The sequence below is a fragment of the Lycium barbarum genome, chromosome 10, assembly GCF_019175385.1.
Source record: "Lycium barbarum isolate Lr01 chromosome 10, ASM1917538v2, whole genome shotgun sequence".
NCBI classification, from domain to species: Eukaryota; Viridiplantae; Streptophyta; class Magnoliopsida; order Solanales; family Solanaceae; genus Lycium; species Lycium barbarum.
Window position 1 is genome coordinate 8,698,007 of NC_083346.1, and position 72,089 is coordinate 8,770,095.

The 72,089-nt window shown below is 34.4% G+C and overlaps 4 protein-coding genes, 1 long non-coding RNA gene and 1 pseudogene across 7 annotated transcripts; 3 read left to right on the plus strand and 3 right to left on the minus strand.

Annotated features, from left to right (window-relative positions):
* Positions 1 to 4,373: 4,373 nt before the first annotated feature.
* LOC132614169 (uncharacterized) lies at positions 4,374 to 9,528 on the minus strand. Of its 2 annotated transcripts, none has more exons than XM_060328550.1 (6): positions 9,454 to 9,528; positions 8,683 to 8,755; positions 6,729 to 6,915; positions 6,375 to 6,462; positions 4,830 to 4,896; positions 4,374 to 4,733 (listed from the first exon to the last, which is right to left on the minus strand). In XM_060328550.1, exons 3-6 carry the CDS (start codon positions 6,856 to 6,858, stop codon positions 4,683 to 4,685), a joined length of 336 nt encoding a protein of 111 aa, XP_060184533.1. In that variant the 5' UTR covers positions 6,859 to 6,915; positions 8,683 to 8,755; positions 9,454 to 9,528; the 3' UTR covers positions 4,374 to 4,682. The 2 variants fall into 2 exon arrangements, with proteins under 2 accessions (XP_060184533.1, XP_060184532.1); XM_060328549.1 differs by having other exon boundaries at positions 4,374 to 4,717; positions 9,454 to 9,527.
* Positions 9,529 to 22,250: 12,722 nt separating this feature from the next.
* LOC132614980 (probable cysteine protease RD19D) lies at positions 22,251 to 26,352 on the minus strand. The gene is made up of 5 exons (XM_060329537.1): positions 26,023 to 26,352; positions 24,625 to 24,927; positions 23,402 to 23,521; positions 23,040 to 23,283; positions 22,251 to 22,749 (listed from the first exon to the last, which is right to left on the minus strand). Exons 1-5 carry the CDS (start codon positions 26,221 to 26,223, stop codon positions 22,478 to 22,480), a joined length of 1,140 nt encoding a protein of 379 aa, XP_060185520.1. The 5' UTR covers positions 26,224 to 26,352; the 3' UTR covers positions 22,251 to 22,477.
* LOC132616270 (U4 spliceosomal RNA) lies at positions 23,793 to 23,938 on the minus strand (annotated as a pseudogene).
* A 9,740-nt stretch (positions 26,353 to 36,092) lies between the features above and the next one.
* LOC132614889 (large ribosomal subunit protein mL43-like) lies at positions 36,093 to 40,911 on the plus strand. Of its 2 annotated transcripts, XM_060329446.1 has the most exons (5): positions 36,166 to 36,246; positions 36,666 to 36,725; positions 37,445 to 37,533; positions 38,857 to 38,963; positions 40,477 to 40,911. In XM_060329446.1, exons 2-5 carry the CDS (start codon positions 36,681 to 36,683, stop codon positions 40,647 to 40,649), a joined length of 414 nt encoding a protein of 137 aa, XP_060185429.1. In that variant the 5' UTR covers positions 36,166 to 36,246; positions 36,666 to 36,680; the 3' UTR covers positions 40,650 to 40,911. The 2 variants fall into 2 exon arrangements, with proteins under 2 accessions (XP_060185430.1, XP_060185429.1); XM_060329447.1 differs by lacking the exon at positions 36,666 to 36,725 and having other exon boundaries at positions 36,093 to 36,246.
* A 1,422-nt stretch (positions 40,912 to 42,333) lies between these two features.
* On the plus strand, positions 42,334 to 47,410 carry LOC132614888 (protein SEEDLING PLASTID DEVELOPMENT 1). Its single transcript, XM_060329445.1, has 9 exons — positions 42,334 to 43,021; positions 43,914 to 44,128; positions 44,630 to 44,780; positions 44,870 to 45,061; positions 45,143 to 45,305; positions 45,420 to 45,820; positions 46,048 to 46,224; positions 46,416 to 46,571; positions 46,860 to 47,410. The coding sequence occupies exons 1-9, from the start codon at positions 42,536 to 42,538 to the stop codon at positions 47,157 to 47,159; spliced, it is 2,241 nt and encodes a 746-aa protein (XP_060185428.1). The 5' UTR covers positions 42,334 to 42,535; the 3' UTR covers positions 47,160 to 47,410.
* A 12,428-nt stretch (positions 47,411 to 59,838) lies between these two features.
* On the plus strand, positions 59,839 to 60,692 carry LOC132615587 (uncharacterized). Its single transcript, XR_009572754.1, has 2 exons — positions 59,839 to 59,959; positions 60,368 to 60,692. It is a non-coding gene; the product is annotated as an uncharacterized LOC132615587 (long non-coding RNA).
* Positions 60,693 to 72,089: the final 11,397 nt, after the last annotated feature.

Below are 72,089 nucleotides of genomic sequence, written 5' to 3' on the forward strand. Positions count from 1 at the left end.
CCATTGTAGTTACTTTTACTTTATTTTTAGTTTAGTTGTAGTTTTTATTTTATAGTTGTTTTGTCTGACTTGCTTGAGGACAAGCAAACACCCTAAGTTGGGGGTGTTGATGTGCCGCGGATTTGTGGCACATACGACGCCTTTTTACTATGGATTTTGGTTGTTCTCAAGTAAGTCTGGTTCATTTTAATGTATTTTTGTTGTGTTTTAGGAAGGTGATAGATCAAAAGCAAAGACAAAGAAAAAAGGAAATTGCCCAGAAATGAAGATTCGACGGTCCGTCGATTGATCGACGGACCGTCCTTTGAAGCACCGATAAGTTCAATTTTCCAGTGATGGCCTAAGTTGAAGAGGACGGAGCCATCGACGAAGCGTCGACCTGATCGATGTTTCGTCGTTTGTATCGTCAAACAGAATTGTCTACTAGAAGAGAGAAAGACGGAAGAATCAACGGAGGGTCAAACTGGTCGATGGCACCGTCGAATGGACCATAGAACTGAAGAACCAAAAGATGCAGGCATCGATAGTCCGTCGATCATGCTACTAGAGGCAGTTTTGCCAATTGCTGATGTGCGTTTTTTGAGCCTATTTAAAGAATATTTTAGGTTTTTGTACACATCAGATTTTTCTCCAACATTTTAACACTTTTTCCATTGGTGGATGAGCATTGAATACACCACTTTTGGAGCTTAGTGAAGACAAAAAGATTCTATTCCCACTATTTTTATTACACTTTGTAAGCTTTATGTCTCAATTATTGCTTACTACTTTTGTGACCAATATGTGTGAGTAGCTTCTTTAATCAAAGTTGTGGACCCAAATGATGGGTGTTATATAATGGGTGTCTAACATTGTGTGTGTGTGTGTGTGTATATATATATATTGGGTTGTGATGTGTTTTATTATTTCTCATAGTCATTGTTAGTTAGTGGTTGCAAACACTTACTTATGCACAAACCCTAGTTTTATTTGGAAAGATGAACTAGAGTTTGAGTTGAAATAATATAACAAGGACTCAGGGCGCTGACCCTCGTTTAATGAACTCACTTAGGGATAAGATGAGTTCCACTTGGCATATTTAATCGGTTGTACTTGCAACTTTTCTATATTTGGGAAAATCATGAAAAGAGATACTTTCTAACTATTGAAAAATATTAGGAAGTGCATTAGAGATTAAGTGCATACAAAACCACCACCCATTAGAAATATATCATATTGATACCCATAGCATAACATCTAATCACAGCGGGGACACAAATTTGGTTCTTTTAATCCAAACAATTTCTAAATACTTCAAAATAGCGAATACAAACCAAAACCCTTTTTCTACACTAGTCGGAATAGAACTAAAGTCTTTAGAGATTAGTAACATATATAATTAGTACTTATTTCACACTTTATTCCCTGTGGGATTCGACCCCAACCTAGTTGGGTTACTATATTTGACGCCGACCGCCTTACGCCACAATTTAGGCGTAATTTGAGCGTATCAACTTGTTTTTGTAACTGCAGTGTATTTCCCTAAAAATAAGGTATCTCTCTCCCACTTACCCACAATCTCTTCTTTTTTTTCAAATATTTTTCTCTCACATCTTCAATTCACAATATTTTACTCCCATTATTCTTCACCATAATTAGCATGATTTCTTCTTCTTCCTTATCAGTTATCCAATCTCTACAGGTAACTAATTTTCGTTATGTTATTTGTTGTATTTCTCTTCAATTGTTCATAAATTTCATCGTCTTTACCTTCACTTTTCACTCAATTTTTTATTTTTATTTTCAGTCATTGTTAAAGTATCTTCAACAAGCTCTAGCTCTCCATTTTAATGGCGGATATTGATACTCCAATCAAAAATACACCAGTGGCAACAAGAAAAGCAGTGGAGGATCTCCAACCAATGGTCGAAGCTCAGCCATAACAATTTGTTTGCTAAATCTCCATGGATAGGCCGAAATATGAGGAAACTGTTTCTTTTGTTTGCTAATCATGTGGTGTTGTTTATCTTATGAGTGATGAAAAATATTATTGATTATAGCAATATGATATTGTAGCATCATCTAGGAGCAAGAGAATAGGTTGTTATAGAAACACCATTGATGAGAGTTGTGGAGCTTCATGCCCACCAAGTGTTTGATAAAATGTTTTAGTATATTTCAGCGTATTTCTGTGTATCAACAAATAATATATCTAATTTTTCAATATATTTCAGTGTATTCATTCGTTGTATTTAAATGTATTTATCTTTTTTTTTGGGGGGGGAGTAGAGCCTATTTTTACTCCACTTTGTATTCACGATTTTTATATTTCGCTGTATTTCTGCATTTTGTATTTCTAATTTATGAAATAGTTTCTGATATATTTCATTGTATTCCACTGTATATACGCATACTACAACTTTATATTTCTTAAACAATCAACCATATTTCATTGTATTCCAGCATATATTTTTCTATATTTGGAAGTTTTAAGATCTTTAGTGGTTTTTGAATTCAAAAAGTTTTGATTGTGATAAAAGTTGAGAGAGATTCGTGAGCTGTTATGGAATGTATGAAATATGGTTGATTTAATTTAACTTACCGTTTAAAAAGAAAAGGAAGAATTTGTTCCAAAAGTATAGTCAATTTTCACTTAACCCAATTTTGTACTTTCGTGCATTTCCGTATATTTCACTGTATTTCAAAAAAATTGTTCCATAAATAGCTCCTGATTTCACTGGAGCGTGCTTACTGTTCACTGTATTTCTCTATATTTCAAAAAAAGAGAAATACACGCGTTTTTAAAAAAAAGTAGCTACGCTTGTTAATTTTGCATTTTATAGTTATATCTAGTTAGAAGCCAATAAAATGTAGCTATTTTTGTAAGTACCATTATTTCTCTTACCATCTTTATTATTGTTGTTAATTGTATTACTTTGCGTCCCATTTTAATTGTCATGTTTTCCTTTAATACGGTCCTTTAAAAATTATAAATGAAAAGTGATTTCTTACTAAATTTACCCATATCTCTCTACAATAGATGTGCAATCTATTGAAAACTTGACGAAATGTTAAATGAACAAGATAAAATTAATCTTTTTGGTAATTGAACAATCATAATATCAACCAATAATCACTTATCTAAACTCTTCAAATTTATACTAATTTTTATGATATATAATCATATTGTTTATTTTCAAGAACAACTAATGGTAAAAGCAAAATGGGGGAAAATAATTAATTCTATCTTGATTTGTAAAATGACAAGCATTTTTGGACAAATATTTTTAGTAAGTATGGGAAAAATGAGTTTTCCGGTTGATGAATCTATAGTTACCGTGCTTTTTTGTTAATTACACATATTATTAAATCAATCAATCAGTTACATCTTAAATCCTCGACTACAGAATCAACTAAATTGGTACTAATTTGCAATTGTTTATAAAACATTCTAGAGACGTTTTGTGATGTTTTTCTTCTTCGGATAGTTTTACGTTGGTAACCTATCACAACCTTATTTCTTTATTCGAATTTAAAACCGTCAATGTGAGCAAAGCTCATATAGGCACATACATAAAATGACTAAAACAATATATTATTGGATCTTGATTTATGCAGAGATAACAAGTGTGGAAGCTCATCCTTGCAAAAGGCCCAGAGGTACATTTGGAGGGCCTTGCATTATGTTCAGACTGGGCCAGTGTGAAGACAAGTGCACTAAATTAGAGGGAGCTGTAAGTGGAGATTGTGAATGGTATAAGTGCTATTGCTACTAGTATTATTGCTGAATATATTGTAATTAAATATTTACTCGTTTGGCCAAGAATAAAGACTACATACCACTTTGTCAGTCTAGTACATGTTTTCTGTATCCTTTTTATACATAGCCACGTTATAATACTCAATTTGCTATTACACGTCCTCTTCTCTTTCTATCCATGGAGGCGCTCCGATAAGGATAGTATGAAAGACTGACAGATTTCTAAACTGACAAACTTTTAAAGAAATTTTTTTATGACACTTCAGACAAATCTCATGTCAGGAAGAGAGGAAAATTTTAAGTTTTGTATAAGGGAAGATATAAGTTCACATGGTATGTGCGTCGTTGGACTCGATGATGGTATAGTTCAAGGAATAAATCCATGAAATTTGTTGGGTCTAAGCGAGAATTCTTTAAGACGTTCTCTTATAACAACCTCAATTGTTGCCTAATTAAAGAATCAAATTCGACTAAGTTTGACCAATGGGACTGGGAACAAAAAAAAAAAAGCCACAGTAGCCGTACTCACAAATTGCTTGAGTATATAATTGTGCCCCATTTTATCCAATAACCATATCTGTACATGAAGTATTACCAGAACAGCAAAATTACTTTATAAACCAGGCCCAAATAATTGAAACAAAAGCTACTTTGGGATCATTAAGAATCTGCTTGAAAGATTCAGTACTTATACATAACAATGTTTTGATACAACATGATTCAGAGGACTCTCCGATCTACAAACGGTACAACATAAAATGGAAGGTCCTATAAAGATCAATGACTAGAAGAATTTGCTAAAAGAAGTTGAATGTCAAGCTAAATATCTTACGGGTCAAAGATTGTCGAAGATGCACAAGAATTTTCCAATGTCTGCACAATAATCTGCACGAGATACATAGGTGAAGTCGCCTTCACAATTATCTAGTCGAAAAGCCCCTCATCATACCAAATATCGACTAAAAAGTCTACCATCTCCTGTGAAATCCAGAAACTAATCCAATTAATAATAGCATTAGACAAATGACCATCATTTCTGATAGAATAATATATGTAAAATGAAGCGATGTACAATATCCAGATTGCTTACAGTTAAAGGAATTGGCTCGGAGAAAGGCTCAGTTGTAGAGAGCAAATCTTCATAGGTTGTTGACCAACTGCATGAGAAATTCATGGAGCTTCAGTCCATTGGTAAGAAATAAGAACATTAATGAAAGGTTTGATCCAAGTCAAAGAGAGAACACGTTCACTTCACTTATTTGCATACAATAAACCCAATGTGTCCGACCCTTCCCTGGAACCCGCCCATAGTGGGAGCTTAGTGCACCGCCGGACTCCCCCTTTTTTTCCTTTTTGATAATTGAGATATCTGTCTGGGCCCAACCCTTAGGACCAACCGTAGCATTCACAACTCGGTGATAATGAGCCCGCCTTCTAGCCTTTGTTGCCACAATATGGGAACGGGACCACCAGGGATAATGGGACCACCCCTCTAGCCTTTATTGCAACTATATGGGACCACCAGGGATACCTGGACCACTGGGCTCCCCTTTATCGCCACAATATGCTTATATCATGTACTTGGAACACAATTAAACAAATCCAAATGTTTAGTGAAATTATACTCTAACTAAACTTTGTATTTACCCTCATCCATTCTCAGTCACCCTCTATCCAAACTCCAGCATCAAAGGCTCTAGCACTATACACTCAAGTTCCCCATCCTCGGATCATCCCTGTATAATATTTTCTTTAGCTCGTGGAAGACACTACGGACTAGCTTTTGATCACCGATCATGATAAACTAGTTCAAGGTACAAGGATTCCTTTCTGTTAATAGCACGCATATTTGCACTCGCATACTATATCGAAATATATGTTATGCCTTGTATGTGGATGCAATAGAATACATGCATTTCAAGATGGCCATGCACAGTGGGAAAAGTGCAAAAGCTCACCACTTGTTCACTCTAGAATAAAATAGAGTATGTTCTGTTGGCCATTTGAGATGGAAAAATGCGTGCATTGCAATATCCATTTCATGCCCTGCACGGGAACTTACTTCCTCTAGAAAAAATAGAGGAAATCAGTTGATATTGAGAAATATCTACTGCATCAAATCATACAGAAGCTATGCAACATTGAATACACTAAATATCCACCTGCGGACCTCTCCTGATGCATTACAGGCCCGTATTAGACTAAACAAAGGATTAACTTTTGCTAAAAAAGGTAAAAAGTAAAATGCTCACTTGGCGTTGAAAACTATAGTTTCTTCTCATATATTTCCTTAACTCTTTCCCATTGTGGGCCAGCTATTTATATGTTCTCTTACTGTTCTCTAAGTGCATAGCCACTGAAGCACCACTATATGAAATTGCCGACTGTTAACTGAACACCGTAGTGAAGCAGGTAACTTGACATTCTTCTGGTATTTTTGGGTGTATATGATAAATCATCTTTCTCTGTGCAGTAAAGATCAAGACTTCCATTCATCAACTTATCTCTGACAATCAAGGATTTCTCTGAGGCATTACCAAGAGTACGGAGAACCTCAGCTCTCATCTGGAGCATGAAAAATAAATGGGAACTCTTCTGAAGTAGATTCTGTATACTGTGGATGCAAAAGCATTACCTTATAATTGGATCCTTCAGCATCCTATCTGACCTACTTGATACATCTCCAACCCATCTTCGTCTGTTCTCATGCCATGCAATAGCAGCTGCACCGTAAACAACTATACCATATTAGTAACACAAGAAGAATCACAATGTCTAGACTCATACAGTTTGGATCATCCTTTTTCCTTGAGCCACCAACAACAGAAAGTCCATTTTTATGATGCTTTAGCCAATTCAGGTTCCTCATTTTTATTGAGTGCACTATGGTACAAATCAAATAAGTGAAACTCCTTGACTAAAACAAAACATTTGCTCAATCACTTGAAGAGATTTGTTTCTAAATTCTCAAAAAGGTTAAAGAACAAACCGTGATTGACAAATACAGGAGGGCTTTTGTTATTTTCTGGAGGCGACTTCTTTGTTTCTCTTGTAGATGTTGTATATCTTTCTACAGGCAGCTTCTCAATAAAACACGAATTTCCAGTATCTACTTCCATGGCCCTCGGGACTGAAAAATCATTCCCTTCCCGAAGACGAAAAAGTAATTGCTGACCCTGCGCATTTATGAAAAGGTCTCTTTGAGATCGCGTCAGAAGGTACTAGATATGAATTGCTAATGAGTCATGCACAAAATCATGTTCTGAATAAATCATACTTTAAATACCAAAAAAAAATGTTGCGGAAGAGAAATATAGAATATACATAAGAAAAGCTGAAATTCTTAAGTAATTCCCAACAGCTGTTGAGATGTAGTAGCATTTTCATTGGTGCTAATTTACCTCCTATATCTTGATTAAAGAGTATCAATGCTCGTTGCAATTGGTCATTCAAATTCTCCAATGTCAACAAGCATCAAAAAAGCTTTTATTCTACATCCAAGAGAATAGATGGAGGAAAAGGGAGAACGAAACTATTAACTTAAATTTACTAGTAATGTTTAAATAAAACAAACGATAAACTTTTATATGCAGAGAGAACACCTGTCTTAATCATCCAGTGTTCATAATTAAATAAAACATCTTAATAATCGTATGTTCAAATTCAGACATCTTAGTCTTGAAAAAAGAAGTAGGAGAACAATTGGATGACAAAGATTGTTACTACACCATATGGTATAAGCTTGTGGAGGTCCATCAGAGTTTTATGGGATGAATTCAAGCTTGAAACTAAAATTAAAGTGTGCAATGGGGAGAAGACTGACTTCTGGAAAGATGATTGGCATGAAGCAGGCAACATGAGAGTACTCTTTCTAGACATTCATAATCTAGTCCTACATCAGCAGAGGACTATAGCAGAACTTTGGACACCTCAAGGATGGAATTTTATTTTCAGAAGACAACTAAATGATTGGGAAATTCCAAGGGTGGCTGAATTTTTTAGCACAATAGAACAATTTAGTGGGTTGGAAGCAGGTCAAGATGTGTTATGGTGGTAGAATAGTATCAGCGGATCTTTCAAGGTGAGTTTAGCCTACAGAAGAATGAATCAGTCCAATCTACAGCTAAACAATTGGCCCTGGAAACAAATCTGGAAAACAAAAATCCCACACAAAGTTGCTTGCTTTGTATGGTTGCTGGCTAAGGAAGCAGTACTGACACAAGACAATCTGATGAGAAGAGGGATGCCTTTATGTTCCAGATGTTTCTTTTGTGGTGAAGATTCAGAGACAGTTAATCATCTATTTCTACACTGCAAGATTACAGGACAACTTTGGAGACTATCCTTAAATCTCAAAGGCATTTCATGGACTATGCCTGGAAAGATTACAGAAGCACTTCAGAGTTGGGAGGAAGCAGGTTTGCAAGCAAAGAACAGAGGTAGATGGAGAATTGTCCCAGCAAGTACATGGTGGACTATTTGGAAGGAGAGGAATTCTAGATGTTTTGAGAATGTAGAGAATAGTATGCAAAAGATCAGTTGAACTGTCTTTTGATCTCATGCTTTTGGTGTAATCAGGTGTAATGAAACTGCTTCCATCATTGATGTTTTGGATTCAATATAGGAACAGGACAGTAGAGTAATGGAGTTCTTATGTAAATATGGTTTCGGTACAACCCATGTACTGTTTTGGTCAGATGAAATATAGACATAGTTACCAGTTTCAAAAAAAGCTCTGTCAAAAACAGCAAGATCTTGTATATTATCTTTTCCAACATTAAAAAGAAGTTATAACTAGACTGTGGTGACGGTAGCTTCAACGTTCCATAGACTAATCACGAGTTATAGAACGGTAACATTGACATCCTTAAATGATTTACCATTGTTGCCTTTTCGATATAGAACAGTAACATTGATATCCTTAAATGATTAACAATTGTTACCTTTTCGATACAGAACGGAACTTCGCAAATTGCCCTAGGTCAACAACTCCGCCGCACTGCAAAAGGCTTTCATCTAAACCAAATAAGTGAGCAAACTTTTAATTCTGTGCATACATAATAAAAACATTAAATTTCCCCTTACCTACTAGCTATACTATGCTGCATTTCAAGTCAACCCAAAACCAAAAGGCCAAATTATATCAATCTTCACAAAAATTATACACCTAAAGGCTAAAACACAATTCGGGGTCTTCGTAGCTCAGTTGGTTGGCTACCTGAACTTTCATCTTGTTGGTGAGGGTTCGATTCTCCACCTTGTAATCCTCTGCCCCATTTCCCTTCCCCTACCCCTATGTAATAAAAAAATTACTTGAACCAAAAAAACAAAAAACTTCCCATTTCAGCTGCCAAAAACTGAAATTTTCTTCTTAGCTTCGAAATCTTGATAGACAAGCAAAGCCCTGATGATCTCAGCAATTTAATGTGTACCCAATTCATCATACATTGAAGTTATAAAACTTAAACAATTCAGAAAAGTTACAACATATTCAATCAAAACACAAAAAACAAGTTAAACCCACAACTCTTTAAGTGTGTTACCAACATTTAAAACTCTCAATAGATCAATGCAACATACCAAGTGCATGCAAGAATCACCAAACATAACAGAAAAAACATATAAAACAAAAAAGAAAAAAGAAAACATAAAAAACAATAACTAAATAAAACAAGAAAGAAAAAAGGAAATAAATAAAGAGAATGAATAAGTACCTTTGTTTTACTGTGAAGACACCCGAGAGAGAGAAGGGAGGAAAGAAAGAAATAAATGAAGGGGCTAAGTGGCTATTTATAGATGAAGTTCTTTAAAGGGTCCACTAGGGAATTAAAATATTATTTTCTTGACTTTTACAACTTTTTGGGGATAGTTCAACAATTTATGTCTAGATTATGTATACATGTTGAAAATCTAGCAGTATATATTTACAAATATTTAATTGTGAATCTAATTTTGAATTTCTTTATCTGCTTTTCTATCGGTATATATTTATAAATATTTAGTTGTGAATCTAATTAATAATTTATTTATTTTATTTTATTTGTCTGATTTTAATTTGGCACAGAATTTAAGAAAGTAATTGAATTCTGTGGTCTTAAATTAAAGATATATTATAATGTATCAAAATATCATTTAATCTTGTGGTCTTAAAAATGTTATGTGAAAAGTTGAAATTAAAAAAGATATATCTTTAAACGCTAACAAGGAAAGTAAGATAAACAAATTGAAATGAAAAGAATAGTATCTAAAATAGTACTGATCTGAGGTTGTTGTAGAACTTATAAACTTTTAATCCTGAATTCATCTCTGGCTAAATGTCATCCGTTCTTACTCAGAAGTTTCGAATCGAGCCTTAAGAATGATCTTCTTTAATAAAAAGCACTTTACCGTTAAGACGAAATTTTTTTATATGAATTCAGATTAATTGAGCTAAAAAACGAGTATAATATAAACAAAAAAATACTGTATTATTTTTCTCTCTCTCTCTTTTTTTTTTTTTTTTTTTTTTTTTTTTTTTGTGTCTTGATTTGGTAGCACATGTTTTTCAGCTGTCCACAGTTTGGTTTCTCAGATCCATTGGGTCATTTTCTATATGCCGTGGCTTTTGTCTTTGTGAGCGGATAAAGCTATGTATAGTGTCAATTTACTGAAAACGCCCTGCACCAACTTTGTTGACAAGGGTGTTTTTGTCTTCTAATTTTCGTTGTGAATTTGGTTGAGAATTTAGTAGAATCTAATTGGATCTATGGTGGGGCCATGGGAAAATAATATTTGGTTTTTATTGATTATTGAGTCATGTCAACAAAAAGTGTACACTTGAAAAAACCAAAATTATTAATGTTATTTAACAAAAACAATTTAAATAAGATGATATAGATATTGTCATCTTGAACCAAGAGTCTATCGGAAAACAGACCCCACACCTGATTGATTATACTGAATATGTTGTTGTTGATATAGATAGTGTCAATCAAGGATTCTGATTAACTTGAAATTGAGGCATAATACATCTGTTGATCTTTTTTATTTGTTGTTTTAACCGACAAATTTGGCCCAAAGTACTGCTCTTTGAGAAATCAAAAAAAGTATTAATTTTTTGTTAAAACTCATACCTAATACTTCAAGAAGGCATATCGTTAATTTATTCATGGGGATAAGAATAATTTAGTTAATATTCTTTATAGTCGATGCTAAATGATTTTCTTAATGATGAGTCAAAATCTTAAGCCCCTTATAAGCACTTTTAATATTTATCAAATACGTTAATAACTCAAAAATTATTATTTATAAACTAATTTAATCAGCTTATAAGCTTAAGCAAACATTCTCATTTACAAATCTTATGTTACTCATCACGATTAGTAGGAGATCCTGTAAAAGTTATAAAGTGGATAATGATGACAAAATGGACAAGATTATTTAATAAAAAAGGGTAAAATAAACACGAAACTATCTTGTTACCAAAAATATTGAATGGATAACTTCGAAATCTGGAAGTCTCCACTTTGTTAAGTAGTTTGGTAAAAATTGTCAGCTAGCTGAATAGCATAGATTTGTTTGGTCAGTCAATTAATATTAGTAGTGTTTCAACCACCAATAGTTAATGGTTGGGGGTTGATACCAGATAACAGTATCAATTTATTGTGTGATATTTTATGAGAAATGATTTTTTTTAAAAAAAAATTCACCCGGTAATCAGTATCCGCATTAGGGCTTAATTAATTTGGATTTGCACCGCATATATCTCATTTAATAGGAAAATGTTTCCTAACCAAAAAAAAAATCATACTCAAGACTCGAACTCGAGATCTTTATTCATTCTATCACAACCTTTTATTGGTATGAGAAACAATATTTACTCATAGATTGTCGAAGCTACCATGGATAATCTCCGACTTACGAAAAAATAAGTATAATTAATTTAACTCTTTATGATCCATTAAAAAAGTTATTGTTTCCAGTACTTAATTAAATGACTCTTTTTTCTAGTAGCTTGAATCACGCAATCAATAAACTAAACAATTTGTGGTCTCTTTTAATATTTTGGAAAGATCATCTTCTATGTATCTTTTCTTGAAGCACAATCTCTTTTTGTTGTTAATCAGGCTTCTTTCGTGGTGCATTATTCGAGCCACAACAAATGCTTTCTCTTTTTTCTTTTTGTTTTTTCTATTGTATATTACTGGTAGTTGGAAGGTCGAATTGACAGGGGTAGAGCTATAATATTATGTACGGTTCATATGAATCTAATAGTTTTTTCTTAAAACATTTATTCGTATTAGAAAATTCATTAAATATATATAAATGTCTAACTGCTAACCCAGTAATTACTAAAACATGCTAAGCGGTATTTTAAAAATTCATAAACTTCAAACCGCTGCCTCTAATTCTCGTGCTCCCCCGTCGTAGACATGATTTATAAATAACTCAATATTTGCTTGTCCAACGGAATGTAATTTGATCACACTTTGAACAGTTGAAATGTTTTCCATCAAATCACTAAAAAATCAGGAGAAAACAAAAGACTTTTTTTGGGTCCTAATTATCGGTTTTATCGAAATAACACTAGTAATTAGCACTATAAGTTGCTCTCTCTCTCTAATTATATTAAGAAACTTGTCGAATGTGAAGAAATTAGGGGAACACTGTAATCAAAAGGTCATTCGCCCAAATACCCCTATTTCAGGGTGGTCTTTAATTTTCGTCCTTAAAATTGTGATCTTTAATTTTCACCCTTCAGCACCTTTGATGCGGCATACTTTAAATTTTCCTTGGCAAAATTTACATTTTGCTCGGGATATTTATCATAACATTCCATAAGTTATGCCAGACACAACAAAATTTTCAACACTTAATATAATTTGAAATATACTATACAACTTATGCCGTATAACTTAATTCTTACAAACCTTATGCCGAGTGAGGTAAAAATTCAGCTTCCGAAGATAAATGTTACAGATCTTATTCCTAGCTAGGCAAGTCGAAATATTTACTAATGCGGTTGAAGGACTATACGTGCGAAAACGTCTTAATCAACATTCAAAAGATATTTCAGCCCATAATTTTTCATCTACGGGCCGTGGCCCAACCAGCACACATTCTCTTTGAACTGTTAATGGGCCGTAACCCATCCATTGAGCATCTAAGACTAATTAAGAATTTTTACTCATTGTTGCTTCTTTTAAGACCTAATTATTAATATTAACTATCCTTTATTTAATTATATTTAGTAGCTAATTAACTTTTTTTAATTACAAATGGTAGTTATATCAAAAATATATACCCAAGCACATATATCTTTCTTTTTTTCTAATCACTATCCATTTCAGATTTTTCATTTATCAAAATCCTAAAAAATCTCTCTCCCATTCTCTCAACCACCACCACCATGGTCGCGCCGCCCCTCTATCTCTTCTCCCTCTCTCTCTGTGCTCACCCCTCTCTCTCTCTTCGCTGCCCCTCTCTCTCTTCTCCCTCTCCCTCTATGCTCACCCTCTCTCTCTCTCTGCTTTCACTCTATCCGGTGAGGCGATGACACAGATCTGGCCGTGTGTATTGTTGGTGGTGGCGGCGATGGCGCTGATTTTGAGATAGCGGCTGAGAAGATGACGTAGAGGTGGAAAGATTAGGGTTTTGTTAGTGGTGGAAAGATTAGAGTTTTTTTGTGGTGGTGGTGCCTCAGATTTGGGTGTTTGGTGGTGGTGATGTCTCAGATTAGGATTTTGGTGGTGGTGGAGAGATTAGGGTTTTTGGTGGTGGAGAGATTAGGGTTTTTGGTGGTGGTAGTGTCTCAGATCTGGCCCTGTGTATTTGTTAAAAGCTAAATGCAAATACATTAAAAAATCTACATCTCACAGATACACTGTTTTTGAATGTATTTGTCTTTGTATCTTTTGAGTGTATTTTGTTAATAGCCAAACACACAGTTTTTGAATGTATTTGTCATGTATTTGAATTTTTTTGTCTTTGTATCTGAATGTATTTGTTGAAATCCATTCAAATACACGAAAATTTGAATATATTTTGGCTTCATATGTAGTTGGAATATACATAATGTATTTGAAATAGATCAAAGAATTACATCAAAAAAAATCCAATGAAATACATAAAAAAAAATCACTAAAATACATAAAAAAGACACGAAAATACATTATAGCAAAAAAAAAAAAAAATCACTGAAATACATCAAAGCAAAAAAAAAAAAAATCACTAAAATACATCAAAAAAATATATTAATATCTAATTTAATAGCTCCACCATTAAAGGCTAAAATCAAGGATCCTGTTTTTTTTTACCGTGTTCTCATGTATTTGTTGGCAACAAATACACGCGAAAATATTCACTATTTTGCCAAAATGTAACTACAAATCGTAATATTTAAAAGAGTAGCTACAAATGATAAGAAGCTACAATAAGGTAGTCATTTGATTAAGTTTACCAACTAATTATTCCCAGCAGTTTGGAATGGATATAATGTGCATATACAGAAAGGAGATGCAGAAGGGAGAATAGCCTATATATACACAAGAACATGACATATTTACAAGATGTGGCGATATTTTTCAGTTTACAAAACATACCAATAGTTTTCTTACAAAACATATACAAAAAAATTCGCTCAAAATTTTGTGTATGAAAATTGTATAAAATGTGTATACCTCGCTCAAAGCTTAAAATTTTTGCTCAGAATTTTGTATATGAAAACTGTATAAAATGTGTATATCTCATCACGGCTTAAAATTTTCGCTGAAATTTTCATGTATGAAAAGTGAAATAGGTATAAAATATGTATATCTCGCTCAAGGATTAGAATTTCGCTCATATTTTTGCGCATAATACTCATGTTAGGTTTCTTGAAATTTAAAACAACTACAACAACATTATATACAACTTTCATACAAATTTAATACAACAACAACATAGAAAACTTAAAAAACAAATTTCTGAAACATAAGTCATGATTCTACCATCATTCATACAGTTTTATGCTTTTACATAATTCACGATTCTAACATTATCATGCAATTCATTACCCAGTCTCCTAAGAACTAAATTATTAACAACAATAATAATTAGAAAATTCCAGAAACTAATTCAAATCCTTAATCATGTAAAACTTAAAAACATAAACACAGATTAATTATTTAATCAGATTCGTGAATTATCCCCCAACTCTCACAACAAAACTAAATCCCTAGATCCACTACACTATCTTGAGTAAGGTTCCCAGGTTTTCCGTCACAGAGCCATACAACAGCCGATATCGCTGGTGGAAGATGAGGAAGTCATCAGAATCCTTGCTGGCGAGAAGGCAAGCTTTTTCTTGAGGACTTCCTTGTCTTCCTAGAAGACGTCATCGGAGTCGCTATCGGAGAAATCTTCATCGTCATCGAATACCACTAGGAATTCTGGATTCACTTAAGTTAGTGTTTTTTGAAGCCCTCAATTATCGAAGGAGAACAAGAGGCGAAAGGAATTTTTGGGTGTAGAGGGATTGAAATTTCCGCCCATAATATAGGGAGAAGGGTGGCCTTTTAATTTTTCAAATTTGGTATGTTTTGTAATTAAGTTGGTATATTTTATAAATAAGGGAAAGTATCCTTATTTTTTATAATATAGGATCTTAACAAGTATTAATATGTCATTTAGAATTATCGAATTGAAATCGAAAATTTTGGTATATATGGAATTATCAGATTGATTTTTTTTTAAAAGAAGAAATATTATAAATTTCGGTATTCAATATAATATTTAGTTTAAGTCTCAAAAAATTTATTATTCGATAAGGTATCCGATATTTACAATTACAAAAATACTGAGAGTACTACTCCATCATTCTCAAACTATTTGTCGCTTTTTTTGTTATACACTCCTCTTAAGAAATATTAATTAGGAGGGGCATTTGACCTATTTTACCCTTATTAATTACAATCTCTCTATTAAATGTTTACTTTATTTTTGTGTCATGCATTAATGACAAAATTCTACTAAGGGTAAAATGGATAAAAATAATTAATTATGCCTTGAACTTGTATGACGACAAATATTTTGAGACAACTATTTTAGTATCACGACAAATAATTTGAGACGGAGGGAGTAACACAATACCAAAATACGTGCTAAGATTTGATTCTTTTATATGTGATATTTCCTCATTTTACAGATATAGTTGTTTACCCCGGATTCGGGAAACCAATTGAATTTGTACGCGGGTATGCGATATGTGCTTGGATCTTGATGTATATTTGATAGTGGAAAATAAGTGTATGAGTATGTAGTAATAAAACGGATAATAACGATAATTTGCTTAGTTTGCTATGGACATGGACATTTAGAAGCTATGTTGAATACTTGATGGAAGAAACACAATATAAATGGAAACAAGTGGCCTTGGCCGAATCAGATATTGAGAGAGAGATTGTATATATGAGCTTCTCTATTACAAGTGTTCTTGGAAAGTAAAGGAGCCAACCCTTACAAAGGAGGGGGATGTGCCCTATTTATGGTGTCACTCCCATGGTTCTCATACAATATGAATTAATAAAATAATAGTAACAAGGGCAGCTCTACACGGATTTGGTGGGATTAGACTGACGGCGCCGTCTGACACACACATGGTGGGTAGTTGACTATGACTGGACGTTACTGGCGCGTGGCTCGCCTGCAACGGCCACACGGACCAACGGCCACTCGGACTAACGGCCACGAATGCCCGAGTCCCCGAGCTTGGCCGTTTCAACGATGCAGAAGGCAGATCAGTCGGTGCCTTTACTCAGCTTCGGCCCAGGCATTGTTCCAGTCAAGGGCGAATAGTATCCGGCGCATTCCTATCCCTTCCTCCGGTTCCTCGTTCCACCGGTTTGACTTACGTCCGGTTTTTACCGTATACACTATGGGCTTCATACAACATGAACAATAAAATAATGATGAAAAAGCTCTGAGTTAGATTAGGTTGGGTTAGGTTGGCCGTACGGTCTGACACCCGTACGATTGGCAGTTGAGCATGACAGGACGCTATCGACGCGTGGCAACCGCGTAACGGATCTCCCGGATCGACGGTCATGACCAAAACGGACTAACGGCCACAATCAAACGGACCAGCGGCCACGATCAATTTGGACCAACGGCCCCGGTCAAACGGACCAACGGCCACGATCAGTTCGGTTATGGAGAAATCGGACCAGATGATGATCTTCCTTCTTTTCCTTCAATCTCTGGTCTTACCGGTTCTAACATATGTCCGATTTTTATCGTATACAGATAGCCCCCACACTTTCCGGACCGTAGTTTTATCGGAGTAACGGGAAGTGGATGAATCACGCCTTCATTTCATTCTTCCTCCATTTTATTTTCTTCACTTCACTTTTGTTCTCTCTTCATTTCGTCACCTCTAATCATCTTCCATCTCAAGTTTGTTGCTGATTTAACCGTTTATCCCCTTTGGTTCATCGCTTGTATTATGAACGGTGGAAGTCTCGGAGGATCACCCTTGAGCAAGCCGGGCATGGTTTTGCGGATATTCCGGCCCTGATACTTGAAGCTAAGAGGGTCGAGAAAGAAGCTAAGAGAGCCCTCGAGACTGACTCCCACAACTCCGAGCGGACAATGTCCGAACACTCCGGATCCAGCCATACCGGATAGACCAGGGGCTGCACTTAGCCTTTTGTTTTTTGCTTGAATATCTGTTATGACCTTTGCCCGAGTTGTCGGTCCGATTTAAGGACAAGCAGACTCGGAGTCATTATTCCGCGCTGTGCCTGAATATCGGCTTTTCTCTTCATCCGGTATGTTTTCTCCGGGAATTTGATGGATTTTTTGCCCGTGGGACTTATCTTATGCTTTGTGAATTCAGACGTCTCTGAATCACGATGGGCATTTTTAGGGCCGGTATTTTTCGGACACCTGAATCTCAGCCTTAGTTAAATTTCGATGTAACAGTCCTTGTTTGAGGGGTTAAGGATTTTTGCTCGGTTCACTATGACCTTGTTGCCTTTGTCGAATTTCGACCGTAGTGCCCGGAATAGAGTATACGAATGAAGTAATGTTGAAATACGGCGATAATCATTGGGGTAGAATATTTTAACAAGAAGACATCCGAGATATTGTTATTCGAACTTTCGATGATTTTTGTATTGCAAGTATTTGTACAAGATATGAGAATTTTGTTTCCTTCTGCTTCTGCCGTAGCTAATACTGTTTGGACACGATTCATTCTGATCGTTTGGTCCTTTCATCGACATCGAATGCAGAAGGTCCGATTTTGGTTTTGCCGTAGCAAATACTGAGTGGACACGATTCATTCTGATCGTTTGGTCCTTACACCGAAACCTAATGCAGAAGGTCCGGTCTTGATTTTGCCGTAGCAAATATTGAGGGGACACGATTCATTTTGATAGTTTGGTCCTTACATCGGGACCTGACATTTTTGGTCCGGTTTTGTTGGTTAGGGGCGGCCTCCGGTTTTGGCTAACCGGGGCAAACTCCGGAGTGGGTGTGATAGTCCCCGTTCGTTGGGTGCGACCCCGAGAATCCGGACGTTTGTCCTTTATCTTTGTCAAGTAACACGTTGTACTTGTTGCCTCATTAAAAACCTTGTCGGAAAACCCATTTTGGGACAAAACCGCACTAAGGAAAAGAGTGCAACACATGTTTTCAGAATCAGGTTCTTTTCTTTGCCCGGTACTCGGACTCCTGCAAAAAAGAAAGGTCAAAAATAGAAAAGCATGGGGGGTTCATACCTCAACAGTAGTATCTTTTCAAATGAGCCACATTCCAATTATTGCGCAACCGTTGCCCGTCCATGGACTCCAGCTGGTATGACCCTTCACCCGTTACCTCGGTTATCTTGTACAGTCCTTCCCAGTTCGGACCTAATTTTCCTTCGTTGGGATTCTTGGTGTTCAAGGTAACTTTCCGAAACACCAAGTCCCCAACTTAGAAATGTCAAAAATTGGCTCTCCGATTGTAGTACCTTTCCATTCTCTGCTTCTAGGCTACAATACGGACCAACGCGTTTTCGCGAAGTTCATCCGTGAGATCGAGTTTCACATCCATGGCCTCCTCGTTTGACTCCTCGGTGGTATACCTGAACCGGGGACTCGGCCCGTTTATCATTCCCTCCCAGAGAAATGACTCGGGCCATCCCTTGATTTTTCCGACCTGAAGCTTGGTTTTCGAGAGTATGGCCGATACCTTTCCCTCGATGGTCCGGCCTCCGGTTCGTAATTCTTTCGTGATCTCTCCGAGCTTTTGTTCATTTTTACGGGCCCCGAGGGAAGCTCGAGTTGGTCATCCTCTATCCGAATTTTTGACTCGTATCGGTTATGGACATCCGCCCATGTCACAGCCTCGTATTCCAGCAAGCTTTCCTTTAATTTGAACGAAGCCGTCGAGCTCCGAACACTGAGCCCCTTCGTGAAAGCTTGTGCGGCCCATTCCTTCGGAACCGGGGGGAGCTCCATTCGTTCCCTTTGGAACCGATTGACAAATTCACGCAATAACTCCTCGTCTCTTTGGGCTATACGGAAAATATCCGCCTTTCGAGCCTGCACCTTTTTGGCTCCGGCGTGTGATTTTATGAAGGCATCGGCGAGCATTTCGAAAGAAGTGATTGAATGCTCGGGCAGATGATCGTACCAAGCCAATGCTCCTTTGACAAAGTTTCCCCGAACTTTTTCAGCAACACGGATTCGATTTCATCCTGCTCCATATCATTACCTTTTATAGCACAGGCGTATGAGGTCACGTGTTCGTGAGGGTCCGTTGTGCCGTCATATTTTTGGATATTCGGCATTTTGAACCTCTTCGGGATCAATTTCGGAGCCGCACTCGGAGAAAAAGGCCTTTGGATGTACCTCTTTGAATCCGGCCCTTTCATAATAGGCGGAGCCCCCGGGATTTGATCCACTCGAGAGTTATATGTCTCCACCCTTTTTTCGGTCGAGTCTACCCGCTTCGCCAACGTTTCGAGCTTTCTCAGAACCTCGGTGGATGAACCAGCCCCGGAGCCATTGCTTTCAACCATCCGTGCCTCATCTCTTCTGGGTTCAGCAACACCCTTCGCCTTTTCCGAGGTCGTTTTATCTCTTCCGTTTTGTAACTAGGCTATTTCGATTCCCTGTTCGGCAATCGCCGCTCTCTGTTCCTGCAACATTTCAAAAATTAAACGCAAGTCAATATTATCATTCGGGGTATCCGGTTCTTTCCGGACTTGTGTTCCGGACAAAGTAATTGAATTGTTAGTATTTAAAGGGTCAGTGGCCGGCTGGGCGGCATTCTCCTGGTCCACGGTGTTTTGTCGGTTGAGGCCCTCCCTCGAATTAACGGGGTTACGATCAGCGGGGTTTGGCAATCCTCGTGGCCCGCTGCCTTCATTTTCGGCCACGATCTCGTTGTTGTTGACGTGACCAGATTGCCCACTGTTAGCCATTTGGTCCGTTTTTTCAGAGACGAACAGTAGATGTTTTTTATTTTGATGGGTAAGATAGAGATCAAGATCAAAGACCACTATTATCCTTGCCCCACGGTGGGCGCCAAACTGTTTACCCCGGATTCGGGAAACCAATTGAATTTGTACGCGGATATGGGATATATGCTTGGATCTTGATGTATATTTGATAGTGAAAAATAAGTGTATGAGTATGTAGTAATAAAACAGATAATAACGATAATTTGCTTAGTTTGCTATGGACATGGACATTTAGAAGCTATGTTGAATACTTGATGGAAGAAACACAATATAAATGGAAACAAGTGGCCTTGGCCAAATCAGATATTGAGAGAGAGATTGTATATATGAGCTTCTCTATTACAAGTGTTCTTGGAAAGTAAAGGAGCCAACCTTTACAAAGGAGGGGGATGTGCCCTATTTATGGTGTCACTCCCATGGTTCTCATACAATATGAATTAATAAAATAAATAGTAACAAGGACAGCTCTGCACGGATTTGGTGGGATTAGACTGACGGCGCCGTCTGACACACGCATGGTGGGTAGTTGACCATGACTGGACGTTACTGGCGCGTGGCTCGCCTGCAACGGCCACATGGACCAACGGCCACTCGGACTAACGGCCACGAATGCCCGAGTCCCTGGGCTTGGCCGCTTCAACGATGCAGAAGGCAGATCAGCCGGTGCCTTTACTCAGCTTCGACCCAGGCATTGTTCCGGTCAAGGGCGAATAGTATCCGGCGCATTCCTATCCCTTCCTCCGGTTCCTCATTCCACCGGTTTGACTTACGTCCGGTTTTTACCGTATACACTATGGGCTTCATACAACATGAAAAATAAAATAATGATGAAAAAGCTCTAAGTTAAATTAGGTTGGGTTAGGTTGGCCGTACGGTCTGACACCCGTATGATTGGCAGTTGAGCATGACAGGACGCTATCGACGCGTGGCAACCGCGTAACGGATCTCCCGGATCGACGGCCATGACCAAAACGGACTAACGGCCAAGGTCTCCCGGACTAACGGCCACGATCTCCCGGACTAACGGCCACGATCAAACGGACTAATGACCACGATCAAACGGACCAGCGGCCACGATCAATTCGGACCAACGGCCCCGGTCAAACGAACCAACGGCCACGATCAGTTCGGTTATGGAGAAATCGGACCAGATGATGATCTTCCCTCTTTTCCTTCAATCTCTGGTCTTACCGGTTCTAACATATGTCCGATTTTTACCATATACAATAGTAAGTTAATTTGTGCACTTGATCATGAAGTGTATGTTCTTACTTCTTAGGTCGAAATAATGACATAACGGTATTTGCAGTTCATACATACATATTCATGGTTACCTTTCCTTTCACGCACTCTCCGAGTTCCAATTCTAGGCGACATAAAAGAAGGATCATACCAAATTTAATTAGTTATAATATTATAATATTAAAATACTAATAAAAAAGAAATCATACAGAATTTAATTAGGTATATAGCATTTTAGAAACATAAATATCGAAATAATGAAGCATATGGAAATATTACTGCTTGCTGGAAGCCTGCAGGAACATGCCTTCAAAATTATATAGCAGACTCCTCGAGCACTAGAAGTAGAAACTTAGAACCGTATTTGATCGTACACCTCTATAAGTATGTAGTTAAGAAAATAAAAATATGGAGAAGTTCGAGTTTTATAGCTTATAACGTGACTTCATAATGAAGTAATTTTGAAGAGAAATTAAAAACCAGCTCATTTGAAGGGTAGAAATTAAAGACCAGCACAAAATAGGGAAAAAGGTGCAAATGACCCACTCACAATGGGCAATAGAAGAAACTATTTTACCTTTTAACCTTTTATATGCATCACGCCACGGATGATTGGATGAACATAATCAAACTAGGCATCAAATAGTCTTCACTAAAGAGTTTAAATTTTATACCCTATCAGTGTAAATAATTTTTTACTTTTTACAAATGATATCCGGTAAGCCTATGAAATTTAAAATCTTGAAAATAAGCGTGTATATTACTTAGATCATAAAGCATAAACCAATAACTCAGACAAGATTACACGACACTTTTACAACATTAATCAATGAAAACCACATGATAGAATCCATAGTTGTATTGGCCAAGTTACTTTCAAGTCTAAAAGAGAAGAAAAGGCTTTATACACCTGCACCTAAGCTCAAACACTTGAAAGATGAAAAGTTTAAGAAGTGAACTTAACTTCACTAGTCACTACAAATTATTTTAACTTACAAGAGTATAGAGCAGAGCTACTTATTCATTTCTTAGGAGGTTTGGGTCATAACAGCAGAAACCATTGTGTTCATTCCACACATGCCATGTCCTCTACAAAGCTTGTAGTATCCATGTTCTCCCCATCGCTTTCCCCACGAGTTCTTTATAATCCAATATGGCTGGTTGCTCAATCTCAGAATCGAGAATCCCTTCGAGCCATAACCAACTAGCAAAACACCATGGTTAATCCACCTCTTTCCACATATTAACGGGCACGATACACCTCCGATGTACGTTTGCATAAACACAGCGTTCAACCCAACTACACAAAAACAGAAAGAAGAGAAATTGACATAAACAACTGCCCACCAGAATAATAGCCAACCAATGCATATTTTTTGTATATATATATATATATATATATATAATAAACATTTTGTATCCATAATAACGTATATTTTTTTGGATATTTGGCTAGCGAATGTAATTATTTTTGTCTGACTGGCCAAATGTGTAACTTGCCCAAGAAAAAAAATCAAGTACACTTTAGTCTAGAGGTGATCTTTGTGCACACATCATATCAACGAATAGTTGCAATGAGAGAGTGCTTACCTGCGAGAGGTCCATTATTGACTAAATAAGCAGCGATTTGTTGCTCGTCGATGGGAATATTGGTGAAGTTGGACACTTTTATAGCGACTGTGTCTGGTCTAAACTTGCATTCGCCACGTTTACCAGTGTATGGGTAAGAATCTTCATCTTGTATTCCTCCGGCCTCGATTAAGTACTTGTATGCATTTGTCATTAGGCCTCCCGAGCATCCAGAATCACAAGCTTTTATATCCTTTTTATCACACTTAATTTGGAAGAGAAAAAAAAAATGTCATCAGTCATGAATGTATTGAGTACTAAGTACTAAACAAAGGCACAAATAAAGCAGGATATTTAAGAATACAAATCTGAAAAGAGCTAACCGTGTGATCACAATCTACAAGCTGTTGTTCACTAAGATTTAGAAGCTTGCCGGTGGCAATGAAGTTGGCTCCTTCAATGGATCCTGTGGTACTAAACGCCCAGCATGATCCGCAAGTCCCCTGCATTCATTGGCAGGGATGAGAATCACTAAGCTATAACACTTTCATACTTTTTCCCTTTGAAGGGATAGGAATTTGCAATGAGAATAGATACGACTCGTAGGCTCGTAGCTATAGTTGAGGAACAAATTGATTTATCTAGTGGGACTAGCCGACTAGATATGGTTTGATCTGACGCAAAAGCGTTACTCATTTCGTTAGGATATTGAAGTATCATATGGTAGGCAGTCTTTATAACATTTTGGGAAGTCGTAATTCCATATATATTTAGGGCTTTACCCAGAAGGGAAGCCCCTCCAAATATTCTCAACAGCCAAGGCAAAACCAAGGCCGAAGTTTGGAAATAGTTTTCAACCAGCAACAGGAACGCCTCAGTTAGAACCTCGCTAGCTGTGTCATTGCCCCAAGCACAAAGATAGTAATAATTTCATATAGTAGTAGTTAATAGATTGTCATTTCTCATGATCAAAGCTAAATAGCATTGACTAAAATATTCTCATTATATTCTGAAATGAAAAGAATAAGCACTCCCTAAATTGTACTCCTACACGTCCTTTCGATTAAAGGACAAATTTTACATACTCGCAAACTACATTAATTGAAATTACTCCAAGCCACAATAATCAATTATTCAAAAATGTTTAAGAAAATACAGAAAAAACCACTTCCGTCTCTCCAAATAGTAACATCGCCACATAAAATGGAACTTAGTGAGTAATGCTATTCTACAAATTAAATTATTATTCCAATTTGATCTAAAAAGTTGTGGTAATAGTAATTTTTTTTTATAACTGTGTTGTTCGGGGCCACGGATATTTGTTATTGTGGATGAAATCCAAACCTAAAACCTCACAGTTCTAAACTCATTTGCTGAAAAGCAAAAGGAGGCATTACATTGATGCAACGCTGAAACTTTTTTTAAGTTTACTCATTTAAACTGAGTGAAACAACACTGAAATAGGCTTTATGTTTTGATTTGCAATTTTTTTTACAAACTATATTTCATCTCTGTTCATGTTTTGTTAATATAGGGATCAACTTATAATACATAAATTAAACCAAACATAGCTTTTCCCATACTGATACTATACTATACAACTCACCTGCATCTTCACTTCAGTAACAGCACCTTTCTCTCGCCAATCAAAACTCTCAGGCAAGCCTTTCACTTCCATAGGAGGTGCGCGGTGGGAACCAACCTGTCCCAACAAGGATGTCCGATCACCACCTTTAACGCCCATATACATCCTCTCAAACTCCTCTGACGTTAAATCCGAAAACTCCGTAACGCCGTGAACAGCCGTAGGATCCAAAGCCTGGTGCTCAGCTGCCCTCAGGAGATTCTTAGCGAAAACTCCTAGTCGGTGTATGTACTCCTCGCGTGTACTGTACTCTTTGCTGTATTCCTGTACAGTATGGGCGTTAAAAACATCCAAATCGAAAAACCGAGCCAAACAGGTTATATAAAATTCATAGTTGTTTGGGTTTGGTTTGGTTCTAAATTTCAAAAAATAAACTAATATTTGGTTTGATTTGATTTTATTAAAAACAACTACTCCATCTGTCCTAATTTATGTGAGCCGGTCCCAAAAAAAGTCACATTTCTATATTTAGAAACAATTTAACAATTTAACTTATGATATGATTTGCATCCATACCGATATCTAGGGCTTAACTTTTTTTCTAAAACTGTTAAAATAAATATATAAGGCTGATTTTGAAGCACAAGCTTCAGAAGTATTCCTATTCCATTTTTCTTAAGCGGTGACAAATAAATGGTGCCCAATAAATTGGGACGGAGAGAGTATGAAATTTACCTTACAAAAATTATACTTCCTGTAAACTTTATTCACTTGATTAAAGTTTCTAAGCTTAGATAGATCTTAAGACATTTTCTCCTTCATTCAAGAAAATTATAGCTCCCGCAATAAAAGGTAATAACGAATTATAAGTTTGAAAATTAATGAAAAAACCTTTTTTTAAGTAGGCGTTTGGCCATAAGAATTATTCACCGGATTTTTTTCTCGGTTCGACCCATTGATATGTTTCCACAAATAATTGAAATTCAATTTCTTGATCTGTATCTTCAATTTTTGGAAACTTAGAAAGTTCTTCCGTCAAACCTTGATCAATGAACCTACAAAATCCTTCAAGGCGATAAGAATTCCGAATACAACTTGAAGTCGTATTCGGAAATACCAAAAACTCCAAAAACTCGTTTTTCAAAAAGACTCACTTTTTTCACTTTGTTACAACTACATTTCACCAAAAACTATAATTTCAAGAACTATGGCCAAACACAACTCCAACTCCAACTCTAAAATTCCAAAAAAAGTGATTTTTTTTTTTAAAAAGCTAACAATTATCATTAGGTTAAACCAAACTGACAACAACCAAACAATGAATATGTAGTATTTTTAGTTTTTGGTTTTAATAATTAAAAAAGGGGCTAAAGTGTATTTGGCCAAAACCGACTCAAACCGACTCATAAACACGCCTACCTGTATGAATGACTTGAATCGGTGCTCGGCGGCGGTGCTGAGGAGGTGGTGGTGGTGGTTTCCGCCGTGCGCGGTGGTGACTTGCCGGATTATGGAATCTTCTGGAATTGCTGATGTTGTATGGTGGAAGGAAAGTAGAGAAAGCGTGCATGTTAGAATGGTAACGCTTAAAGCATATGTTAGACCCCTTCCTTTTTCCATTTTTTTTTTCTGGTGCTTTTGCTGATTGTTTGATTTTTTGCTCTGCTCCAAGTTGCTTTGCCTCTTCAAGTAATAGAGTGAAGAAGAAAAGAGGAAAATTGAAGGGTCAATCTAGGGAATAGAAAGTAAAAGGCGTCACTGTTCAATCTTCAAAGCTGCATGCAGATTATTCACTTGGTTATAAAACACGTAGAAGGGGTTTGAAACGGCAAGCTTCTGACTGTTCTCCACGTGCACAACTACTTCGCCCACCACTTTTTGTTACAAAATTGCCCCCCTCTCTTTGTTCATTTACACATTACTCCCCTGCCAACTACTTAAACCATCCGTCTCAACTAATACTACTTCCGTCTAGGTGTTTTGCTTCTTTTTCGGTCTGTCTCAAAAATTAAATTAAAAATTCAAACATTTTACATGACAAGTTTATAATCATAAGATTTAATTGACATTTTAGTACATTATATACATCTTTAAATTAGGATCTCATAATTCATAAATCTCTCTTTATTTCTTAAACTTCGCATTTAGTCAAACTGGGAGGGATTACATTCTTTTGAAAATTTTCAAAATTAATATAAACGTATTTCGCAAAAAACATATTAGATATTATTTATTCAAAAAATAGAACTGGCAAAAACTAACCGCTGGCGGAGTAACTGGATATACAAAACGTTGCCGGGGAGCACAAATTTAAAAATTGATACTCTTGAGTTTTGGCGGTCTGCAATTCCTTCGATAGATGATTGTATCGTTTCAGCCAATATTGGGCAGTAAGCACGATCAGGGGCAGATCCAACGTGTTGGGTGGGGGGACACGTGCCCCCCTAACTTCGAAAAAAACCCTATATATATACTCCCTATGTTTCAATTTATGTGAACCTATTTCCCTTTTAGTGTATGCTAAAATGAATGACCTCTTTCCTAATTTGAAAACAAATTCACTTTATGAAATGATTTACAGCCACACAAATATTCAAGACTTATTTTGAACCACAAATTTCAAAAGTCTTCACTCTTTCTTAAATGTCGTGCCCAGTCAAATGGGTTCACATAAATTGAAATGAAGGGAGTATATATTTATATACCTTGAAAAGCTATGATATATTTTAAAAGGATCCCTCAAACATAATTGCAAAAAATAGTTCAGTTGGTAGGAGTGCCCCTGAGTGCTCACTGGTCACCACCCGAGATCAAATCTCAGCTCCAACACAATTTTTTTCACCTATATACTTGTATTTTCGTCACTGCTACACTATTAATGACCGGTCCGACACGGTATTATCCCTCAGTCATCATTTAAAATTTTGTTCCCGTGTATGTTAAGATAATGGTGCCCCCGCCGTCTTAAAATCCTAGGTCCGCCTCTGAGCACGATAGGATTCTTCCACAAAGTTTATGATCACCTGTGGTACTCTTTTCTTGTAGTACATTTCAGCCTTGCGAATAAATCTCCATCCTCTTCAATAAGCTTGATCACACACTCAATCTTCCCTTGCATATCTAACACCACATCTTTATGTATAAATGGAGTTATTGGTTTTCATACTCAATTACAAACAAAAAAACACTGGAAAGCAAGAGAAAAGTTGCAGGAGATTGCAATAGAGATGATATATAGAAAGAGAATAGCACATTTGATTAACAGCGCCACCATTGACCGCTTTGAGCTTATATCGTTCGGATTCTTTGAAAATGTCAACAGGTGCATGTGGACATTTTTGGAGGATCTGACACGAGGGCTTCAAGATTTTTAGAGAGTACTGTTATTATCTGTAAAGCTCAACAGTGATTAGTATATGAACTCAGTTTACTTATAGCACAAGCTATATCAGGTCGTGTACAATTCATTATGTACATCAAACTTCCTAACACTTGAGCATAATCCAATTGAGACTTGTTTTGACCTTTATTCTTTACAAAGGAATGGTTCAGATCAATTGGAGTTCTCGCGACTCTGAAATTCAAATATTTGAATTTTTCAAGTACCATTTTAATATAATGAGATTGAGACAATGCTAAACCTTGAGGAGTTCTTTGAATTTTAATTCCTAGAATTATTGAATTTTAATTCCTAGAATTAAATCAGCAACTCCTAGGTCTTTCATATCAAATTTGCTAGCAAGCATGTGTTTTGTAGCATTTATTTCGGCAATGTCTTTACTCATTATCAACATATCATCTACATATAAACAAACAATGACTATATGATTTGGAGTGTTCTTAATATACACACATTTATCACACTCGTTAATCTTGAACCTGTTTGCCAACATTGTTTGGTCAAATTTTGCATGCCATTGCTTGGGTGCTTGTTTTAGTCCATAAAGAGACTTAACAAGTCGGCACACCTTCTTTTCTTTTCCTGGAACAACAAACCCTTCAGGTTGTTCCATATAGATTTCTTCCTCCAAATCTCCATTTAAGAAGGCTGTTTTAACATCTATTTGATGGATTTGAAGATTGTACACGGCGGCTAGCGCTATTAGCACCCGAATGGATGTAATTCGTGTTACCGGTGAGTACGTATCAAAATAATCAAGACCTTCTCGTTGTCTAAATCCTTTGACAACAAGTCTTGCCCTATATTTGTTAATAGTGCCATCGTCCTTTATTTTCCGTTTGAAGATCCATTTGGAACCTAAGGGTTTATTTCCTGGAGGAAGATCAACCAATTCCCAAGTATGATTGTTTAATATGGATTCTATTTCACTATTGATTGCCTCTTAACAATATTGTGCTTCTAAGGAAAACATAGCTTCTTTAAAAGTTCGAGGTTCATTTTCCAACAAAAATGTTAGAAAATCTAGTCCAAAGGATGTAGATGTCCTTTGACGTTTGCTCCGTCTTGGATTTTCCTCACCATGAATATTGTCATTTACTTCTTCGCGAGGTTGTTTAGATCTTATGCTAGACGTCTCACATTCAATTTTATGCGGATATATATTTTCAAAAAATTCAGCGTTGCCTGATTCAATTACAGTGTTCACTTGAATCTCGGGATTTTCTGATTTATGAACCAGAAATCGATATGCTTTACTGTTCGTTGCATATCCAATAAAAACACGTATCAACTTGGTCCTATTTTTACCCTCTTAGGTTTAGGAACTTGCACTTTCGCCAAACACCCCCACACTTTGAAATATTTCATGTTAGGATTTCTTCCTTTCCATTTTTCATATGGGATGGATTGTGTTTTGCTATGGGGAACTCGATTAAGTATTCTATTGGCAGTAAGAATAGCTTTCCCCCACAAGTTCTGTGGTAAACCAGAACTTATCAATAATGCATTCATCATTTCTTTTAAGGTTCTATTTTTCCTTTCTGCAATCCCATTGGATTGAGGCGAATATGGAGCAGTTGTTTGATAAATAATGCCATATTCCAAACAAGTCTCTTCAAAAGGAGATTCATATTCACCACCTCTATCACTTCTGATCATTTTAATCTTTTTATTTAGTTGTGTCTCTACTTTATTTTTATATTGCTTGAATGCATTAATTGCTTCATTTTTACTATTAAGTAAATAAACATAGCAATATCTTGTGCTATCATCACTAAAAGTTATAAAGTACTTTTTTTCACCGCGAGATGGTGTTGACTTCATGTCGCAAATGTCAGTGTGAATTAAGTCTAAAGGACCTGAATTCCTTTGAATTGACTTAAAAGGATGTTTAACATACTTTGATTCCACACATATTTGACACTTGTTTTTATTACATTCAAACTTAGGCAATATTTCTAAATTAATCATTTTCCGCAACGTTTTGAAGTTGGCGTGACCCAAACGTGAATGCCATAAAGAATTTGACTAAAGCAAGTAAGAAGAAACAACATTCTTATTCATTTCAATCGCTATTACATTGAGTTTGAAAAGGCCCTCATTCAGATAACCTTTTCCTAAGTACAAATCATTCTTGCTAAGTACAATTTTTTCAGAAACAAAAACGCACGTAAACCCGTTTTTAACGAGAAGTGCAACAGAAACTAAATTCTTCCTAATATCTGGAACATGGAGAACTTTATTTAGCGTCACCACTTTTCCTGACGTCATCTTCAAGCAAATCTTTCTAATTCCTTCAACCTTGGCAGTCGACGAGTTTCCTATAAAGATAGTCTCGTCTGGACCTGCGGGAGCATAGGATGAAAATAATCCTTTGTTAGAACACATGTGGCGAGAATCCCCAGAGTCAATCCACCATTCTTTAGAGTTTCCTACCAAATTACATTCGGAGAGCATGGCACATAGGTTCTCCACTTCATCGTTTGTTTCAATCATATTTGCTTGACGCTTTTTGTTTTCTTTCTTCGGAGCTCTGCATTCCGCAGCCTTGTGTCCTATTTTTCCGCAATTGTGGCAACTGCCTTTGAATTTCGTCTTTGGCGAAAAATTCTTAGGTCCAGACGAACTCTTTCTCTTGTTTTTTTTTTTTTGGTGCCTCTTCAACAACATTTGCCCCCGCAATTGTTGAACTTGCTCATGACTTCTTTTCCGAAGCCTTATTGTCTTCTTCTATTCTTAGGCGCACAATCAGATCTTCAAGGGTCATCTCTTTTCATTTGTGTTTCAAGTAATTTTTGAAGTCTCTCCACAGCGGAGGCAACTTCTCAATAACTGGCGCTACTTGAAACGAGTCGTTTATGACCATACCTTCAATTAATAAATTAACATTAGTAACATAATCAATATATTTAATACAAATATTAATTCGGATTACACCTTCCGCTAGAAGATCATGGATTATGATTTGCAGTTCCTGAACTTGTGACATAACGGACTTGCTGTCCACCAATTTGAAATCCAAGAACTTTGCAGCCACGAATTTCTTCAATCTCGCGTCTTCTGTTTTGTACTTCTTCTCAAGTGCGTTCCACAATTCTTTAGACATTTTACACACAATGAAGACATTATACAAGCCATCCTCTAAGCCATTGAGAATGTAGTTTTTGCACATAAAATCATAATGTTTTCATGCCTCAAGTACCATAAATTTCTCATTATCAGGAGTGTCCTCAGGCAAAGACGGGAATGTCCTCATTGATAAATCTTTGTAGGCTAAGGGTGGTCAGTTAAAAGAACATTTTCTGTTGCCACCTTTTGAAGTCGATACCGGTAAATTTTTCTGGCTTTTCTGCCTTGGCCAATGCTGGTGCCGGTGTAGTGCGACTCAACGACGCAGTAGCCGTTGCCGATGTGGCGGTACCATTCACAGACTTAGTTTGTTGTTCTGTTCCAGTAGTCATTTTCTGAAAAGAAATTGACACACAAATGATATTAGTAAATCAGTGAAGTTTTTAATCTTCAAACTGAATATAAACTCGATGAAGAATTTATATCTTCAAATCGAGGACAAAAGACTAAATTAACTCGATGAAGAGTTTATATCTTCAAATCGATCACAAATGACTAAATGCATATTGTTCCTTAAGCTTGTTATTATCCGTAAAGCACAGCAATGATTAGTATATCAGTTTGTGTTCGTTAATCAAAACCAGAAACAGAAAAATAGTGAACACAACAATGTAGAAGAAGTAGAAAAATCTTCCGAGCCCACAAGTTGCTTGTGTGAGCTTAAGGAATTATAACCCCCTCACTGTTGCCAAAGGATCTGGGTTACTTCCTTCCAGGATAGAACGGAAGAACGTTTCTGTAGTCGCGGCAATGCAAACCACAGAACTCCGATGAACTCAAATTAACGGAGCAAATCACAGGACACTTACAGTTAGTAGTTGTTAAAACAATGCACTGAATATAAAGAGATGAAGTTGAGAAATTTTAATTGCAGAAAGTTCAGAATTTCGTTGTGTGTCAAAATGAGGCGAAGCCTCTGAAATTTATATGGGGGAAGAAACCGTTCCGAACAGGCAAGGTGACCATTCGGGAAGGACTTGCCTTTTAAAAAAAATGGCTGTTGGGAATTCCGCGAAATGAAACATTAAATGAAATTTTGCGCGGAAATGATATTAGATAATATCCGAAATGGAAATTAAATTATGACTTTGAAAAAATAAATTTGGTCCATTCGAAGCCGAAGCCGAGCCAAGCGATGACGACGGCGCGAGGGGAGTCCCTCTTCTCAACCCTTTATGAGCTAGAGGATGTGTTTTGATATATAAACACACAACTCTCTCTTTCCACTACCAATGTGGTACAAAGTGCTCTTTCTAAAAGGAACTTTGCTCAAATTTTCAATTTTCCCTCCATTTCTCTTCCCTCCATTTCTATTCACACCAACTAAGCTTGAGCTTAAAATCCTAACAAGTACTAGCAACATAGTTTTGAAACTAACCTCCTTCATTGATGAGATCCAATATTAGCAATGGAATGGTGCTACTGTGACTAACTAAGCTAATGTGATTAAATTTACTTTATAGGTTCTTTCTTTCTTTATTGTTCAATCTAAAGATACATCGTAACCACTAGAGTATATTAGAGAATCCCAGTGTTAGATAATCTAAGTATGGACTATTAAAATACAGTATAGCGGGCTCAAACAAAGTATTTATGATATTTTAGAACTCATATAATCGATCCCAAAAGCCTGGGATTGAAACGTAATACGTAGTTGTTGTAATAAGATTGTGCAATCTGAAAGATATTTAGAACGTTTGATAATATTTTTCTGCCTGGTTTTAAATTGAACAAAAATGGAGGGATAAAAGCACTACAATGAAAACAAAAAAGGCAATTAAGAGGAGAGAGAGTCTTGAATTGTCCTTTAAGTATTCACTTACACTTTTGATCCCTTAAGTTTGCCAAAAGTTAACACTTTCAATCTCCACAAATATTTAATTACGTTGGTTAGATTTGACGGAAACAAAGGATTTTTTTTTAACCATAAACAACTAAAAAGTCCCGTCAAATCCTAAAATATGCAACACAAAGCTGCACTAGACACAAAAAAAAAAACATAAATTACACCTCAAAAAACTGCCCTAGGCTTTTGAAATAAATCAAAAATAGCAGAAATTAAAAAAAGTATACCTCTAAACATGAATTCCTGCTAATTTCCCCCTTTTCATAGTTCTCATCAAATTTATCAAATAAAGTTCTATAAATATTTGCCGGAGGCTAAAAGAGCTAACATTTGGCTAACTTAAACGGCCAAAACTGTTCACTACATACTTAAGGGACTATTTCGAACTACCCTCAAACATAAGAGACCATTTTAGTCATTTTCTCTGGAAAAAATATATAAGGAATTAGGTGTAACACCCCGTAAACTTGAACTAGGTGTGAATATATAAAAATCTAGTGTTAAGATGATATTTTATCTATATGAATCCATTCTTGATGAATTCGGGTAGAGGATGGTCGTTTTGAAGTCAAACCAACTAGTGAAGTTCTTAAGGGCTCTTAAATTCGCCTAAGTTTCAGTAGGTCTGTCTTTTGGGAGATTTTCATGAAAATGTGTCGCGAATTTGGAAAAACTTCCTTGATGAAAGTTGTATATCTTTGAAATAGCTTTTCAACGGTAGGTCGCCCAGCCCAAACAAAGCTTCGTACGAAAAGTTATGCCCGTTTTACTAAAGTCTGTCTTCACTGAAAATTTCATGACTTCGATGGAGTAGATCGACGCTCCGTCCTTTGAACCGTCGATTGTGAGGAAAAGAAAGATTGCTCACTGGAAATTTGATGAATTCGACGGAGCAAATCGACGCTCCGTCGTTCTGATCGATGCTTCGTCCTTTGAACCGTCGTTTGTGCCTGCCGGGCTGAAAATTTATAAGTTGCAAAATTTTAGTTTTTCTTCCATTCTTTTCACTCTCAAAAACCCTAAGGACGAAAATATCTCTCTAGGGCTCCAACACTAAGGTACGAACATCTTAATCATTGATTATCAATCCTAACAATAAACCCATGATTCTTGTGACCAAAACCTAGGGTTGCAACATAATTCTTCCCAAAGTGATTCAAGCTAGGGTTTGGGTGTTCTTCATTAGAAAAGTGATTTGTTAGACCTTGTTTAACAAATTAAGGTATGTCTCTCTTTTAAAAACTTATTTTGAATGAAAATCACCTTTTGAAACTATTGTTGGAAGTATAAATTTTATTCAAGATTCTTTAATGAATGAAAGGAAAAACAATATTTTCATGTTTCCTTGAACCCTAGTTCATGTCTAAATGGTGGTTAATGTGTGTGAGGGGACAAACCCACATTAAACCTAGATTGTAACAAACCCTATATATGTATAAGCTATTATGAATGTTTTCCTCTGTGAGAGATACTTAGTAATGCTAGTTAAGAGTTGGTAATGACATCCTCATTGGTGAATTGGGACATGGAAATCTTTGTAAAGAAGTTGTACGTTTTCAAAACATTGATTGGAATGACTTATTCTTTCGATATGCATAATGAACGTTAATGTTATTGATGGTGTGACAACTTTGAGACAATTTGTGAATCGGCTTCTATGCTATGAACTTTATTGCTGTGTTTGGCCTAGCTGCTCGGGAGGAAGGCTAGCCACTATGGATCCTAGTGTGTCATTGCCTAGCCATTCGGGAGGAAGAGTGGCCACCGCTGGGTTCGCTACCCGGGGTGTGATTTATGCCTAGCTATTCGGGAGGAAGGATAGCCACCGCGTACTACATAGTCCGGTGTGATTTATGCCTAGCTATTCGGGAGGAAGGATAGCCACCGAGAATTATATGTTCCGGTGTGGTGCGCTATGCGCGATATGCTTGATTCTTGGACCTGTATTGGCATGTGTGACATTCTTATTCTCTTATGGAATTGTTGATGACTATCTTAATTGATTAAAAAGGCATATTTAAAGTTGTAACTTGACAAGAGGCTTTATAAATGGGTTTTGATACTTACTATTGAGATACATAGATTGAATAACGGTTCTTACGTTAGTTTCATATGATTCTCAAGACTGATTTCTTCATGTATTATTTTACTTTATTTTCGTATTATTCATTGTCCCCGAGGCACTCACTGAGTATGAAGTACTCAGGCATACCATTGTTGTTTTTGATGGTATGTTAGGTAACGGAGAAAAGTAGGTTCTTGATACTCCCGGTGCTTAGGAAGGACTTGCTGTTGCGGCTAATTTGGTGAGCCCACACATTCATTCGTGGGACACCCTATTGATTTGCTTATTTATTACATTAGTTGTCCGGGCTGCGTCCCGATGAGTCAGACTATTATTCCTTTATCTTAGAAGCTCCCTAGTATACATTTGTGGGTAGTTATTGAGTTATTGATTAACTCTTGGGCACGCTGTTATGTTTGACAAGTATAGATAATTAAAGACTTCCGCTGATTTAATTCTTATGTGCATGATTTGTCTACCTTTATTTCATAAACTGTTGGAAGCGAATGTTGAACCTGGCGGGTTCAAGTATTGTTATTGTATTGTTTAGGTTCTTCCGATGTTGTTCATGACGTCGGTTGCCGGTCACGTCTAGGGTGAATTTTGGGGCGTGACATTAGGGAAAGGGAACCGCAGTTGAAGCTGTAAACATAAATTTAATAGAAGCAACGAGTAGCAACATAAGGAGAAATCAAGCGAATTCAAGGTATTTTTTTTAACCATAAACACCTAAAAAGTCCCGTCAAATCCTAAAATATGCAACACAAAGCTGCACTAGACATAAAAAAAAAGAAAAAAAAGAAAAAAGAAGCATAAATTACACCTCAAAAAACTGCCATAGGCTTTTGAAATAAATCAAAAATAGCAGAAAATTACAAAAATTATACCTCTAAAAATGAATTCCTGCTAATTTCCCCCTTTTCATAATTCTCATCAAATTTATCAAATAAAGTTCTATAAATATTTGTCGGAGGCTAAAAGAACTAACATTTGGCTAACTTAAATGGCCAAAACTGTTCACTACATACTTAAGGGACTATTTCGAACTACCCTCAAACATAAGAGACCATTTTAGTCATTTTCTCTGAAAAAAATATATAAGGAATTAGGGAAGGGGAACCGCAGCTGAAGTTGTAAACATAAATTTAATAGAAACAAAGAAGCAACGACTAGCAACATACGGAGAAATCAAGCGAATTCAAGGTATTTTTTTTTTTTTAAAAAAATTTAATTGACATCTGTATACACATATTATCATTGGTTGAGTTAAATAGTTGTAATATTAACAACTTGGATTGGATATATGAGTTTCAATTGAATTTCATATGAGAATAGCCCTAAATAAGATTAGTACTTTTATTCTACATAAGCCTAAATTTTGAATTAGTAAAACAAAATCAGATTTATATTCCCAGATTAATTTCAGTATTGTAGTCATCTCATGGCGAAATACTGTTTAGTGCACTAGCAAAGAATGTGTGTACCGCAAAAATTATAACTCAATTAATTGAGAGTTAAACGTGAAACCTTAGGATTGGGTATTTTAATTTAGTTATGAATTAGCCTAAATAGAGGAATTAACACGAGATTGAAGGAAACTTAAATGATACAAGTTATAACAGCGTAGCTAGGGTTTTATGTACGGATACTCTTCTCTCTTCTCCTTCAGGCATCAGTTTCAGGTACGCATACTTCTCTCTTTTTCTCCTTCTTCTTCTTCTTCTTCTTCTCTCTTACTCCTCTGTTTTCGACTTCTGCTTCTTCTTCTCTTTTTATCCTCTGTTTTTTTTGTCTCTCTTCTGCAGTGACTGTTTTCCTCTTTTTTCTGTTCAATAATTGTTAACTTTTGTTATAAACAGTAGGTTATGAATTAGTATTGCACTATTGCTTGAATTTTAGTATTGCTTGTCTTATCACTTATGAGTCATTCAAGTTCTACACTTTTAGTATCAACTATCTACTTTTAATTTTTGAATTGAAATATTTGCTAATATGTTATTGCTAGTGACATTTTGATTATTTATATATGCAATTAAATATTTTTATTTTTTGGTATTTATTGGCGCCGCGCGCCGTCCAAAACACTGGCCTTGAGCTCTCCCACCTTAATAGCTAGCTTTTGGGGGGTGTGAGTTAGGTCCAAGATTGTTAACGAGTTTGGTATTTCAATACGAGTAGTGTGATTAGTGTTTCCATAGCTTGCATGATTTACACATGATTTTTAAAGTGGATGTATTACTGAATGCTTTGAATTTGCATGTGCGATAAGTCCGATACTGAACCATATGTGATTTTACAAGCTAATATACATTATTATTCTGCTGCCTTTTTTCTACCTTTCGCTTTGAATAACACTATTGCATATGCTAATTTTGCCTCCAACTGTTATTTGTGAATGTAGTTGATCCAGATGGCTCTAAGAGGTGTTTGGCAGCTAAAGAAGCTGGTAGTCAGCTATTGCAATTGGGGCGGCAGTAGCAGGGGAATAAGGTAAAGGTTAACTTTGAAGCCTTTTGTCTTTTAGATTGGCCTTTTACATTTATCGGAATTATAATGAGACTGTTTCTACCGGGGATTGTGGTGTTCCGTGTTAAACAAAGTGAGAAAGGAAATATGTAACAACTTAAACTTTTATAAAATTGATGCTTTAATTCTACTGGACACGAATTAGGGTAGAGGATTTGTTTAGTAATTGAGTGTTGTCTTACTTATCCTTGCATACTGGTAGTCGTAGTATTACGAGTAGGTCCTTGTCTTTGATAGTATTTTGCCATGCCTTGCTATACTGCTGTGGATTGCTTGTTCTTATCTCTTTATCTCTAGCACTCTATCTGTTTGTTTTTTTAGTACGTCGTCCTATTATCTTGTGCTGTAACGGCTTATTATTAGTGTTTATTATTACTGATGCTTTTTCATCTCTCCTTGAGCCAGGGGTCTATCGGAAACGGCCTCCCTACCCGTCAAAATGTAGGGGTAAGGTCTGCGTACATCCGTACACTCTACCCTCCCCAGACCCCACCCGGTGGGATTATATTGGGCATGTTGTTGGTGCTTTAATTCTACTGTTCTATTAAATATGTCAATTGAAAATCTTGTAGTTGCAATTTTGAAGCAAAAACTGACAGTTACTTCTGGTAAAAACTAAAGAGGAAAAGGAAAGGTTTATATTTTATATTATTTCAGCCTTGACAATATATCTTTATGGATAATTATCCACTCTCACAAAACTTAACAGTGTTATGTACTTATCTTTATGCATCTCAACTCTTCCAAACTTTGTTTCTTACTATTATTTTTGGTGCTGGTGAAATTTGGTCAACTGAAATGGAGATGAATGGAGCATTGTTATTTCTTTAGTAAGGTGGGATTCATTGAGTATTATAATGTTATTAGTCTGACATTTTATTGAAATTCTTTTTCAAACCTAATCAGAATGTTATCATCAATCTAGGTATAATAAGTTTTTTTTTTTTTTTTGCATGTTGCAACCGTCAGTTAAGAAGTAGTATTCTCACTGCATATATTGTGATTTTGTGGTGATTGTCACCTGTCTAGAAAAGTTGGTACATTGCTGATGTGCCATAGTGCAATTTTACATATGTAAGTGATCAGTCCTATTTGGAGTTTAAAATGTAGTTGTTAGAGGAAAAGATTGTGACTTTTGGTTTGTAAAACAAAATGGAATAACAATTATTATTCAGACTTTAGCAGAAAAAAGAGGAAATAGGATGGGCTGCTAGGTTCTGGATGACTGAGGTAGATGTAACAAAATAGCTACGTGGCAGATGTTAAGGTATGTATCTACTATTGCAGGGCATTCATGGAGTCTGAATTGCCAGCATTCAAGGAGAAAAATCCGCAACTTGAGGTGGTCACTGAACTCAATCGTGGTCAGCATCCTTTCTTGAAGGGATTATACAGTAAGTCTTTCTCTAAGTTTCCCTTCAATTCTATGCCGTAAAAAAGTATTCATTCTGCGCCTGAGGAGATGCATATGAAGAGAAAAAGTAGCTAGGTTACTTTCAGTTGACTGCGACCAGAGACTTATTATGTTACTGCAATCTTTGAAATAGGCATGTGTCTGTGGTTATTAGGTTTGATTGGTTCAGCTGTATATTATCAGTTAGAATCACTCAATGGGTTATAAACATCAGTCAGGATTTTCTAGTCGGTTTGTAACATCCAGCCCAAAGCTTGCTGCCTCTGAACCCTCCTTAATTCTGTGAAGACCGCCTCTCACCATCGTTAAGGGAGCTGCTTATGCCCTTCCTAGAGTAATCTTCCCCTGCCCCAGATAGTCCCTACTCTTCATGTCCCCTATCCAATTTGGTTTCCACCTCTTGGACCTCAGATGTTATTTTATTGACCGTAACATGGCTTTCCCTGCTACTGAATCTATGCATTCGTTCCTTAATGGTGCACTCAAGCCAATTTGAACCCCCTCTTAGGCTCTGCTCGATTATTTACAATAGCTCGTGCTCTACTTTGCCCGAGCGCCTTTAAAATGTTTAAACTTGGGATCAGCTTATCAAAGATATCATAGGACAGCATAACCAGTTTTTTTTTTTTTTTTTGGTGATAAGATAAGTAAATATTATTAAGGCAAGACCAAGATGGTACTGCAAAATACAGAATAGAGGTCACCATATAGCAGTTAAACACACTCATCTGAAAGAATCTAAAAAGTCTAAAAACTCTGATAAGTGCTCTGCTGTCCTCTCCTTACACCAATGAAACAGATATTCTAAAAAATTATACTTCACAGCCTCCTATTCCTCTCCAACCATATACTCCATATCAGATTAGTTCTCAACAGGATTGTGGAGGTCTAGGTCCTTAGGAAGGACAGATCACTATAATGTGCATAACAAAGGCTGCAACAATCAGGGATTAAACAATGGAGTAACAAAAGCATAAGATAGTGTGTGTTTATTTTGAGATGGATCATTTGTCCTTTTTTTGCAGTATTTAGGAACAGTATGCCAAAGTATAACATGCTAAGACACAGGGGCCGGATCAGGTAGTTGAGAGAGAACCACATAAGTAGCAAAAACTAAAATAGAGACTTGCACTCCTGAGCCATCAGTGGACGTACCTGGTTTTTGCTTCTCTCTACCCCAGCACCAACTTCGTCATATTAACAGGCCTCAAGTCTTTTTTCCCCACTTTGGGCTACAACCGAGCAGACAGGTTGTGTTATTGACAGCTAAAGGTAGTGTGAAATGTAATGTGTCATATTGAATGCATTTGCCACCTCACAACCCGAGTCCAAAAGTAGACAAAAACCTGTACATGTACTGTACAAAAATGTGTGTTGTGAAGATGATATTCCTATTTATGCCTCGTATATATGTTGTATCAGTTTATTCAGAAACCAGTTGTTTTTGCTGTAATCTCTTTTCACGAGTGTGTACTGATTTGCTTTTCAATTAGAGAACAAGAATGAGCGTGTTGTATGTGTGAAAAACTTGAATCAAGACGAAGTACTTGAAGCTGCGACCAAGTTAAGAAATTCACTTGGCAGAAAGGTGGTGAAGCTGAAGACTCGGCATGTCACGAAACAACCAAGCGTTCAAGGTACATGGTCAACAGCATTGGAGTTATAAACACCAAAAGAAAAAGGTCTATGCGGGTGTTTTCTGACATCCTTGGTTTTATGATATGGATCTGTAAGTCATAGGTGTAGTTTTTTGGACAAACAAGTAATGGATAATGTGGTCTACATGTATGAGAAGCGGACTTTTCCAATTGGTAATGCACTCGATTAGTCGATGATGGAATAACTTACGCGCCCTGATAATTTTTAAGGGGGATGCTAGGTTTAAGATGCTATGGATGGAATGGTAATTGCATGTGTTTGTTGTGGCATTTTGTAACTGAGTTCTTGGTTTGGGAAATTGGTCAATGATAAGATGCAATGGCCTATGCCAACCTATGTTGCCTGGACTCTTAAAAAATGACGATAGTTGGGATTGTGAACAATTTAATCTAAAGTTTTGACACAACTCGTACTAGAGTCCTGGCGATCTGTTAGGACTTGTCGCAAGGCAAGTTTGCGCATTCATAAGAACTTGTGACGTTCCGTCAGGACATGCCACCAAGTTCTAACCCCCCTAACTTCGAATTCTGACCGGTAAACTAGTTCTGCAAAACTTATTAAAAGTGTCAAAACTTAAATAGTGGCACAGAATCTACCCATTTGTGTACGGAGTAATTTGGGCTCAACAAATAATCGAATAGATAAGAGGCTCAAGTTATATCAACTATCTATATTTATTTAGCTTGTTTTATGTTAGAATTCACAACAACGTACCTAGTGAAATTTCACAACGTGAGTCCTGACAGGTTAGAGTATACGTAGATATTACCCCTACTTTGAAAGGTAAAAGAGAATACCCTCGGCATAAGGACTATGTTGGAATTCACATAGAAGATAATTTCCATCTTAATCTTAACCCGTTTTTGTTAAAAATCACGTCTTTCAACGGAGAGTAATACCAACAAAATTGAACTTAGACCAATCAACACATTATTGGTGTGGGAATAGGGAAAAAAGAAAAGAAATATTCGTTTTTTCTTTCATTTGATTAGCGTGCACGCCTTATTCACATGCCAAAACAGAAACTTCAAACTGTTGAACAAAAAAATTTCTATCAACCTCATCGAACTGTCTCAATTGTGTGGTCCGAAAACAAAGCCACCCCACGTGGTTCCTCCTCCATGGTCGTTATATGTTCTCTTCTTGTAATAGACCCCACTCTCCCTCCATTACCTCTACACTCTGTTTGGATGGTTGTTACATATAATTTCATAATGTATCTGTCATATTATATATTGTTTTGATGAATATAACCCTTGGATAGATTGTCTTTTTATTTGTCGCTACGTAATATCACACTTTAGCAATTTAAAGGATAAAAGTAAGATATGAGGTGAATCCACTATACAAAGGTACGGTAAAATAAGATTATCAGATAATAAATAAAGACAAAATGAAGTAAGAAAAAAAGATGACACGCAATCAGGGGCGGAGCTAACTCGTCTTCGGCCGACCGTTGTAATGGTTCAAACCTTATATTTGTATTAAAAAATTCAATTGCACATGTATAAATTATTAATTTAAAATTTAGTAACTTACAAAAACTAAAATCCCGAACTCATAAACGACAAATGTAGCTCCGTCTCTGCATACAATTAAACTAAATATTTAACAATAAATATAACAAAAATTGAATAACAATCAAAATAAACATTGCATTTATTTAAACAAACAATACATACAATATCTAACAACCATCCAAACAAAGCTTTAGAAGATCCTTTGGAATCTTCTTCTCTTTCTTCACCTCATCATCTTCTTCCCTACCAACTAAAATCTATTTCTCTCCATATTTCAAACAAGCCCATTACACAAGATCTTGTACAGTATTTATATTACAAAGAATTAGAACAAAAAAAGAAGAAGAATAAGAAACACATTGTACATATAGAAATGAGTGCTTTGAATTCCACCTTTATCTTGATAGATCTTCAAACCTCATGGTACTCAGCTAAACAAATACCCAATTCCACCTTTTGTTATTTAAACAACTCTCAATCTCAATCCACTTCTTCAACTTTCTCAGCGGCATTTCGTCGAACACGTAACAGGCGCAGTAAAATCTCATCAATTCAGTCCCCGGAAATCAGGAGGCCGAAAGAACATTCAATTTCCGGAAATGGGTTGTCGTTGTTTTCCCCGAATTCGCCTTCCATTTCGAGTTCTGGAGATGAAGAAGTGGTATCAGACTTGGACTTGTTCTTGGAAATTGTTCCACTTAGGATGAAAAATGAGCTATTTATGCATCAGGAAATTGGGAAGTTGATTGAGGTTGTTATGGATTTGGGTAGGAAGCCTCTCGCGCGATTTCCTTCCGGTGATTGGATCATTTCAGAGCAGCCTGTTAAGCTTGAGGATCTTCGCCACGCCATTTCAAAGGTTGTTTAAGTAAATAACACTCGCTCTGGTTTAATTTGTTTGTCTTACTTTCCTTTTTAGTCTGTTTAAAAAAAAAATGAGTTTTGCCTAGTTTGACAAGATTAAAGGGCATTTTGGTGTATTATGCATATGTTTTAGATAAAGATCATAAGATTTACAAGTGTTCTTTACTTTACTTAAACTATGTGTCTAGTCAAATTAAGACAAACAAATTGTAAGAGAGTATTGCAAGTATGATATGTCTAATTTAACTGAAATGGTAGGATTGACTTTATTGTGTAGTAGTAATATAATAGGTAACAATCTTGTCATGTAGCAGGATTTAAAATTGTGGATCTGATTGTGAGATCACCTTTATAAAACAGAATTTAAAAATTAAAGCTTGTGCTTTACGTTTATTTTATTTGATGAGTGGGAGTCAAAGCTCATTGATCCGAATGCGACTAATAGTAATTAAATAGATAGAAACTAAACTCTTTTGTCTGTGTGTGTATGTGCATAAGAATTGATACTAATGCAGGTAATATAGTATGAATAAATAAGAGCACTTTATTTTTTGCCTGTGAGTGCATATTTTTTGATTAAGCACCGGGTGTCCGGGTCTCTTTGAGCCCCGATTAATCCCGGGGGTGCACAGGCCCTCGGCAAGGAGTTTCCCGCAAGTGCACCACGGGTAATTCAGGGTTTTACCCCAGTCCGATGGCCCTCAGAAATTGTTTGCACCCAGTGGGTTTCAAACTTGAGACCTTGAAAGGGAGCACCCCAAGGCTCAAGCCAATTACCACCAGGCCAACCCCTGAGGGTTTTTGCCTGTGAGTGCATATGTGAAAACTAATATAAAAGGTTGTGAAGTTTGTTGCTTAAAGTTTGATGAATTTGCTTCATTATATAGGTGGGGGATTTCTCAGATGACAACCGTTCTGGTATTGACAGTTCCCTACATCGTATAAGTGCAATTAGAAACCGTAAAATGCAAATCATTGGACTTACCTGCCGGGTAGGTCGAGCTGTATCTGGAAGTGCTGAGATTATACGTGACTTGATTGAAGGAGGTGGCTCCATATTGGTGATAGGTCCTCCGGGTGTTGGTAAAACTACTTTAATCAGGTATTAAATTATTGTTTGCTTTGTATTAACCTCCCAAAACTGATTGACTGATTGTTTGTTATTGGTTACTGCTACTTGTCGAGATAATGACATAAATGGTGCCTTCTGTTTGAGGGTACATTCAAAATAGTCCCTTAAGTATGCACTGAACAGTTTTGGTCTTTTAGTCTCCGTCAAATATTTACCGGACTTTGTCTGATAGATTTGACGGGAATTATTGAAAAAAAAAAAAAAAGAAGGGAAATTAGCAGAAACTCACATTTATAGGTACAACTTTTGTAGTTTCTGCTATTTTTGATTCATTCCAGAGTTTGGTGCAACTTTTTGAGATGTAATTTCTACTATTTATTTTTTATCTTTTAATGTCCCAGTGCAGTTCATGTGTTGCATATTTTAGAATTTGATGGGACTTTCTTGATGTTTATGATAAAATCTTTTTTCCCACTGTACAATGAAGACTGGTTGGTACCCATCAATGAGTGTGAAGCTCTATGTGTGCAGAGAAATTGCCAGAATGCTGGCAGATGACCAGAAGAGACGAGTCGTTATTGTTGATACATCAAATGAGATTGGGGGTGATGGAGATGTTCCTCATTCAGGTATTGGTTGTGCAAGAAGGATGCAAGTCCCAAATGTTAACCTTCAGCATAATGTGAGTAGTAGGATAAAATTTGTTTAGGTTTTCTTCATTTCGGATAACTTCTGAACCGCAATCTAATTTCCCCCTCTTCTCTTGAGCAGGTAATGATCGAAGCAGTGGAAAACCATATGCCCCAAACCATCATAATAGATGAAATAGGGACAGAGCTTGAAGCGTTGGCTGCTAGTACAATTGCCCAGAGAGGAGTACAGCTTGTTGGGACTGCTCATGGAAGTACTATCGAGAGTATAATAAAAAACCCATCCTTACAGATGCTTGTTGGTGGCATAGAGGTAATAATGTTCAGTCAGATTTTCATATGGAACATTTTTCTAGAAGCCCTAATAAAATGTATGTTTTTTCACTTTGACCAGAGTGTTACCCTTGGTGATGAGGAAGCAAGGAAAAGGAAAGTACAGAAAACAATTCTTGAGAGGAAAGGCCCTCCAACTTTTACATGTGCTGTTGAGATGATATCAAGAACTGAATGTCGTGTTCACCATAGACTAGATTTAACAGTAGATGCTATATTAGCAGGTACATTAGAGTTTGCTTTCCTAGCCTTTCAGAATTTTCTGACATTGTGATTTCTCTGCACAACGCTCATCAGCTGATTTTAGGTTCTGTGTTTACCCTTTTTTGTGGATGCAGGAAAATCTCCTTTGTTTGAGATACGGAGATTGGAGAGCGAAGCTGAAAACTCGATCGAGTCTTCTCTCTTCGCTCAAGAGGACCAAGTTAATGACTTTGAGCTAACTGATAAAGTGGAAAAGAAAGATAGAATGGAGTATGTAAAAAAGAAAGATGAAGTAGAGTCTGATAGGGAGTATGTAAAAAAGAAAGATAAAGTAGAGTATGTAAATTATAATCTGCAATCCAATAACAAAGACAAAATAGAGTATGTAAATTATAATATGCAATCCAATAACAAAGACAAAAAGGTAAAATTTGAGTCAGATGAGGAAGATGATGATCATCCTAATTCCACGAAATTGGGAACCAGTGGATATGCCAGCAAAAGGACCACCCCTGTGCATGTTTATACTTATAAGGTAAGTTCTTGATTCCTTTTAGGTTATCAACAACTTGGACAACACATTATCAGTCAACGAAAATAAACTAAAAGATGTGTTTATTATGCAAGCCAATATGAATTTTCATGAAATTATGATGCATTGTTGGGACTCATGGATGCACAAAACTCTCTCATACTAAACTACTGTGTATACTTGATGTTGATGTGTAAAATCAAACCAAATCTATTTCTGGCTTATTGTAGATTCAAGAAGCTGATCTATTGCAAGTTGCAACCGTAATGGGGCTAGAGGAAGAAATTGAGGTAACAGATGATATTGGTATTGCAGATGCTATTCTAGCATCTAGTGTTGAAATGAAGCAGAATCCTTGGATTCGTAGCGTTGCCAAATTTCATCAAGTGCCTGTCTTTGTTGTAAAGGTATCCTTAATGCCCTTTACTTGCATATTTTGTTTGTTTTGGGTCAATCACATGACCTTCTAGATTGTTGTGAATCAAAAGAACTCCATTTTTATCTCTTTGGCTGGGGAAAGATGCTCGAGTTTTAGTTTTTTATCTTACTCCACGATTTAGCTGCAATTTTGAAATACCATTTTTTGCTTATTATGCAGTCAAGTACCATGGCTCAAATGGTGAAAGCTATCCGTATGATTCTTGGGATGGATTCTCTTCACTCAAAACAACCATTAAAAGATTCATTCGATATTGCAATTCAAGATGATGCACCAAAAAGGAGACCTACATTGGAGGAGATCGACGCCTTAGAGGTTTGCCTTTTTAACTTCCCAGGATTTATGTTTGTTAGTGAATCAGTAGCGGGGAAGATATTATCCCATTTATTTTAGATTTATCTCTGGCTTCTGTGACAATTGTGAATTAAATAATCTATCCTGAATGCAATAAGCAAAAAAGGTAGTGGCCCAGAATGCGCAAAGTTAAAATCCCTGGATCCACCTCTGATCAGATGTGGATATTTCTAGGGATCCATTTACTTTTTTAGAATACCTAATTAGAAACTCCATTGATGGAATGTACATTTCTATGTCTTGTGATAGGAAGTTCGCCTTGCAATCGAGTACATCGTCATACCTGGTGGCGAGGCTGTTGAACTACTCCCAAGGCGCTCTGAGATAGTTGCCCAACAACTCAAGCTGGTTGAAAGTTATCAGTTGGCTGCAGAAAATTCAGGTACCGAGTCAAACCCAAGGTTGCAAATCCTTCCTCAGAAACTATATAGGAAGACTTCTGTAAAGCCCTCGAGATCCAGTTCAAGTGGGAATAATACAGGTTCTGACTCATGGATTGGTAAGAATGGAGGCACTAGTGTTGCTCAACTGCCTTTCTTGCCTGAATGATTCAGATAAGTTCCTTTGCAGCCGATTCAACCTTGGTTGAACATGTTAAAGGCACATGTACAGTGTTGTATATCTGTATCGAAACCCCTGTAGATTCCATTGTTTGGTTCTTTGCATTTCAGTATTATCAGCTCATTAATTCCTTGCTTGAATTGCTTCTAATACGCTGTACAGTGATGTAAATCCTCCAAAGGAATGAAATTTAGTAACACTCGTTCCATAATTATGATAAAACAACATTGGAAGCAAAATATAGGAGTCTCATTCTACTGTATTGTCAATTGAAGCATGCGCACTTGTTTTTTCATCATGTTATGAAAATGGATCTTGAGCCGCTAAATTCTCAAATATATAGCTCATGAGATGAGAATTATCCGAGACCTTATAAAAGAGACAACAACTCAAACCCTCAAACAATGTGGGATTTTGGTTGGAAGCTCTCGCGGGATCAGTAATGAATTTGTAATTAGTTAATATGTGTATCTCTTAGCATATGCAGAGAAAATTTGCAAGAAAATCTGATGTGTTCTCAATTTACTTGTATCTATACCACTCAACTGTTAATGCAAATACAATCAAATCTGTCTGTAACATCCTCGTTTGTCTGATTATTTTATTGTCTTTTATATCGATCGGCTTGTTATACACTTATGAGAGTATAACACATTTGATTTTTAGATCTTGATTGTTATAGATTAAAAAAGAATACGTGAAGCTCCCTTTTTCTATTGTTTATATCACAACAGATGTAAAATTGTTTAATGTTAAAATATCAAACGCTATCCATATCTCCACCACGACGACGACGACAACAGTGTAATCCATATTTCATTACTTAATTTTTTAAAAAGCTAATACAATATTAATAAAGTTGAATGAATGAGATAATACAAAAGTTCCCAACTTCATCTTTTCTCTTTATCCAAGTTAACAGTAAAAGGGGTGGCCTACTGTTTAATAAAGTGAGTTGAGAATCATAAGGTCACATGCTTATATCCCAGCGAATGCAGATATACTAGGTGATTTTGTGAAATTATTCGTAGAAGTGTGTGCAAATCAGTCCGAACACCACGATTATAAAAAAGAATGTTATAGAGAGGTCATTTGTTATAAGAATTATACCTTTGACAACAATGGATATTACTCTTATCGTTAAGAGGTTGTTATGTAGAGGTAAAATATAATATAAAAAATCAGTTTTAATAAAAATTTGCCTGTTATAGTGAAATTATATGATTATATTAAGATCCGACTCTATATAAAAATATACTAAAAGACGAACGCATAGTTGAATCTCTTTTTTTTCAGTCTTATTACATAGGGTGTAGGAGAACGAGAAATGGGGGAGGGGATTTGAACCCTCACTAACAAGATGAAAGTTCGGGTAGCCAACCAACAGAGCTACTAAGTCCCTGTAATAGTTGAATCTCTCATTTGGGATAGACACAAACTTTTTTCCTCAATTTTAGTTGCATCATCGAAAAGGAAAATCGATAATTGAAACACATCAAATTGACATGCTAATTTTCTCATCGTTCCAATTTTATCGTTGACACGTACATCTTTATTTTCATCCTATGAATTTGATAGCAGCCCTTAATAAATTTTCACGTAAATAAGAGTTAAGAGTTCTACTCATTTTATAATCGGTAAAGGGACAAATATACCCCTGTACTATGAGAAAAGGGCCAAATATACCCTTGTTATACTTTGGGGCTAAATATACCTTTGCCGTTATATTTTGGGGCCAAATATACCTCTCATCCATTAAAATTGTCCAAGGTGGACATTCCATCCTATGTGGCTTTTGATGAGATAGATGCAACGTGGCATGCCACCTCAACGTCTGTAACTCATTTTACCCCTCCCCTCTATTGGTTCTCCGCCACTAAATTCCTTCCCCTCCACCACCATTGACCCAAAGTATAGTGACTTTTAGGTAAATTTTATCACTTCTTATTGTTTGTTCTTTTCTTCAATATTTGTTGAATACTCAATAGTAAATTATCCCTAACGTAACATCCTTATAAAAAAGGAAAGATATTATTATATCTATAGTAATTTAGGGACATGAATTTTCTTACAATCTTTTTTTTTTCAACTGGTTACAAATATTAATTTGATATCATATCCACTAGATTATCACAATCTTTGACTCATTTTCAGGATTATAACAATCTTTGACTTCTTTATATCCTAATAATCTATATTCTAATGCTGATACTATATCTATTAATTCATGTAGTCTTTTTTTATTTTCTTTAGTACTACTTAGTCTTGATACATTTTGGGTACTATCTTTCTAACTCTTGTTTTACCTCTAAATAGTTATCTTGCATTACCCTAATGGGATAAACTTTACTTTCTGTTTTACATGTCTAATACGATCTTCAGCTCTGAATATCTTGTTGTTGGTGAAATATATTTCCTAATTAAGATTATTTCTTAAATTTAATATGGTTATATTATCATGTAAGTCTTGGCGATGAACTATGTCTATATATCTACTATATTCAGTTAAAAACTTTCTTGTTTTTCTAAGATTTATAAGTCTTTTTCAAATTAAATATATCATACGATAATTATAACTTATATATTTAGTAAAACTATGTTGTCTCATATAATATTGTCTATAAACAGGTATAAGAGTTTGTCTTTTTTGTCTTGCAGAAAATGGTCTTCTCATAAAATATAGTCTAAAATATAGTTTTAAAATATAGGTTTAAGCCCGGAAATCTTTTCACTCTGATACCAAAATTAGAGGGGGATTATATTTTTTGTTTCAATATAAAACTTAGTAGAAATATAGAGTGGTTTTTAGCAAATATTTTAAACAATCTCACTTTTTTTTTTTTTAATAATCTGGACTCTGTCCAGTTATGAATCTTATTACACTGTTCATCTCTTTATCTTAATCTTTGTTCTTAATATCCTTCTTCTTTAACAACACCCTGGTTACCACGGCCAACATCGTCCTTTATCATTTGGACATTAAAATGGCCTTTCAAACACCTAGGAATTTAAAGGTAAATTCATCGAGTACATTAAGAAAATTAAGAGAATAACCATATACTAAGAGTGACAGATTCGTAATAACAAGTAAGTAATTACTTAAACATAGTATTCATATAAACATAGAATAATTTACATAGTAGGGAGAGTATTACAGAAACATAGAAAAAAACTGACAAGACTTGAAGATGGAGGGAGGTTTCCCTTTCGGGGAACCCCAAAAACTACTTCACGCTAGGGGATAGTTATCGAAAACTTAATACTATTTTACAACAGAAATTTATTTTACAAAGGTTTTGGACTGGGAAAGGGATTGCGGCATTTGAAAGAGAAGGGGAATATGGAGTTTTTCTTGAGAGATCTAGCTGATGCTCTTCTTCGTGATTTCCTTTAGTGATGTTTTTGCTTCTTCACAAATGCTGCTATTTATATGTGTCTGGCGAACTTCAACTCCGGATTTCAAAATCGTAAAGAATCTTTTGAGTTCAGCCGGGTGCTCTTTGGGCCTCATCGTCATGTGAAACTTTTCAAAAGAAACTTTATGTTTTTGTCCGTTGGCTGAGCTGTCTCATTACTTTATTAAAAGCTACTACTTTATTAAAGTTACTTTAATAAAGTCTTCTTTTTCTGAAATGTCTTCAGCCTTTTCTTTTGATTTTGTCTTGTGCTATCATTATTTTCTCCACTAATCTGTCTATGTGTCAAAATTGTGTAGAGCAATAGAATCGAAACTTATTCCTGAGTCTACATCATTTGGATCTTGAGAGTCTTGAAATGCACTGTCTTGGAAATTAATAGCATCTCCTTCAAAATCTGAACTATGGACTGGTGACATCCCTTGACTTGGATATAATTCTGGACTAGGATTTTTAACTATTTGCTTATCTTGTTCCTTTGTCTGAAAAAACCTTTCTAATGTCTCTTTTACTATATTTTCTATTTTTTCGTTCTTTTTCTTTTTAGCAAGTATGCTTTTCTTCGTAGAAGTTGCTCCTTGCGTAAGTGTCTTTGGTAGTCTTCGTCTTGTCTGTAGAGATGAACATCCCTCATCTTCACTTTTTGGTAAAGTGACAGCCAACAACGGGTTTGATGAGTCTTTACCGGCTATCGTTCGAACCGGACTAGCTGTATCTCTACCCGATACAGTGGGTCTAGCTGCATTCATTGGGGAATGCACACCCGTCTCATCCATTTTTGCCTGAGATGGAAAACTCTGAGATTGTGGTAACTCAAAATTGACTGCTTGTAGTCTTTTTTCTAATATCTTTACTTGGTCCAAGAGTTTCGTTTTTTCTTGAACTAACGTCCTTTTCTGCTGGTTTAGTCTCTTGACAACATCAGTCATAGTAGAACAGTGATCACAAAAAATCACCTCGTCTGTGTCTTTTTTTATGTTGTACTGAGGGATTTTGTCTGGGTTTTGTTTAAGAGTTGGAGAAATATAGTAATTTGGACCCAACATTCCCCTAGCATAGTCTAATGCTTCAGTAAAATCATTAAATCCTTTAAAAAGAGGTTTTTTCTTATGTCTTTGATAGAGTCTAAAACTTCTATCCAAGTTTGAAAAACACCATTAGTTTTACCATGAACTACAACATAAAATTTAATTTTTTTGTTTAGATTTCTGTTTGTGAAATACTGACAAAGAGAATTTATAGTAGCTACAAAGTGTTTAGAATCCTTTTTATTACGCGAAATCCATAAGTTGTCTACCAAACATCTCTGTTGTCTGTCTATTACATATTCTGGTAATACTTTAAAAGTCCAGTTTGATGGCGGAAAAGCTACTAAGTTATTAACTCCGAATTGTATTCTTTTTAGAGTATTTCTCTCTAATGAAGATGTAGGTATAAAATGAAGGTTACCTAATATTGTCTGTCTGTAAGTGTCTTGGGTTGAGGCTATGCCTTTCCCTTGTCTGCTGTCTGAGAACTGGAAGGTCTCATGTTGTTCAAATAGAAAATCAGTTAGCAGTAATCTTTAGTCTACTTAATTGGTCTGCTAAATTATTATTTTTTCCTTTTATATGTTCAAATTTTAGGTTATAAATTGAAATGGTATCTAAAAAATTTAACCATCTCCGTCTACTACTATTTTTATCATTTATCTTTTGATAAAATTTAACTATAGATTCGCAGTCTGTTCTAACTAATATTTCTGGTTTGTTCAAGATATATAGTCTAAAGCTATTTAATCCATATATTACAGCTAAAATTTCTGCATCTATACTACTCATATTTCCTTTTTCTCTGTACCTACCACTTTGATACGCACATATCTTTTATTCACTTTTATTACTATATTTATTTGGTCTTGTTTTTAATACTGCTCCCCATCCTTCAAAACTACCGTCTATTTCTATAATTCAATAGTCTGTTTCTAGAGGCATATTTGAAATCAGGAATATTTTTTATTTTTTCTTTATTTTTTTGTACTAATTTAATGTCTTCGGTATTAAAGTGTTTTTGACCATTAGATTCAGTCTTTGAATACAATGGTCCTGCTATTTTTCCTAAGTCTTTTATAAAATTTCTAGCATAATTTACTATTCCTAAGAATTTTTGTAATTCTTTAACATTGTCTAACTTATCTGGCATTTCTAAAGCTTTCTTAGCTATATGAGGTTGTAACTTTATTTTACCCTCTCCTAGTACTACTCCTAAGAAGTTTATATAATTTTTACATAATTCCATCTTTTTCTTACTAATTATTATTCCATTTTCTCCAAATAGTCTAAATATCGTTTGTAAGTGTCCTAAATGTTCTTTAATATCTCTACTAAATACTAGTATATCGTCGACATATACGAATACAAATCTTTTGTATTCTCCAAATATACTATCCATTTTTCTTTGAAAAATTGGTGGAACTGTCTTTAGTCCAAATGACATTACTAACCATTCAAAATGTCCTTCAGGACAGGTAAATGCAGTCCATTCTATACTTTCTTCATGCATTCGTACCTGCCAATATCCTTATTTACAATCAAATTTTCTAAATATTTTATTTCCTTGTATTCTATTTATTAATTCTGTCTTATCTGGTAACTTATATCCATATGTCCTAGTATTATCATTAAGTCTTTTATAATTTATTACCATTCTAGCTTTTCCTCTTACTATTTCGCTATGATTTCTTATCATAAATGTTGCAGATCTATGTTTAGAAGTAGATCTTCTTATTACTCCTAAATCTAATAGCTCTTTTATTTGTACTTTAAAATCTTCTACATCTTGATTTGGTGCTTCAATTGAAGTTGTTTTAATTATATATTCTGGATTTATTATATCTAATTTTCGTACAATCCTATTATTTTTCCAATGTTTTAACGGTTTTTCTCCTAATATTTCTATTTCATCTATTATTTTTATTATATTATCTAGATCTTTTCGATTTTTCATTACTCCTATTCTTTCTATTCCTATTTTAAAATTATATAATTCTGTTTCTATATCTATTAAAGTATAACTTTTTTCTAACAAATCTTCGTCTTCTAGAATTTTTTCTTTTTCTAGAATTAAATTTTTTGTTCCTGTCTTGTTTGTACAACATGTATTATTTTCTTGACAGTCTTTACAACAACTATCTTTTTTCTTTGCAGGTTTATTCGGTCTGTAGTAGGGATCTTCTTATGTCGGATTCTAGTTTCAGTCTTAAGAACTTGTATTGGTGTATGAGTAATATTTTTTAAGAAAATTACTCTATCTCTTGTAATCATGCAACTGCCATTATTATGTAACATAAAGTCTAATCCTATGACAAAATCTACCTTTATATTAAGGTCTCTTACCCATCTTATCCATTTTATAGCTAAGTTTGTAAAATTCTGAACATAATGTATGCCCTAGGAACATAATGTCTATATATGTTATGAATTCCATCCATTTACATGGCTGCAACTGGCTTTTCTAGGGTTTTTATTAAATTAGGTGGAACTATTCTTTTATTTATTATACACTTCGTACATCCCGAATAGTCATGGTGTATGAGTAATATTTTTTAATAAAATTACTCTATCTCTTGTAATCATGCAACTGCCATTATTATGTAACATAAAGTCTAATCCTATGACAAAATCTACATTTATATTAAGGTCTCTTACCCATATCTTATCCATTTTATAGCTAGGTTTGTAAAATTCTGAACATGTATTTATAAAGCTAATGTATGCCCTATGAACATAATGTCTATATATGTTATGAGTTTCATCCATTTGCATGACTGCAACAGGCTTTTCTAGGGTTTTTATTAAATTAGGTGGAGCTATTCATTTATTTATTATACACTTCGTACATCCCGAATACATACCGTCTTCTAGACACTTACAAATGATATAACAACAACAACAACAACCCAGTGAAATCCCACATCGTGGGGTCTGGGGAGGGTAGAGTGTACGCAGACCTGACTCCTACCAAGGTAGGACGGCTATTTCCGAAAGACCCTCGGCTCAATAAAAGCATAAAAAGAAGTCAGATAAGGTTAAGAGATTCAGATAAGAGATTTAAAGCGATATGGAAATGAAATAATGCAAGCGACACAGATAACACAGGATAATCAGAGCACAGGAAATAACAGATAATAGCAGAAATCGGAACAGATGACACAGGATAACCAAAGCACAGGAAATAACAGATAATAACAGATAATAGCAGAAATCGGAGCACAAGAAATTATATTGCAATAATGTGACTACTAATAAGAACGGATAACGAGACTATCTACTAGCCTTCTACCCTAATTTGGGTCCTCCAAACCCTCCTATCTAAGGTCATGTCCTCGGTAAGCTGTAATTGCGCTACACTTACAAATGATATTTAGACTATTTATTATACACTGGATGTACGAAGTGTATGATAAATAAAAGAATAGTTCCACCTAATTTAATAAAAACCCTAGAAAAGCCAGTTGCAGCCATGCAAATGGATGGAACTCATAACATATATAGACATTATGTTCATAAGGCATACATTAGCTTTATAAATACATGTTCAGAATTTTACAAACCTAGCTATAAAATGGATAAGATATGGGTAAGAGACCTTAATATAAATGTAGATTTTGTCATAGGATTAGACTTTATGTTACATAATAATGGCAGTTGCATGATTACAAGAGATGGAGTAATTTTATTAAAAAATATTACTCATACACCAGTACAAGTTCTTAAGACTGAAACTAGAATCCGACATAAGAAGATCCCTACCACAGACCAAATAAACCTGCAAAAGAAAAATGATAGTTGTTGTAAAGACTGTCAAGAAAATAATACATGTTGTACAAACAAGACAGGAACAAAGAATTTAATACTAGAAGAAGAAGAAATTGTAGAAGACAAAGATTTGTTAGAAAAAAGTTATAATTTAATAGATATAGAAATAGAATTATATAATTTTAAAATAGGAATAGAAAGAATAGGAGTAATAAAAAATCCAAAAGATCTAGATAATATATTAAAAATAATAGATGAAATAGAAATATTAGGAGAAAAACAGTTAAAACATTGGAAAAATAATAGGATTGTATGCAAATTAGATATAATAAATTCAGAATATATAATTAAAACAACTTCAATTGAAGCACCAAATCAAGATGTAGAAGATTTTAAAGTACAAATAAAAGAGCTATTAGATTTAGGAGTAATAAGAAGATCTACTTCTAAACATAGATCTGCAGCATTTATGGTAAAAATCATAGCGAAATAGTAAGAGGAAAAGCTAGAATGGTAATAAATTATAAGAGACTTAATGATAATACTAGGACAGATGGATATAAGTTACCAGATAAAACAGAATTAATAAATAGAATACAAGGAAAGAAAATATTTAGTAAATTTGATTGTAAATCAGGATATTGGCAGGTACAAATGCATGAAGAAAGTATAGAATGGACTGCATTTACCTGTCCTGAAGGACATTTTGAATGGTTAGTAATGTCATTTGGACTAAAGACAGTTCCACCAATTTTTCAAAGAAAAATGGATAGTATATTTGGAGAATACAAAAGATTTGTATTCGTATATGTCGACGATATACTAGTATTTAGTAGAGATATTAAAGAACATTTAGGACACTTACAAACGATATTTAGACTATTTGGAGAAAATGGAATAATAATTAGTAAGAAAAAGATGGAATTATGTAAAAATTATATAAACTTCTTAGGAGTAGTACTAGGAGAGGGTAAAATAAAGTTACAACCTCATATAGCTAAGAAAGCTTTAGAAATGCCAGATAATTTAGACAATGTTAAAGAATTACAAAAATTCTTAGGAATAGTAAATTATGCTAGAAATTTTATAAAAGACTTAGGAAAAATAGCAGGACCATTGTATTCAAAGACTGGATCTAATGGTCAAAAACACTTTAATACTGAAGACATTAAATTAGTACAAAAAATTAAAGAAAAAATAAAAAATATTCCTGATTTGAAATATGCCTCTAGAAACAGACGATTGAATTATAGAAATAGATGGTAGTTTTGAAGGATGGGGAGCAGTATTAAAAACAAGACCAAATAAATATAGTACTAAAAGTGAATAAAAGATAGGTGCGTATCAAAGTGGTAGGTACAGAGAAAAATGAAATATGAGTAGTATAGATGCAGAAATTTTAGCTGTAATATATGGATTAAATAGCTTTAGACTATATATCTTGAACAAACCAGAAATATTAGTTAGAACAGACTGCAAAGCTATAGTTAAATTTTATCAAAAGATAAATGATAAAAATAGTAGTAGACGGAGATGGTTAAATTTTTTAGATACCATTTCAATTTATAACCTAAAATTTGAACATATAAAAGAAAAAAATAATAATTTAGCAGACCAATTAAGTAAACTAAAGATTATTGCTAACTGATTTTCTATTTGAACAACATGAGACCTTCCAGTTCTCAGACAGCAGACAAGGGAAAAGGCATAGCCTCAACCCAAGACACTTACAGACAAACAGTATTAGGTAACCTTCATTTATACCTACATCTTCATTAGAGAGAAATACTCTAGAAAGAATACAATTCGGAGTTAATAACTTAGTAGCTTTTCCGCCATGAAACTAGACTTTTAAAGTATTACCAGAATATGTAATAGACAAACAACAGAGATGTTTGGTAGACAACTTATGGATTTCGCGTAATAAAAAGGATTCTAAACACTTTGTAGCTACTATAAATTCTCTTTGTCAGTATTTCACAAACAGAAATCTAAACAAAAAATTTAAATTTTATGTTGTAGTTCATGGTAAAACTAATAGTGTTTTTCAAACTTGGATAGAAGTTTTAGACTCTATCAAAGACATAAGAAAATCTCTTTTTAAAGGATTTAATGATTTTACTGAAGCATTAGACTATGCTAGGGGAATGTTGGGTCCAAATTACTATATTTCTCCAACTCTTAAACAAAACTCAGACAAAATCCCTCAGTACAACATACAAAAAGACACAGACGAGGTGATTTTTTGTGATCACTGTTCTACTATGACTGATGTTGTCAAGAGACTAAACCAGCAGAAAGAGACGTTAGTTCAAGAAAAAACGAAACTCTTGGACCAAGTAAAGATATTAGAACAAAGACTACAAGCAGTCAATTTTGAGTTACCACAATCTCAGAGTTTTCCATCTCAGGCAAAAATGGATGAGACGGGTGTGCATTCCCCAATGAATGCAGCTAGACCCACTGTATCGGGTAAAGATACAGCTAGTCTGGTTCGAACGGTAGCCGGTAAAGACTCATCAAACCCGTTGATGGCTGTCACTTTACCAAAAAGTGAAGATGAGGGATGTTCATCTCTACAGACAAGACGAAGACTACCAAAGACACTTACGCAAGGAGCAACTTCTACGAAGAAAATCATACTTGCTAAAAAGAAAAAGAACGAAAAAATAAAAAATATAGTAAAAGAGACATTAGAAAGGTTTTTTCAGACAAAGGAACAAGATAAGCAAATAGTTAAAATCCTAGTCCAGAATTATCTCCAAGTCAAGGGATGTCACCAGTCCATAGTTCAGATTTTGAAGGAGATGCTATTAATTTCCAAGACAGTGCATTTCAAGACTCTCAAGATCCAAATGATGTAGACTCAAGAATGAGTTTCGATTCTATTGCTCTACACAATTTTGACACATAGACAGATTAGTGGAGAAAATAATGATAGCACAAGACAAAATCAAAAGAAAAGGCTGAAGACATTTCAGAAAAAGAAGACTTTATTAAAGTAACTTTAATAAAGTAGTAGCTTTTAATAAAGTAATGAGACAGCTCAGCTAACGGACAAAAACATAAAGTTTCTTTTGAAAAGTTTCACATGACGATGGGGCCCAAATAGCACCCGGCTGAACTCAAAAGATTCTTTACGATTTTGAAATCCGGAGTTGAAGTTCACCAGACACCTATAAATAGCAGCATTTGTGAAGAAGCAAAGACATCACTAAAGGAAATCACGAAGAAGAGCATCAGCTAGATCTCTCAAGAAAAACTCCATATTCCCCTTCTCTTTCAAATGCCTCAATCCCTTTCCCAGTCCAAAACCTTTGTAAAATAAATTTCTGTTGTAAAATAGTATTAAGTTTTTGATTATTATCCCTAGCGTGAAGTAGTTTTTGGGGTTCCCCGAAAGGGAAACCTCCCTCCATCTTCAAGTATGGGAAACTCAATTAAGTATTATATTAGCCGTAAGAATAGCTTTCCCCACAAGTTCTGGGGTAAACCAGAACTTAACAGTAAGGCATTCATCATCTCCTTTAATGTTCTACTTTTTTCTTTCTGCAATCCCATTGGATTGTGGAGAGTACGGGCAGTTGTTTGATTCGGGCGATTTTTTGTGAAATTTGGGCTTAAAGCGAAAAAAGAGGTGACTCAGTTTTATATACATCATGGGAAAGGAAAATCGATAATTGAACCGTATCAAATTGACATGCCAATTTTCTCATAGTTCCGATTTTATCGGTGACACGTACATCTTTTGTAACAACTTGGATTTCTCAATACAAACACATGTATATAATAATCATTGAATGGAATTACACTAAAATGTAGGGTTCTAACGTAATTAAGAACAACAATTAACTGGAATTAAGAGAACAATGAAAGGATAATTAGTAGGAGATGAGAAAGCAGACAATTGGTGAGGAGAAGCACAGTCCTTTCTTAAGCATAATCACAAATCCCATAAATCGTTCTTCTCAACTCTAACCCTTTTAACCAGTTATTAATTGGGCTTGGGTACCAAATCAACTTTGCGAACGGCCTTCCAGTTTTATTGTTTCTTCTCGGCCCATTTAGAGGTTGTGTGACATTGGGTCGGGGCTGGGGCTGGATCATAACATCTTTATTTCTGCCTATGAATTTGATAGAAGCCCTAAACAAATTTTCATGTAAATAAGAGTTAGTGATCTACCCATTATATCCCATATAGTGACTTTTCTTTAAATTCTATTACTTCGTATTGTTCGCTCTCTTATTTTGTTGAATAGTCAATAGTAAATTATCCCTAACATCATTATAAAAAGGAAAGATATTAATTTCATTAGTAGTTATGCCTATCTCATAAAATGATATAATATATACACTAGATTATCACAATTTTTTTACTCAATTTTATGATTATAACAATCTTGGACTCCTTTATTTATATACATCCATCCATCTATCTATATATATATATATATATTGCAATATGGCAAAGCATTCATAACTCTCTCTCAAAAACACAAGCATAATTAATCAAATATATACATGGCAAAAATTTCAGTAAATTGTTGTGTTCTCATTGTCATCATGTATCTTTCTGGTTAGCGCATTTATCCCCTCTCGTTTTATTTTAAAATTATTTTTTGTTTACGGTTTATCTATTTTATTATTAATGTAATTTCCTTTGAACGTTAAGTACTATCTTTTTCTTCAATCATGAATGCTTTAAACATGAATTTTAATACATAAACGATTTGCGTATATATTTTTTTTCTTGAATTGGATTCTTCGTTAATAGATTTGTTATCACATCATTGTTTTTTCTTTAATTTCGAGCGGAGGGTTTATCAGAATCAGTCTCCCTGCCCCATAAAGATAGGGGTACGGTCTGCATATATCTTACCCTCTCCAGACTCCACTTGTGAGACCACACTAGCCATGTTGTTGTTGTTGTTGTTTGTTAATTGAATTTAACAATAGATTTTTTTTGTTATTATTATTGTTGTAGTCCTAGACCCGACGATCGCCCAGAAGGAATGCACCAGTGAAGTTCCCAGTGTACAGTGCCAAGTGAACGATAATTGCATGCCTACCTGCGAGGATATATATGGAGATAAATTATTTTGGGCATCTTGTATGCAGAAATCACCTCCTCCTTCTCCTGTTTGTGTTTGTCATTATTATTGTTAAAGATTTCTTTGAAGTAGCGACACTATAAATGTCTCTCTTTAGATTTCATCTAAATATTAAACTTGTCATGTATTTGATCGAGTTGTAAGATTGATTTCTTTTTTTGGTGCAATATAAGATTGATGTCATATGGTTAAAATGAATTCATTACTTACAATATTTTCTTTTTCCTAAAAGAAGCGTTGAAATTAAAGCATGAATATAAGAGTTATTGGCCGATCTAATAGATGCAATTCATAAGTAGTCTTGCTTAAAAGAAAGTGAACAAATTAATACAACTGGTTCATTTAAAAAGACATATCATTCGCTTTAGCTAATCCACATGAGCCCCGGATACTCCCATAGCTAGTATGATAGATGTGGCGTATGGGAGGGTGATCCAAGTTGATAAGGAGCGCTTTCCCTCAATGGGGTCCTACGCGACGTAAATTCGGATATAGTTGGGCTTCAATACCAATACCAGTACCAAATACTGTGTGAAAACAAAAAAATAATAATAGGAACTTGACAAGGTTATGTTATTGTCATCTTCTTATCGAAGAATGGATAGCATGCATGCTCATGGAAGACATATTTGCCCACATCTAATGTATGCATTAATTATTATGGTCAATTAATATATAATATTATATTATAATCTATTATTTTTTAAAGTAAATTAGTATATTTTGATGCATACGTAAACATGAACTTTATGCATAGACGTTCATGTAATCACATAAATCAAACATATACCTAAAATTTTGGACATAATAGTGTTGTATTGAAGCATTGTAGGAAGCATATCTGATGCAGAGAAAATAAGATCTCTTAGCCGCCTCTTACAATTTCAGTAAAAGAAAATGTTTTTTTCAGATCTCTTATGTGTTTTTTTGAGATATCTTATGTGTAAAAAATGAAGATCTCTTGTAAAAAGGTCATAAAGCTAAAAAAAGTTTGTAAAGGACAAAAAATCCATTTCTCCCTCTGATGCAGAAGATGTTATAGGTGTATAGCGATAAAAAGAAACAATAAAACTTTTAGTTGATTTATTAATTTCTCTCTGCCCTGCTTTATCTTTCTTAATGGGAAATTTATTAGGCCAAAAAAAAAACTTAAATTTAATTAATTCATTTTTCTCTTTATAAAGAGTTTTCCTTTCATCCAACAATTGACTCCAGGCTTTTTCATTGGTTTTGTTGCAAAATACTGAATTTCTATCGACGCCATTCCAATTCAAAGAATTAAAAAAACTTCGAATGCTCAATTCTCTACGACTTCTAGATCATAAAATATTTTCAAGAACAAGCAAATCAAACTGCGCCTTTTGTATCGGAGAAAATGTGTAGAGGCAGTACCCTAATGGGCAGGGAGAGATCAATTTATAGTAATAATGACTTAATCCGGTTCATTAAATAACCAGTCTACGAAAGAGATTTGCTCTTTATTATTAATTATGATTTTTACGTTAATCGGGCCGCATGTAAAATAATAAAAACTTCAAACAGCATAAACTAAATCCACGATGGGAAAGGAGGAAAGAGTGACAAAGGCGAAAAGTAATGAAGGAGACCAAATAGGAGGAAAGGGCACTACTAGAAAAGTGCTAATTACCTAGGGATCTTAATGGGGTTTATACAGGAAAATTCCCAAGTAAATAATTCCTGCCAATTTTCCTGCAAATAATAATCCGAAGGCAAAATGCTAGTGGGTAATTATTATCTGTGAATTTAAAAATTCCCGAAAATTTTCTTGGGGAGTTTAATTATGCAGGTAAGTTACTTGAGGGTTTTTTTTTTGCAGAAAATCGTGAAATATGAAAATTTCTTACTGAATTTTCCGCAAGTAAATCCAAAAGAAAAAATCCATTAAATCTGTGAGGAATTTCCTAGCAAAAATTTATGGAAAAAAGAAAGATTTATCATTTTAAATTCATCTATATTATTGTAATTTCTGTTTTGACTACACAACACCCATGTATCTGGACCACCCTGCGCCCACACAAGACCACTATAAACCTGAGCACACCCCATTTACTTTTACAATTGCACTCACGCCCCAATCCACTGTGCTGGCGATATCATCGCACTGTAGCTATTATAAATGCCAAAATCTCTTTGTTGGGTGCGGGATAGGGATAAGACATGAATTAACTTACATCACATTCTCTCTCATTTTTATTTATTACTATTATATATAAGGGAGAACAAAAGGACTTTTGTAGTCCTCACAAAACTTTCCCAAAAAATATTAAACTTTTCAATTAATTACTTTTAGGTTCTAACTTTATTTTTTAAATGTCGAACATTCTGTCTTATTTACCTGCTTTCTATCAGGTATCTGATACCCATTGGAGCTCGCCTAATCTAGATTCGTGTAGCATAGGGCCCAATCGGGGGAGCGCTCCCTATCAAAAAAAAATTCATACCCAGACACAACCCCGAAACCCCTGGTTAAGAGAGGAACAACCCCATCTGCTGCACTTTATTTTCCCTGTTGTTTTCTTCTATTGATCTTATCTATTAACTTAAAAAATAGTCATTTCTTCGCTAGATATTTTTGCTTCTTGTTGCTCTTTGTTTTTTTCGTTTTCATTTGTTGCTTATTATAGATTTTTACATGTAAGCATTTCTTTTACTTTATATTTATACTTTAATGAGCTCATATGTGTTTACCGAGATTAGTAAAAAAATGATTTTCAGATAGTTTTGAAAATTATTAAATGATGCCATATAATGTTAAAATAAAGATAATATTATCAGTTAAGATCGGGTTATCTTTAAAATCTCTTATTCGGTTAATTAAAATTAATCTTTTAAACACAAAATGAGTTTGAAGTAGGGTAGAGTGTCAACTACCGATTTGATCAGATTCGGTAGCACTTTGGTCCAAATTCTGTATTTATCTTAAAAGTTCATTAAATATGTACAAATTATTAATTTAGAACTAAATAACTTAAAAAATTAGGATTCGAAACTCATATATTTCAAATTATGGCTCCGCATTAATTTGAAGTAAATAATTGCATCAAAATGAAAGTTAAGATATTAAAGGAGTGAAATGAAAGTTTTACTTTTATATATTGAAAATATACTTATTTGAAGTTTAATTATTACCAACATAAATTATATTTCCTTAACTAAAATATTACTTTTTATATTTGGAGTTGAGCCCGGGTTTAGTACGAACCCGGTGAAACCTAGTACTATATACAAGCAAGGATCCTAATCTTTTGTCGTCCACACAGCCGGCCCATAGGGACCCACGGTAGTACTATATAAAGTTGCATAGTTGGCTTCTTGTTGCTTTGTCCCTTTGCAATTTTCACTTTGCAAATTCCTTTGCATACTTGGCCTTTGTAATTGGTTTATATTGATATTATATTAACTTTTTGTGAATTTCTTTTTTTCTCCTTATTAAATTATTTTTTACTCCTTCGTCTCAAAGTATTTGTCGTGTTACATTTCTCGAGGACCAATTACATAATTTAAATAATATTTATTTAAAAAAATCACTTTATTGATAAAAGCATTGCAATTTATAGCATTATTCATATAATTTTGTAATATCTAAATTTTAAATTTTAAACTTTTGGATTAATCTAATCTAATATAGCTCCGAAGATTAGTTAAATTGCCTTTAAAAACAAAATATGACAAATATTTTGGGATGGTGGAAATATGTTATTTGTTCTTATACGTTCTGGTTAAATTTAGGCAATTTGGAGCCAAATTTTCTTTTACTGCTAGAGCATTTATTAGGTTTTACTATATCTTTTATTAAACCTCCAATATTTTGTTTCTTTAGTGAGCTCATATGCGTTTATAAATATATGTCCTAAAATCATGTTTAGGCATAGTTTTAAAATCTTTTACTTTAGTAATGCAAGTTAATTATTATTTATTAATATTTTTGTAAGATCATTAGGTTTATTCGTGTGAAGACTCGAAACTAAGGTTATAAATATTGCAGTATAAATTTGGAGTCTTGAAAGAATTTGTTGTATCAGATGATTCTAGAAGATGAAAACATGAGTTTGTCTAATATGAGTGAAAATAATATACATTATAATTTTTTTAACTGAGTTCACGGTAAACACAAAATGAGTTTGAAGCAGGGTTGAGTTAGAGTGTAGGCTACGAGTTTGGTCGGATTCGGTAGCGCTTTGATTCAAATTTATAAACTTTCTTGCTCCGTGTCTAATTTGAAGTAAATAATTTCATCAAAATGAAAGTTAAAGATGTTCAAATAATTTCATCAAAACGAAAGTTAAAGATGTTAAAAGGAGTGAAATGCAAGTTTTGCTTTTATATATTGGAAATATATTTATTTTAGATTTTATTATTATACAGTAAAATAGTGTAACACTAATTATATCCTTAATTAAAATATCTACTCTTATATTTTGAATTTGAGCCCGGGTTTAGCACGGGCCTCATGAAACTAGTATTAAGATAAATAAAATAAAAAAGATGTAAAATGTTTATTTCTTTTATTCTTTTTGGGTTAAATACACTAGATACCCTTGTAATATAACTCAGTTTCAGATATATCTTTTGTATCTTAAAATTAAATATTTGCACTTTATATATTATGAAAATCCTATGCTTACATCCTCTATGAGGTATTTCATAACTAAGTATATTAAAATAGATAAATTTGGTAAAATATTTATTTTCATATTTCAAACCTTATTTTGGTTTCCCACCCGGTATCCAATATTAGTATTGGACCTCGACTAAATTTGATTCGCGCCGAGAAGTCTCACACTGGAAAAACTGCTCCCTAACAAAGGCAACTTGTACTCGAGGGGACTTGAATCTGAGACTTAAATATAATGATGTTTTTTTTTTTTGATTGAATAATATAATGATGTTATTCCTATGTTTCTAAAAATATTTAAACCTCTTGTATAATAAAAAATCCTTCGCAAATGAAGCTTCGTCTACAATTGAATTTTTCTTCAATTATTACTAAGTGGATCAAAGTACGACTTCTTTAATGATTAATTGATCGTTTATATAATGTGAAAAAGAACATAAACACAATTTTTGAAATTCTTAGATAAGAAATAAAATGATAATAAGATATTTACAAACCTTCAATAACACATTAAAGTGTGTATATAATAATTGCTCTAAACAAGAAAAAATAATACATGGTTAAGCAACTAGTAAAATTATTTCAGCAATTCCAACCACAAACACAAGATTCAGCTACTTCAATAATATTAAAAATTAATTAAGAAGATGTTCTGAAATAAAATTAGAAAATCACTCACCAAATTAATATATTTATGTAACATACTGTAATTAAATTACATCATCCTTAATACATGGAAAAATAAAAATAATACGAGATTAAGATATAGAGGTAAAAATTTAACTTTTTTGCTTAATATAAATCTATCTATTGACGGAGAAAAATAAACTTTACGTTAATATAAATGTTAACTAAATATTTCTCTACTTAAAAATTATACCTAAAGTATTTAATATTGCACAATTTTGTACATTTTATAATGGTATTAGCCAATATTAATTAGATTTATAAAATTATCTATTATTGAATTAGTAACTAAATATACCATTCTTAATATTTGTAATATTCAATCCAAAAAAGATCACATCCTTAACATTTTACGTGGGATTAAATTTTTACATTATTAATTTTAAAAAATTGATAAATATGCAGGACATTGCTATCAATAAATTCTATATATTATTGAACGGGCTCTATGCATATTATAATTTTGTTACTTGGACTTAATAAATTTTTTAATTCTAATATAATCTCAGTAAAATCACATTAATAAATTCTCAAGTAACTCCCTGTATAATAAAATTTAAGTTAAATATTTAAGAAAAATCTCCGGCTAGAATCCTAAAAAGAATTGTGTGAGGTAATTCTTCAAGTTCCCAAGTAAAGTAAATCCTTAAGGAATATCCTTAAGATAAAATTGTAAAAAAATAATCAAATTTTGTAGGTATTTGCGTAGGTAAATTCTCATGAAATAATCCTATCTAACATCACAATAACAAATTCTATAACTAATCCCCTAGCTAATATATTCCCTAGGTAAATTCCCATCTAAAACAGTAGCCATAATTTCCCCAGCTAAACCCTAGTCCCTAGCTAAGTAAATCTCAGGTAATTCCCAAGAAATAATCCCCAGCTAACTTCGTGGCAACAAAATCCCCAAGTAATTTCCTATCTAAGAAAAATCCCGAGGTAAATTTCCAAGAAATAATCCCTAACTAAATTCACAGCAATAAAATCCTCAAGTAATTCCCCAGCTAATATCATTCCCAGGTAAATCTCCAAGTCCCATTACCTAGAAATTTTCCCATGAGTTCACACAGGAAATATTTTCTTTATATATATTTGATTGTTTAGTTGCGAAATTACCTACAAAAATGATACTTGAGAATGATTTTTCTAAATAAATCCCCAGGGAAAAATTTGGCGCTAAAGTTACTTGTGAATTTACTTGGGGAAATCGTATTTGCAGGTAAATATTTTAGAAATTACAAATCTTTGAATTTTCGCATGAAAATCCGTAGAAATTACATGCGGAAAAAATCCTCAGGTAAAATATCCATGTAATTCGAGTTTTTCTAGTAGTGAGGAAAAAAGAAATAAAAGAAAAGAGAAAAAGGTTCTAAAAAATGGGGAAAAAAAGGTGTTATAGTACAGTTAAATTTTAATACAATTAATTAAGTATAATAAGATGTAATTAGAAAAAGATCAAATTAAAAACTAACACGAGTACAATTTTCATCATTTCCTTTGATTTTTTTCCTATTCACATGCATATGTTAAAGATGAAAACACCCTTTTGTCATGTCACCTTTAAAGGTTCAGAGACGGATCTAAAAATTAAATTACGTGGGTTCAGCCTTTTAAGATTTTTAACATTAAACATGTTATAATTTTAAAATTATGGATTCATGTCTATTAGTTATTGCAGTATTAGTAAATTTGTATACATAAATTTATACTCGGCATAAAAAATTCACTACAAGAAAGTAAAGAAATGGCAACAACTCTTTGACAGCAAAAATAATATTGTTAGCAAAATTCAATATTTGATAACAACTTAGTTTTATTGCTGACATATATGATGAAACTTTTAAAATGAACTTCTTTTTGTTGCCAAACAATTTAATTTTTTTGTCAAAGTATTGACTATTATTGCAAAAAGTACTTTGTGCAATAATAAAAAAGTTGTTGCACGTCGTGGCAAACAGCCGATGGGAAAAGTTTATGCAACAACAAAAAAAATGTTGTTGCTAAAAATACTTTTTGCAAAATACCATGACAACCAAAAAATAATGTTGGCAAATGGCTGTTTTTTTGTAGTGACTATGGGTTCAATTGAACCCGTACCATTCTAGTTATATTTCTAACGAAAATAAGAGAGTCATTGTATGCCTATAAAGTTTAAAGTAAGCAAATGATTTTTATGAGCAAGTTTAGGTAAAAAAAAATCTTTCACTATAGGCGAAAATTTGATTCAACAAAAGTGTGATGTGGAAGAATACAAATTTGAATAATTAAAGAAATGTATAGCGTGTTAGAAGGAGATTATTTACTACACCTCTCTATAACGACACTCGCATATAACAACACCTCTCTATAGCAACCAACTTTCTTCGGAACCGATTTTTTATGTTGTATTTTACTTCTCTATAACAACATTTCACCTATAACAGCAATAGCCAACTTTATAACAATACGCTCTTTGTAAAATTACCCCCCATATAATAGCTATCTTCTTTTTTTGATAGTATAATAATTACCATCTTTGAAAAAAATAGAATATCTATGATTGCCAATAATAAGTGTAGAGATTTTGACAAAATATTTGATCATTTCATACACTATTACAACAAAAAAATATTATATGAATATATATATTTTCACCATTAAATGATTTTCCTTCGTTATACGAAGTGTGATTAAGTTTAAAATTTGGCAATTAAAAATGAAAATTAGATTTTATGCATATTTTTTGCCTATAACAATTAAATATTATTTAAGTGACAATACTGTTATAGGTATATAACAGCTAAAAATTTTTATAGCTAACGATGCTGTTATAGAGAGGTTTGACTGTATTACTATCATTTACTTTTACTATTACACTTTGCTATTGTCAATAAGAGGGAATTCGAGAGGAGTTTCCCGTTAACGTGTTTTGACGGAAAAGCCCCCGAATCCGCACATTATCTGATTTTCTCTAATACACATTGATGTAATATATAGACGTGGAGCCCAAGTTTTTACAAGCTCTATTTATTTATGGAGGAAAAGGTTTGTAACTTGTTACGGCTTCGACAAAACTATTTTTGATGCTTTGTGTTGTTTTTAATTGAAAATTTCTCATGTAAATAATATTACACTAATTTGACTAATTGTTATAACTTATAATAGGAAACAGGACAAGCAGGATAAGCTCCATGTATAAATAATTCGTCTTCTCTTTCTCAGGTGAATTCTTTTTTTCTCGGAACAAGCAAATATAAAGTACTACTAACATATTTACAAAGTACTACTCACTGTTTCTCTTAAAATTTCAATTTTCATTGTCAGTACTTTGCTCAGTTTAAGAGAAGTTGGATGTACATTTAAAAATATTGATCAAGTTCTGATATGCTATAGAAGATGAAGAGGGAAACAGTGTTAACAAAAGTAGGAAAGAAGTAGCTGGAAAAAAAGTGTAACCATAAGGCTAGGAAAAGTAATGAGGAAAAAATTGGAGTTCTGTTTAGAAATTAATGACGTTACCTAATTACTTGCGTTGTTTTAGACTCACTTTTAGGTAGAGCTTTCTGGCTGCATTAAACAGGACACCATTGAAGGAATATATGACAATCTCACGGCCTTCTCTCTATTTTCCCTGTTTTTAGCTTCTTCTTCTTCTTCTTCTTTCTTTTTTTTTTTTTTTTTTTTTTCTGTTTTTACCTGTGTTTAATTTCACATTTTAGGCTTCAGTTTCTACAATTTTTTAGCTGTTTTTTTTTTTTTTTTGCATTTTAAACTGCAAATTCTTCAGTTTTTAGCTGTTGTGCACAATCATCTAGATATTCAAAGTAGAAAAAAAAACTTTTGGTCTCATACATATTGTCACTATAAATTTATCTATAATGTAATAATAAAATAATATAACTTTGTTCATGTTGGGCTGGGCGAAAGCCCAGGCTATAGCCACTAGTTACGTAATAAGGCATAATTTGGGGAGAAATGATTTTTTAGTCATTTATAAACTTTTTTTTTTCGTTTTATGACCTTATCACTAGAGAAGTTAATTTTTGGGAAAACATCACTAATTGTCCCCCCCCCCCCCCCCCAACCCAAACTAATCACCCTACGTGCCCCTCCTTGCCCTAAACCCCTTTCTCCATAATATCATCGTAGTATATTTATATATCATGATGGTATCATGGAGGACTAAGAGAAGGACTGAAGCAGTCCTCCATGATACCGTCTCAGTATATTTATATACCACGATGGTACCATGGTCCTGAGAAGTGTCTCATTGAAGGATTGAAGCAGTCCACCATGATACCATCATAGTATATGTATATAAGACGATGGTATATACATATACTATCATGATGGTATCATGATCATTCATAATACCGTCTCAGTATATTTATATATCATGATAGTATCATGGAGGACTAAGAGAAGAACTGAAGCATCTTCCATGATACCATCTCAGTATATATATATATACCATGTTCGTAATATAATTGGGGGGCATCTCAGGTAAATACTTTTGATTTTTTTCTGGGGGTACGAAAGTAATGAGGGTATGGGCGGGTAATCATTTACGTTTGAGGGAGCATGCGTGATCTTTTCCCTTAATTTTTTACACTAAGAGATCTGAAGAAAAAAACATAAGAGATATGAAAAGGTCATATCTCATTTGCTCCATAATTTTAGTGACTTTTCATGGAAATTCTATTAAATATTATTTTGTAGGTCTTTACAACAAAAATAAATAAATAGTTTTATGTCCTTTTTACCAGAAATCTTTATAATGACACATAACAAATATTCATTTTACATATCAGAGATCCGAAAATGTCATTTTCTTCTATTCAATTTGTAAGTGGCCATAAGAGATCATTATATGTGTTTTGCTCGTAGTTAATTTATTTACAAACTTATAGATCCGTATTAGTTAAATGTTTATTGTTAGTTCTTTTCTTCATATTTTGTTCAATGATCAGTAATCAAATAATTCTTATATCATTATAATTTGAAAAAAAAGATATTATAATATTTATAATATTTTGGGGTCACGAAATGTTTTACTAATATTTGATTACTTGTAAGCGTGAATGTAAAAATTAATTTGGGGAGTGGGGGGACCCTGGGTTTGAAGACGTCGGGGGCATCACCAAAGACAAATGCAGATTAGTCGAAGAGATGTCACGTAACACCGCCTTGTCTGAAAATCTTATTAATACCCATAGAACTAATGTGCTATCATATAAATATAAATTAAATGGCATGACTGGATGAAGCGCGCTCCGCTAACTGGTGATTTGAGCATCACTTTTCCTACAATAGGTTGTTTGTTCAAACTCGGCCACCAACACGTTGTTATGCATTTTTTTTGTCAACGAAAACGAATATGTTGCAGCCAAGATACGAACTCTGGTTGCATGCTTATGCTCAAGGGGGGCTAAGAGGCACCCTAACCAACTGACCTAGTTCACGAATATGATTGAGGGGTCCTTTTAAATATATCGTAGATATTCAAGATATATACACATATATATACAAAGTTTTTCCAAAGTTAATGAGTGTACGTGCACTTTCTCCTAATAGGGTAGGTCCATCCGGGGATTTTCACCTTCTAGATTAGTTGAAAGGTCCGAGATTTAAAGATTATTAAGTGTTATATTTCATTAGACACTATCTACGTAAACTGCTTGCGCAATAAAAGAAAAGTTTTAGTGATGGTCGTCTAGTAAAAGCTTTTAACACAAAATTTATTTTGTACATAAAATCTAGGTAACTAAAACCTAAATCTAATCTTAAAACACATATTTTGACCCAGAAAATAATAATTAATGTAGCTTTTCTAAACATATAATTATTAATAGGCTTAAGAAAATGGATTAAATGTGATAACTCTGTATTAAACACCCAATTTATTAGAAACTATCTAAATACTTTCTTGCACAATTGAAGTTTGTTGAAGGACCCTTATTTCGTAAAATAATGTAATATTCACTGGATTATCACAATCTTTGACTTATCTTTCATTGGACTGTAACAACCTTTGCCTCCTATTTATATTCATTACAACATTGCTAGACAATTCATAACGTTTCTCTCAAAATCACAGGCACAATAATCAAGTATAAATGGCAAAGGTTTCAGTCTACTACTGTCTTCTTCTTATCATGACATTTTTGACGGGTTTGTGCATTAAACCTCTCCTTTTAAAATTTTTTTATATCATTTTCTGTTTACATTTTATTATTTTATTATAAATATTAATTTAGTTGGGAAGTTAGTACTATATTTTTCTTGAATCA

Excerpts from the sequence above, each read along its gene's own strand:
- LOC132614169 (XM_060328549.1), bottom strand. The coding sequence starts at position 6,858 with ATGGAAGTAGATACTGGAAATTCGTGTTTTATTGAGAAGCTGCCTGTA. Across the intron at positions 6,463-6,728 it reads TCCTGTATTTGTCAATCACG|CTGCTATTGCATGGCATGAG; the intron begins GTTTGTTCTTTA and ends TTTACGGTGCAG. Across the intron at positions 4,718-4,829 it reads CCGAGCCAATTCCTTTAACT|GAGATGGTAGACTTTTTAGT; the intron begins GTAAGCAATCTG and ends TGGATTTCACAG.
- LOC132614980 (XM_060329537.1), bottom strand. The coding sequence starts at position 26,223 with ATGGAAAAAGGAAGGGGTCTAACATATGCTTTAAGCGTTACCATTCTA. Across the intron at positions 24,928-26,022 it reads GATTCAAGTCATTCATACAG|GAATACAGCAAAGAGTACAG; the intron begins GTAGGCGTGTTT and ends CATACTGTACAG. Across the intron at positions 22,750-23,039 it reads CAATAATGGACCTCTCGCAG|TTGGGTTGAACGCTGTGTTT; the intron begins GTAAGCACTCTC and ends GTTTTTGTGTAG.
- LOC132614889 (XM_060329446.1), top strand. The coding sequence starts at position 36,681 with ATGTACGGATACTCTTCTCTCTTCTCCTTCAGGCATCAGTTTCAG. Across the intron at positions 36,726-37,444 it reads CCTTCAGGCATCAGTTTCAG|TTGATCCAGATGGCTCTAAG; the intron begins GTACGCATACTT and ends TTGTGAATGTAG. Across the intron at positions 38,964-40,476 it reads TTTCTTGAAGGGATTATACA|AGAACAAGAATGAGCGTGTT; the intron begins GTAAGTCTTTCT and ends CTTTTCAATTAG.
- LOC132614888 (XM_060329445.1), top strand. The coding sequence starts at position 42,536 with ATGAGTGCTTTGAATTCCACCTTTATCTTGATAGATCTTCAAACCTCA. Across the intron at positions 43,022-43,913 it reads TTCGCCACGCCATTTCAAAG|GTGGGGGATTTCTCAGATGA; the intron begins GTTGTTTAAGTA and ends TTCATTATATAG. Across the intron at positions 45,821-46,047 it reads TGCATGTTTATACTTATAAG|ATTCAAGAAGCTGATCTATT; the intron begins GTAAGTTCTTGA and ends GGCTTATTGTAG.